The sequence below is a fragment of the Dipteris shenzhenensis genome, chromosome 11 (genome assembly GCF_047967505.1).
Source record: "Dipteris shenzhenensis isolate YYH24624 ecotype China chromosome 11, Dip_SZ_1.0, whole genome shotgun sequence".
In the NCBI taxonomy this organism is placed as follows: domain Eukaryota; kingdom Viridiplantae; phylum Streptophyta; class Polypodiopsida; order Gleicheniales; family Dipteridaceae; genus Dipteris; species Dipteris shenzhenensis.
The window spans coordinates 39,292,716-39,364,804 of record NC_141606.1 but is presented as its reverse complement, the minus strand read 5'-3'; the positions used below and the strand labels follow the sequence as shown (position 1 = coordinate 39,364,804).

The 72,089-nt window shown below is 42.7% G+C and overlaps 2 protein-coding genes across 3 annotated transcripts; both read left to right on the top strand.

Moving 5' to 3' along the window:
- Positions 1 to 12,598: 12,598 nt before the first annotated feature.
- UBC23 (ubiquitin-conjugating enzyme 23) lies at positions 12,599 to 20,948 on the top strand. The gene is made up of 7 exons (XM_087381009.1): positions 12,599 to 15,060; positions 18,130 to 18,282; positions 18,484 to 19,146; positions 19,240 to 19,309; positions 19,447 to 19,586; positions 19,713 to 20,024; positions 20,214 to 20,948. The coding sequence occupies exons 1-7, from the start codon at positions 13,255 to 13,257 to the stop codon at positions 20,478 to 20,480; spliced, it is 3,411 nt and encodes a 1,136-aa protein (XP_087237135.1). The 5' UTR covers positions 12,599 to 13,254; the 3' UTR covers positions 20,481 to 20,948.
- Positions 20,949 to 43,906: 22,958 nt separating this feature from the next.
- On the top strand, positions 43,907 to 48,552 carry LOC147897003 (pentatricopeptide repeat-containing protein At5g27110-like). Of its 2 annotated transcripts, XM_087381816.1 has the most exons (4): positions 43,907 to 44,027; positions 44,348 to 44,500; positions 44,577 to 44,764; positions 44,902 to 48,552. In XM_087381816.1, the coding sequence occupies exons 2-4, from the start codon at positions 44,417 to 44,419 to the stop codon at positions 47,696 to 47,698; spliced, it is 3,069 nt and encodes a 1,022-aa protein (XP_087237942.1). In that variant the 5' UTR covers positions 43,907 to 44,027; positions 44,348 to 44,416; the 3' UTR covers positions 47,699 to 48,552. The 2 variants fall into 2 exon arrangements, with proteins under 2 accessions (XP_087237942.1, XP_087237941.1); XM_087381815.1 differs by having other exon boundaries at positions 43,907 to 44,500.
- Positions 48,553 to 72,089: the final 23,537 nt, after the last annotated feature.

The following is a 72,089-nucleotide window of genomic DNA, read 5'->3' as shown; positions in this document are numbered from 1 at the left end:
GGACATGGAGTGAATGGCTGTCGCAAGCTTTTCCTTGTAGTACATGGCCGTAGACTTTTCCCTTAGGGATGTTTGTGTGTCTATTGTAGATTTTGTATGTTCAGTTATGACTTTATTTGCAGCTGTGTATTTGGATGTATCAATCAGTTCTTTGATGTAGCTATTGCATGTTCAGACATGTGACTGCACTTTTGGATCTGATATTTTCAAGTACTCTGTCATAGAGAATTTTTTTTGGACGTGGCGGATGTGGAGTACATGGCTGGCGCAGGCTTTTCCCTATAGTACATGGCCGCAGACTTTCCCCTTGAGGGATGTTTGTGTGTCTATTGTGGATTTGGTATGTCCACTTATGACTTTGTTTGCGGATGTGTATTTGGACATATCAATGAGTTCTGTGGCTTCACTTTCGAATGTAATATTTTGAAGTACTATGTCATAGAGATTTTTTTTTGTTAGAGTATGTTGCTTGCATTTAAATGTTTCTTTTGTTATATTGTTGGTTTCAGACATTTTAGCATCTTGAGACCCGGCGGAGCGGGTCGCTAGCCCGTCGTAGATGGGTCAGGTTACTCGTTTGGTTTAACGCATCGAGGGGCAAGTGAAAAATCCACTCAACATGAGGATACAAGATGGAGCCCATACAGGCATTGCTCTTCAACGATAGAAACATTGTTTGTACACGAATGCATTGCCCTGCTCCTAATCGGAATGCCCAAGAATAACAGAAGTCTGCAGACATTCATCCTTGAAAAGATGAGCAGTCGGCTAGGACCATGACAAACCTTATGGAGCACCGGCATGGGGCGATGTTCTTGAGTTGTGCCACTTCAGCTTCGCTACACCCTTCTGTTTGCATAATGACTCAATATAACATTGTAGAGTATGCTTCGCTTTACATACACTTTACATACACGCTAGTTGATGCTCTAGAATCATCCCTCGAGAATCTCTTGTGCTTGGAGGCGAGCAACACGATATTCTCTCTCCCTCATCATCCTCCCCATTCCTCGTTTCTCCCTATCTCATACTTGCCAAAACGTTCTACGAGCTCCCTACTTCAAAGGGATCAACCCCTCTACGTAATGAAGGCTGAGCGTGTGAGGGTGTGACAATGTGCCCCAGGACAGCCCAGAGCCTATTCAGACCCCTATCTCTGCCCATCCATAGTCTTTTGATAAAAAGGCATTGGACACATTACCATCGACGATACCTTACTGTTACATGAAGTTTACTTTGCTTGATTAGCCCACGTTGTTAACTATGTGTGCATAGAAAGAAACTTTATAAGCTTGAGTATTTGACTTAGGTTAGCGGACCAGGTATTCAAACAAGTCTTGGGATCCCATCGGATTTTCTTGTTCACCTTTATGGTGTAACGTATATCTGCATTGGTTTGAGTTCAACTTTATTAAGAAATTATGGAAAGATAGAGAGTGGGATAGATTGTCCAAATTGGAACACCCTTTTAGATATATGGATGACATATTATTGGTTAATGATGTCGATTATCCAAAAAAAATTTTAAAGCAATAGGAGAATAATGAAATAGACCCTCTTTGGATCTACCCCCTCCAGTTCTTGGAAATCAAGGATACCACAGTTGATACACAAGTTGGAAGTGATGGGAAGCCTATAGGTGTGAAGGCCAATTTCTTGAACATGTCTAGTAGTAATACAAACAGGATTAATGGAGTAGCTATGACATGCAAATATGATAAGACTGGTATGTAAGTTCATCTGGTCATGTACTAATAGGCCATTATCCTTTTTCGAAATGGTGATTCTTTCCCAAGTAATGCCCATCCTATACACAGAGAAAGAGGAAGTCAATGCCTTTATGTAAATCAAAAAATTGATTAGGAACTTTGAACAGAATGGATTTGGAGTCATAGGGATTGTGGTGTATACCAAGGAGTGATCGGACTAGTATAGATGTAGTGGCTACCATGTGTGGAGTTTGCTTGTAGGTGCAACTATTTGGCTGCACAATGATCATCATACGTTGTAAGTTGTGCAGAAGAGCATTAACATTTGCTCTAGCTCATTTGTAAACGTTGATGACTATGATGTCCTTGAGGTGGGCATTGTTGAAAGTTGTAAGCAACATTCAACACCAAGGTTGTGGGTGGATTTTTTTTGAAGTAATGAAATTTGTTCTTTGTAGTAGGTGGTGATGCCTAGCCCCTTTTCACCATGCTCGTGCTTGAAACCTACAATTGAGGACCTATGCACTCCTTTTGTGTGGAGCTCTTGCAAGCACAAGATAGATGTTGCAAGGACACTGGTAGAGGACAATATGTCATCTTTGTGTGCAACGCGTCTGCCACAATTAAATGGTCAGCCGCGCCACCGTCTCCACCATCAACTTTTATCACGACACTTATCATGCCCATGACATTGGACATTGTGCCTTGCTTCATCCTCAAAGTCCAAGATGCAAGAGGCATGAACTCAGCTATTGTTGTTTCAATCATGGAGTGAATGGTGCCTTCGAACTCCTCACCTTTCACCACAAGAGTGGTTGCAACCATGTACAAGGAGAACTACAATCTCCCTCCCTCACCTGAGCCCTTCTTGCTTGCAATAGCACCTTTGATTCTATAGAAAGAATGAGGGACGAGAACATCCTTGTACTTTTGAACGAAAAAGTGAGGCACAGTCAAAGTGATTGTCTCACAGTTGTGTCGATCAGTGAAATCAACACATAGGCGCATCTCGTATTTAGCATTCTTTGCTTTGAAGGTGCAGTATTTCACGAGGAGCTTGCCTTCAAAGGCAAACCTATGCATGATACCATCAGTGATTTGGATAATGCAAGGTAGAGGCAAAGCATTCCCACCTCCTACAAATTTGCCATGTGTAGTCTCCAAAGCTTTAGGCTCTACTGCTACATCTTGCCCCCCCTCGGAATTTGCCTTGTTTGCATTCAAAGGTTACTCTAGTTCATTGCAAGCTATCCTTTTGGTGGTGGATGATGCATTGCTACAATAGTTTATGCAATGTGTGCATTAAATGAAGATATTATTTGAAATATCTTGCTATAATAGTTCATGCAACGTTTGCATTAAATGAAGATATTATTTGAAATATGAAGGGTGCACAATTCAATAGAAAATTTAATTCTTTTTTTAGAACATTTCTTTTAATTGCAACTGGTTATAACTATTGTCTCATAGTTCAATGCACCTTTTTTAATGTCACAAATAAACAAGAAATGAAAGCATTTAAAAGAAAGCAACAATAAAAATAATACAAAATGAATTTCAAGCATCTACTTTACTAAAAAGGTGAAATTCATCAATGGGCCTGCCCTTTTGAAGATATGTAAGGGCATTTTTTGAGTTAAATTAAAGTGCATGTATGGAGTATCACGTGGTTCGACTAGTATGCGAATGTCTTTCCGGTGAGCATGTCATTTGTTTTTTTGTTGCACCAGATATGGTCAATCCCAGATCCGTAGATTGTTGTTGGTGGTCCTTCCTTAGTAGGCACATGCTGTGGTAGCCATGAAGTCCTACAGATGCGCCTTTTGCATGGATGTTTTTGTATTGTCAATGTTGAAGTCACTGAGCACATATGTTGTTGCAGTTGGCGGAACGAGCTATAACAGGTTGTGTAGCATTTGCAGTAGACTTTGCACTTTAGTTTTAGGGGCTTTGTATGTGTAAGGAACACGGTGAGTTGGATTTGCCATTTCTCGTCATCGCTGTGAGCCTCTTGGAGGAGATGTAGCCCATTCTTGTAGTAAGTTACAATGCCCACCCCATCGTTCATACAGATGCTAAGTAGCAGATGGAGAGATGTTGTAACTCCAGTTCTTGCTCTTGTCTCTTGTAAGCACAGTACAGCTGCCATGTTTAGAATCCCCGAGGATGATATGTCTTGTGCATGATGCAACAGAGATCTTGTGTTGTGTGTCATAAGAAGTGATTCTTCTTTGTTTGTGTTGTTAATTCCAACCATCTCAAATGGCCACTTGCGGTTGTCCCTTAGTCTTGAGATTTCCTGTTTGACCATGGGGTCAACTATGATGTGTTTTTGTTTTATCCTTGATAGAAGGAAGAGGTTGGACGGCTCATGAATGCGAGACAATGCAGTGTAAACCAGCCCGTGTGCGTGAATTCCTTTCGGGTCGAAAGCGATTGACTGCATTGTTAGTCCTTGCGATCAATGGACTGTTCTCGCTGCTGCAGGCTGCACGGGGAATTGTTTCCTTGTAATCGTGTTGAAGTGGTTCTTTCCTATTTGGAATTCATGAGCGACTCGTAGGATTAGGGTCCATTCTCTTAGAGTGTCATGCCTGTAGAGATGTCTATTGTCAGAACGTGTTCTTGATCCAGAGTGCGGATCATTGAAGAGCATCCAAATGATTTGTGGCGACATTTTTGTGTTGATGTCCATAAAAATTCCATCCGCTCCATTAACAATACCATCAGTGACATCCAGGTTGCCCAAATAGACCTCTATGATCGTTCCTCTTTTAAGCCGTAGATCACCATGAAGCCCTACTGTCTGTCGTGCATCTGAGGGGACCCTGACAGTTTTGCTACAAGTTTTGTTATGAAGGTCCTTCACGGCGTGCGTGTAGAATAGGTGAGGCACTAAATGCTTTTCCAGTGGTTGTTTTAGATGATTACTGTTTAGGAGGTCTATGTCCGTAGTCGTTTGGCTACCTGTTCTGATTCTATTGAGTATTGCGAGGAAGTCCCCGTCTGTCTGCCGCATGGGTTGTTGTAGCTCATAGTAAAGCAAATTGTTTTTCCAAAATGACCCCATCATGGATGATGGTGTTGATCTGTCATTGAATATCCATGAATCCTTTGTAGGGCTTGCTTGGAAAAGGTCTTCGCATAGTAGAACATCGACTCCACCAAAGGCTTGTCATGATTGTGTTTGATTTCTCTCATTCGGCAGTCCGCCATGGCGAATGTGTTGATGCCCACCAGCAATATCTCATCAATTACCAGGAGCTAAACCTCTCTGTATGTTTCTGTAAGTTGTTGTAGTTTTTCCCCTAACAGAGTTGTGTATGCCGATGATAACAATGGAAGGAGGAGTGCTCCATGTATCGTCATCCCACCTATTGCATGAGCAGTCCTGCCAGTGTAAGCGAGTAGAAGTGCCGTGGGCAAATCAATATCAGATGTTTGTTTATGTAAGTAGAAGCGCATCAATGCCTACACTAGTAGCAAATAGAAGCAAGTGGAATTGTCTTTCGAGATTGTTGATTTTCTTTATCATGATGTCGTTGATGATTGAGCACTGGTCATTGTTTAGCTTTCTCAGGAGCGCATAGTACTCCTTATTTGGCATTGTTGGTCGAGAGATGTGGCGCCTATCGCATTGCATTGCCTGCCCATCATTTAGATTCATTTCCAATCCCAGGTCAAATTTGTCTCCGCTTGTGGAGCATTCGAACGAGGTGCTGCAACTCGTCATGGAGTTTGAAGGGTTGCCCACGGTGGGGAAGTCCTCGTACATTGAGCTTTTGTCGAATTCGTAACGATTTCTCTCAATTACATTCGCGTTTACGAGGTGCATGTCATGCCATGTTTGAATGTGTATTGGCCATGGCTCTCTCAAAAGATAATGACTTGGGATGCCCATCTTCTTCGATTTGATTTGATGCATCAATTGAAACCATTGGCATCTCGGTATCCACTTCTCTATGTTCAAAACTTAGTTTACTCAAAGTAGTAACTTAGACCACATACCAACTTATCAAATTCATTTAGATAAAGGCCCAACAATGTCCCAATAAAAAAATGCTACATTTAAATAAGATACTTATATACACATACAATAAATCTTTAAAATAAGGTGCTTACACACACTCACGTGCGCGCATGCATGCACACGCACACACACACAAAGAAGAAGCTCTTATTAAATAAGACACTTGCATACACATATAAGGAATCTTTGAAAGTGAGGTCACCAGAGAGATTCATCAAGAAGAACAAAAGTATCATTTTCATTTATCTAGGGTGTGGTAGAGTCTATGGCAAAAAAGCCATTACCACCTTTCCTCACTATCCCAATGGGACCATTGTAGGTAGCTTTGAACGATTTTATATTAAAAATAAATACACTAACTTGTCTATTTGCAACTTCTGAGATATCTTTTATGGTCCCACAAAAATCTAGCTATGAGGAAAGAACATTGGCATCTGAAATGCTCAATTGACTATCTTATATGAAGTTAGCCATGACACCACAGCCAAATGTGGTCTTCTTTGAATCAATGCACTCTAAATGGAAGTGTCATCCATATGACTACAATGTATCATACTTTTTGCACTATAATGAAATAGCATTGAAGCAATGAGATATGCATTATAGTGATTCAGCCATGGTCCTTTATCAAATTACAAGCATGAATTAAATCAAGAAGTAAGAAGCTTACAAGTAGACTCACATCTCCTTGCAAACTCCCACTGTCGCTCACGTACTTTCTCCCTATTGCCTTCAGCTTGATGTAGAGCTTATTGTAGCCAATAACATGACATGTCTTTGGGGAGAAGACATTGTGGATTTGGTTGTGTCTTGTGTGAAAGTAAAAATATAGTGGCTCTCTCTATTTTGGCCTCTCATGTATTTGAATCCAAAATTTTGTGTCGTTATTATCACGGATACAAAAACTTATTACCCATTATCCCTTAAAAGTTTCACCCAAATTTCTTATAATCCCATTTCCTTGAACAACCTCAGCTACCACATGATCATCATTCTTACTATTGTAAATGAGTAGCATATCTATGCTACTAACTAGGTTTAGGTTTGCCCATATCCCCTAACCCTAGTTAGCAACTTCATCTTGACCCATGCTAACTTATGTGATTTCTATAATAATTTTAGATAATCTCAAATTGTGGATCATGCTTCATATGTCAAATAACTTCATCCCAGGATCCCTTGCTTTAACCATAAGGATATAATCAAATGGCAAATGGGGGGGCACTCAAAGGGGACTTTATTCACTTGCTAATGATACATTCATTTGGAGCTATTGATCTCAATCAAGGCATGGTTGAAGAGGATCACCATATTTCTCATCCTTTCCTACTATAACGTCATGGTCTCAATCAAGGCATTGTTGAAGAAGATCATATATTTCTTATCCATTGCTACTGGATAAAGATCTCAACATGATCTTGGCATATGGATTTTCCACCATGAAATTCATTCTCCATGCAATCCAAAGAGAAGCAACACCCTTATTTTTCAAATGGACTTACCCCCTTATTTTTCATTACTTTTTGGGATCAGATATCACAATACTTCAGCCCTACAGGGTGCACCTATGGGACTCGGGTGAGATGCCAGACTCACTTACGAAGGACCTCATTCATTTGATTCCGAAAGGGGGTTGCAGGAATTCAGTGTCTCAGTGGAGACCGATTACCTTGCTGGGTACCTTCTATAAAATCCTAGCTAAAGCTATCAGCCTTCATTTGCAGCCCTTTCTTCTAGATCTTATCCATGATATGCAAATGAGATTTGTGCATGGCAGGAGCATCTTTGTTAACATTTTCTCATTTTGGGAGGCTTCGGATTGGGCCATGCATAATGGCCACAAGCTGTCCATTCTACTCTTGGACTTTGAGAAAGCTTATGATAGGGTAGACTGGGGCTTTCTGGAGGGCACACTTACTCATTTTGGTTTCTCAGATGCATGGATCAGAGGGGTGTCAACCCTCTATAGATCAACCCACATCCAGGTTCTTATTGGTGGAGTTAAGGGGGATAGTGAGATTACCAGATTAGTTCACCAGGGATGCCCCTTAGCCCCCTTTCTGTTCTTATTTGTGGCTGAAGCTATGAGCTATTACATTAGAGCTCAAGCTAGTATTGTAGGGCTTAGGCTTCCTTTGAGGTAGGAGGATGAGCTCTTAGACAGTGAGTTGGCAGATGATACGACTGTTTTTTGGGATGCCACTTCACAGACACTGACTTCATTCAGGACGGCATTGGATTTGTTTTGCATTTGGGCAGGTGCACACATTAACTGGAACAAATCCAATGGCTTTTGGATCAGTGATGAGGACACTCTAGACTGGGGGAATAACATAGGGTTCACCTGGATTTAGAGGGGAGTTTCTGTCAGATATCTGGGATGCCAAGTTGGGGTGGGAATCTCTCTGGCACTGCAGTTTGCTCTCGTGTTGGAGAGTATCAAAAGGAAACTCATCTTTTTGAGTTCTGCCAGACTTGACCTTGCATCCAGGGTTGTGGTTGTGATTTAGGTATTATTGGCCATTGCCTGATTTGTTTCATCATGTTGGTGTAGATCTAGAGGTTGTATCGCTCAACTCATGAGACCTATAAGGAACTTCCTATGGAGAGGTTTAGATGGCACCTCAGATGTTGTAGCCAGGGTGGCTTGGGAGACCCTCATTCACCCCACAGGAGAAGGAGGTCTCAATATTATTGACCCGAACTTGCAGTGTATGGCCTTGCTCTGCAAGTTTGTAGTACATGGATTAATGCCTGGATAGGAGCCTTGGAAAGATTTTTTCTCACGTAACATTCTTTCTTGTACCCCATCTCATGGGGGAGATTGGATGGGCCCATCTCAAATCTCCCCCTTCCCCTCTTATGGCTGCCATTCTAAAAGCTTGGGGCTATTTCAGAAACACTCTTTGCAGAGTTCCACCCACCTCTCATGAAGAAATTCACAGGTAGCCAGTCATTTGGAATGACTCGATTTTGGATGACCATGGCAGGCCACTTGGAGTGTCACATTATATGCAGTGGCCTAGATGGGAGAGGGGACTTGCTTGTACACTAGGTGCCTGGCACATGCCTTTATGAGACTTCCAGAGGATCAAAGACTTTTAGCAGTTGGCCACCTCATAGGGAGTGCAGTTAGAATACAGTAGATACAAGCATCCATTCCAGTAGAGTGGATTGATACAGATGACATGCCGATCACAGAGTCCACTTGGCAGGGAGCGTTGTTAGGGATGTGCATTCTATTACAGATTATTGCCTTGTAGGATGCACATGAGGATACCCTAGTCTTTGATGCTCAATCGGGAGCTCAATCGGGAGGTAGACCTATAAGATCTTCTGATGATATTCTTTTGGAGGTTGCCTTTCAGCGTGTCATGAAGATTGTAGGTTTCATGGAGTGGTATCTTGATCCCAATCCTCTTCTCCTTGCGTTGGGGTCTTGGAGACTTTGGTTATATGGTGGCTCCCCTATTAGGTTCTTGTAGTGGAACCCAGGGGAGTGGGAATGGATTGATGAGGGGCACCAAGAGAAGAGCTTCCCCTTCTTTCACTATACAGTTAGATATACTTGGAGGTCTCAACTCAACAGTAGAGGTTGGAGGCCCTCCAGAGCGGCTCATTGGGATAGTTTTCAGATTTCCACAGTTGTGTGGAAAAACTTTTGGTGTAGACTCTACAAATCCCTCAAGAATAGAAAGATCACTCTTTTCTTTTTGGCTTTCTATTCATGGAGGGATTACAGTGCACCTGTGGAGATCTAGGTTCGGGGCTGACCCTACTTGTCCTTGTTGCCACATTGCAGTTAAGTTAGTTGCCTTTGGGAGTGCAGACAGGCGAGGATGATCTGGAAAGGTGTTGCTAGGATTTTCAGTATCTTTCATATAGCACCTTTCTATATGACCTGGGGTTGAGTGGCTTGGTGTGTTTTTTGAGGGACATGATCCAGCTCTCATTGTAAAGTGATACTCAGTGGAGTCTTGTTCATATTTGGAGAGCTAGGTGTACAGAGGTGATGGAGGGTATTCAAATTCACCCTTCCCAGGTTATGGCTAGTATTTAGACTGACACAGTACACACTTTGATGGCCATATGGGCGAGCACGCACGGATCCTCTAGAGTAGCTACTGCCAGAATAGTTACTTTTTTCATAGTTTGGAGAGGATCTCCTTTCTTCTTTGAGTCTCCCTCAGGGTTGAGGTGGCATTTTCAGCCTCCGCCTTGGTCTTTTATTAGCTCATTTTTTCCCTCATGCTTTGCATGATGTACTCCTGCACTTGAACTTGCTCTCGCGGCTTTGATTCATATGTAATGAAGTAATTTTCTTGAAACAAAAAAGAAAGAGAAGCAACACCAAGGACAATACCTTATATATGTAGATGCATATCTAGAACTCAAAGAAGTCCCAGTATGCAAGTAGTGTAAAGTTTCTTGAAAATTAATAAGAAGACTCCTTTATTTTTTTATCCTAATCTTGTTACCCACAAGGAGAGAAGAAAGAGCCATAACAAAAAGAAATTGCAATGTGAACAATTTCAACAACAAGATCTTCATCACAATAAGACAAACATATGCAAATCTTCTATTGTGAAGAAAAGTCCATCCAAGAGCTATGCTCTCATATCCCCCATTACAAGGCATGTAATCGATGGAGAAATAGGTTAGAAAGAAGCAAGAATTTGAAGGAGAGGATTTTCTCCACATTTGGGCTCTTCCAAATCTCATCCTACTACAAGAAATGTCCACCAAAGCATACCTTCACATGAAGAAAAGGAACTGGGCAGCACATGTGGGAGTGGCGCTAGGTGGAAACTGTGTAGCAAGAGTCTTGGGCACCCCAAATTGGGAGCCCACAATATTGAAGCCCACAAATTATAGGCAATATATTGTAGTCCACAATTTGTGGCACATGAGTTTGGTACCCATTGTTTTGGAACATAGTCTTGTGAAACCATGGTTTTGAGGTAATTGAATTCGATCAACTTGGTTACCATATAGCTAAACTATATAAATTTGGTCACCAAGAAACCAAACTAGATAAATTGGGTGAGTCACTCTACTTGCAAGATTTTGATCGTATGTGATGGTTTCTCCTATTGGTAACAATTATGGGAGATGCACGTGCTTCTTACTTTCTCCTTGACTGTGTATGAGAAGAATCTCACTTGGCTTATACATTCGTATGTAATGATATAAGTTTTGGCCCTTGTAAGAAGACATTTGTATGTATCTAGCCTTTTCCTCATCTTTTGCTACACATTACATCAACTTAGGTTCGTAGGCTAGAATATTGTGGACCCATATGGGACAGATTATATAAAGGGAAGGAATTTTATCCTTGGATACCTTTTTGAACAATATTACTTATATTTTTTGTAGTTATTTGATCCAAGTGAAAGGCTTGCCTAAATTTAATTGGAAAAGGAATTTAAAAATAAAAGACATGACAATCAATTGCAAAGAAGGTAAACTCACAAGTTTTACATGATTATATGAAACACAAAACTGTAAACTTGTGAGTTTTACAACATTACTATGAAACTCACATAATGTTAGCCAGCTTGTAAGAGCAATGTTGTTTATTTTGTGCAAGAATAGCTACTCCAAGCCTTTCAAAGTACACCCATACATTTATCAATGTACGGGGGGACATACTCCCAAGGAGCAAAATAACATTCTCCTTAGATTTCTAAGAAATTAGTCCTAAGGAGCAAAAGAGCACTCTTCATAGATATCTAAAAATGAATCCTAGGACAAAAAACAACAAAAAAGAATCAAATCTAGTCTAAGGTGCAAGGAAATAAAGATTTCAACTTGGACTTCTTGACAACCGTGCCAAAAAACTTTGCTCACACAATCTAGGCCTACTAGTTGTTCACACAGTTTGGGCCCCTGATCTCAAAGATTCCAATGTCAACTCAAGGAGAGCGAAACAATAACTCCCACACTCGACCTCTAGGAAAGAAAATGAATTAACACATAATCTCTCTCTCTCTCTCTAAATGAGAATCATCCACTCCACGATAAGTGAACTAATAGAACTTCCCCCTCATTGTAGAATCAACACAATGAGGTTAATTGCCATCAATTTCCTTATTAACTTGTGGGGTGTTTCTTTTTAATGATGTAGCCAAGATGTACCCCATATGCCACTATGTAGAAACCTATGATTCCTGAAGCAAAGGGCATTTCCACACCATACAAGCTTCTATTAACATTATGTGTTGCATGCTCTAACGAGAGGATTTAAGGACATGCACGTGGTAAGTAAGTCACATATTGTGAAAAAGCAAGCCACATTTTGGAAGAGGCTTCGTTGGGTGGCTTACCCTATGAGGAGTAACTTGATTTTCATCTCAAAGTGTAGGTAGGGCTGCACTCTTGTCAATGTCATTAGGTAGCTTGACTTGTTCCAAAATTTTTGGCTTGAGACTATGGTCTAAGATTAGACGTCCTTCCTAATAGTGACATCGCGCATCAAAGATAGAAAGTCCAACCCTCAAGCATTGCAATTATAAGTGAACCGTCAGGGCTATTCACATGCGGCTGGTATTGGCGTGGAGGCACATGAATGCCAAATCGGATTTCAGGAGCATGTGTGAAAGTGCGAGAATAGGTGTGGCGAGGAATACTGTTAGTGCCACTACGACGAGGGATGATCTTCCAAGGGGGGGGGGGGTGTGGGAGGGTGTATGGGAATGTCCACCAGGGCAACGTTGAGGGACGAGAGGGAGGGGCACAAAAGACAATGGGAAGGGGAGGGCCGGTGGGAGCTGGTAGTTGGGTGACGTGTCGGTGATGTTGATTTTCGCTTTAATACTGCTTTTGTGTAAGCAATGTGTTTTTTGAAGGTTTTGGACTCTGGAGGCTCTCTTGTGAGTTTGTGTGTCCAGAGCTCGGATGCTTTGGCTATGGCGGCCAATCTACGCTTCTGATCATCGTCTTCAGCTCCCTTTCCCTCCATCGACTTATCCTGCTCGCCTTCCCCATCCCTTCCACCTCCACATCATCCACAGGTTCTCTCTTTCTCCTCTTTTTAGGTCACCTTGCCTTCTTGGAATCCCTCCTTGCCTTTTGCTCCTTCCATCGACATTGCTTTCAAATCACAATTTGCACTTCCTTCACTTCCATTCTATCTCATTCCTTGCCTTTGATCCTTGCTGCTTGGTGGTCTTGCCTCTGTTGTTTTACCAGCCTGGCACCTTTGGTCGCCCCCCCTCCAGACAGACATCTCTGTCATAGCTCTGGTCCCCCCCTGCTCTTTCCTCGCATCACACCAAGCCTGGGTTTTCCTTGAAGGATCCTCGCATATTCTTTTGGGTGTTGGAACTCTGGTATTACTTCCGCAACGGTTCGCTCGAAGAGAATGTGTTGATCGCAATCAACGTCTAATTTTTTCACTCGATCACATAATTCCAAACTCGCCGACGCTCATTAAGTCTCAAGCTCAGACCTGCAGGCAAGTTTAAAGCAGATTTCGCAGGTCCTTCGTTTACAGTTTGTGCTTTATAGCCGTGGATGGAACAGGATGGAGAGCCGAGTAGAAATCCTGAGTCAGTTCCAAAAACAGGTGGAATCACCGAATCCGCAACAATAAAAAGTGAAGAAAAACCCAGATTTGTAGGGCTGTACAGGGAAGACGTAGTGCAAAGTGCAGTACAGCCTGGGGTCATGGGAATGGTTACAAAAGTTGCTGGTGACTCTGACTCAGACAGCAGCTCCGATAGTGACGGTGAAGGTGACGACGCTGAAGCGATATCACAAGGTTATGCTCGAATCTGCTGGACCAATCTGGAAGAATCAACTGAAAAGATTGGAGACATTCGGGTCGTTGATAGGGCCTTTTTGCACGGTGACATTGTGGCAGCCGTATCATCACCATTGGGTCAAACGGGCACCGTAGTGAACGTTGACCTTAGGGTGGATCTGGAGCTTCCCAGTGGGGAGATTTTAAAGGACGTAGACAGTAGAAAGATTAAGCGAATACGTCCTTTTGTAGTTGGGGACTATGTGATTCATGATCATTGGTTGGGGCGAGTGGATGAGGTGGTTGACAACATCACCGTGCTGTTCGATGATGGTTCAAAGTGTAAAGTTTTCAGGGCCGACCCAGAGCGCCTTGTACCCATTCCTGTAAGCTCTATGGACGATTCAGACTGCCCTTATTATCCAGGTCAGAGAGTCAGAGGAAGTTCCTCTGCGCTCTTCAAAACTGCAAGGTGGCTTAAGGGCTTTTGGAAGTCCAATAGGATGGAAGGTACCGTGACTGATGTAGAAGTGGGTTCTGTTGTTGTCTATTGGATTGCTGCAGCTCATACTGGATACAATTATCAGTCTACGGCAATCCCATCTGAGCAGCAGGACCCAAAACGCCTCATACGTATGCCAGATTTGTCTTACACAAGTTGGGAACTTGGAGACAGGGCGCTCTTGCCTCAGAGACTTGCTAAAAAGTTTCCTGCTACACTTCCAGTTCCTGTTGAGGGGGCACATTCAGAATGCGAGACTGAAACTGTTGGAAACGCTACACAAGCCCCTGCTTCTGACGCTCCAGAGGCTGGGAACGATTCCATCCTTGAGAGCAGAGACTCTGCTTCAGATAGTTGGGTTGCATACAGGCGGAAACTCAAACGAAGATTTTCCAAACCCAAGAAAAAAGCACATAAGAAAGAAGATTTTGTTGAGAGGGCATCGTTGATTGTTGGTACAAAAACAAAAGTTGATGTGGTATGGCAAGATGGGACACGGAAGCGTGGCCTTGATGCTTGTACGTTGTTTCCAATAGACCATCTTGGTGATCACGATTTCTGGCCAGAGCAGCACGTAATGGAAAAAAGTTCTGATTTTGAAGGTTCTGAATCTGAAAGTAGACGCGTTGGCATTGTGAAAAGTGTGGACTCCAAGCAACGGACGGCAAAAGTTAGATGGTTACAGCTGGTGGATCGCCCAGAGGAAGCCGGTCAGTTGGGAAGTGAGGAAGTAGTGAGTGTGTATGGGTTAGTAGAGCATCCAGATTATAGTTATTGCCTTGGGGATGTAATAATACGATTGTGCTCAACATCTGATTCTGGTACGGAGGCTTGCAGTGCCCCAGTGTTGGAGGAATCTGATGTTACGGCACACTCTGGTGTTGAAGGCAAGTCTGAAGAGGGCCATGAGGGTGTTGGTAAGGTACCCCATGCAGAGGCTTTTGCTACGGGAAAGAAAGAGAAAGATGAAGCTGCAGGCAGCGTGAGCTCACAAGATTTATCATGGGTCGGTATCATCATTGGTCTTAAAGATGGTGAAATTGAAGTAATGTGGGCAGATGGAGAATTATCAAAGGTGTGTTTCTTTCATTCTTTTGCTTGACGCTCTTCCAGGAAACACATTGTCAAAGTTTTCTATAACGTGGCTGAATTTGTTCTCCAATTTTGTGCATATTGTGATTTCAAATTCTTTATATTTCCATCATAAATGTGAGAAACATCTGATGTGTCTAAGATTCGTTATTTTGTTTTCAAGTTAATTTTTTTGTTCCGAAAATTTTCTAGATAGACTCTTATTCCTACAAAGCATTGGCTATTCCCATGGGCAATAATTGTAATGTTTTCTTTACAGCTGAATTTGGGTTTATGCAATGAGTGATCTTTTTTGGGACTTGTTTATGCAATGAGTGATCTCTTTTGAGACTTGTTTGATGATCATTCTTCATAAACATAGTTCAGGTGACGACAGTCATGGATGACTGATTTGTCCCAAATGTTCCAAACTTTAAAGATTCTATGTACAATTCTTTTGGTGGAGGAATTTATCCACGTGAGCTTAATTGTACAAGTTGTCCTTGCTATGTGTGATGGAGCGTATGGTTTTCAACTGTGTGATTGTCATGAGATTGAACACACACACACACACATATAAACTGTACAGCTAGTCGAAGCAGGATGGGATTGTCCTAGCTCTAGATATGACTTTTGTTTCTGTTGATGTGTATGAGAGAGTCACAAGTAGAGTGCGCAGCACAGAAGGATTGTCGACGGAGGTGAGGAACATCATTGGTGACCCTCTTCCTTTCTATCTCGATGAGCTTGCTTCTTTAGGTGTCCGTGGGTCGACCCAGGCACACATTTGTCTTGCTTTAAGCGCCCACTCGGTACCACAAGGTATGATAACATTGCTTAGTAAATAGAGGACACTTTAGATTTGGAAAGATAACAAACAATAGTATAGTCATAATCTCATGTTTGCTCACACAAGTAAACAGAGGACACTTAGATAACAAACAATAGTACTGCTAAAATATCAAGTGTAGATTGATGACATCAAGTGCAAAACCTGCCAAATAGATTGCAACTATGTGCTGTAGGGTATGGCCGAGTATGGTATATCTATGTGCACTGTCTGCTGCACCTACTGCTTCAGAATTGCCTCCAGTAGCAGAAAACAAGGAATATTTGTATTGCTTGAGTGTCTGTAGTGTCATCCATACAGTTGGGCCTCTCTTATATAGATACTCCAAAGTGTATGTGCATGAAGAGGTGTGTACCCCTTGTGAAGGGTGTGACCCTTGATGAGAGGGTACATTACAATGGTAGTGTCTCTCCAATAGGATGTGTCACTTGTGAAGGGTTGTGCCTCATAGGAAGTGCTCCGTTGAAAGGCCGTACCCTTCCACAAGTGTCCATTCATCAAACCATCCTGATTCGTAGGGTCGCAAACTTAGGCATATTGGTACTCACTCCCGTAAGCTGGAAAATGGGCAGTCTACCGAGATGGACTGGCATTAATTAGAGATTTCAAATCTAAACCCAAAGATTCTTAGTCTTAAACTGATGTAATGAAGGCCATTCTATGATAGGATAGTATTTAGATGCATGCTATAATAATCTCGAGTTGAGATGCCTTGTGTACTCCTCGACTCTTTGGTTTATCCAGATGTTGTAAGTCATTTTTACTAGTTGCTTTTTGTCCCATAGGCCCGTGAGGCCTTTCATGTACGTTAATATGACTCTCTCTCTCTCTCTCTCTCTCTCTCTCATTCTTTTTCTGTAGTATGGATGTTGATGCTCGCTTAGTAGCTCCACCCTTTCTGCTTGTTTGTATCTCGTTTCTGAGTCTCATAGACCCATCGCTCTTTCATAAACTCTCTTTCTTTCTTCCTCTTTGCTATCTAAGTTTTTGTTGTCTGGGTTGGGATTGCAAAGCTTAGTAAGCATTGGGTTTACCCAAGAGATTCTGGAATCTTTTGAAACCTAAATGGCAGCTTATGCAGCATGCTTGGGTAATTTTTTATAACGTAAGCATAGCTTTGCTCACTAATTTTTTTCTCTCATTTACTCTTAATTTTGTTTGAAGTTGTTTTCAAACTGTCTTCTTCCCTTTGTTCTTTCGCTTGTCTTATTAAATGATTGAGTTTGTAATATTGAATAAATTTTAGCCTTATGAAGGTATACCTATTGGATCAAAAGTCCCCTTGTTAAACAAATACCCACCAACTGCTAGAAGAGGAAGGGGGGAAGGCGAGGAGAAGCAGGTGACGGAGATGAACGGTAGAAGAGCCCAAAAGCAAAGGGAAGTTGAAAAGGAAGGGCTGCTCAGGGAAAGCTGACAGCCAAGAAAGACGACAGCCCAAAAGGAAAGGGAAGTTGAAAAGGAAGGGCTACTTGGGGAAAGCCGACAGCCAAGAAAAGAAAGAGCAGGTAGAAAGGAGGAAAGGCTGAAAGACCCTTTCCTTTGGGAAGGAATCGAAGCCCAGGGTGGGCTGTGAGCAGAGGGGTAATAGGGGCACTGGAATAGGGCTGCAAACAACCCCGGTGGTGTAGCTGGGTGAAGGCTAGTGGGGAAGCGGCCTTGAGGACAACCTCGAGGCCCCAAAGGAGCTTGGAAGCTAGCAGATGGCCGGCCTGAACAGAGGCTGAAGACCTCAGCCGGGAAAAGAATGGTGGGGAAATAGGCAGCGGGAAGCCCAAAAATTGGGCAAAGGCAGCAGAGGGAGGCAGAACAGAAGATGGCAAATGGAAAGAGAGGTGGGGGAAACAGAAACGGCAGAAGGGTGGTGGAAGTAAGTGGAGCTAGCAGGGAGGTGGGTCAGTTGTACTTCTCTTCTCTTGCCTGGAGGAATCTACAAGCTACATTGCACCTCTCATGTCCAATGTCCATGTGTCCTGGTGTTAAGCCCCTTTGTCCACCTTGGATGGGGCATCAACCCTTCTACCCTAACACAAGCGGGGCATCAGCCCTTCTACTCTAACACAATTAGCATAGAAAGTGTGACATTGGTATATCATTAACCACATAATTATTAGCTTGGCATCATCTTGTGGCTTCATGATAGTTGAATGACAACTTTGCTTTAAGCTTTCTTTCTTCAAACTTTCATCTTATAAGGGGTGTGAGGTTTTGCTTATGTTTCAGGTGGGACCTCAGGCGATTTTTGTAGTTGGGAGAGATGAAGATGACGGATCAAGTCAAAATAGTGGTATTGACGAGGTTGAAGAGGCAGATGATGCAGGCAGCTGGACGACCATGGATTCTTCGGAGATGAATGAAGCTGAAGCAGGGGAACAGGTTAAGAATGCTTGATCATTAAGAGGATAGGAATTTGTGTATGCAAGTTCAGTTCAGAGTAGATTAACGCTAATGTGCATCATGATGTGGCTAGGAAGAAATGGATAATTGTTTGGCTTAGCTCTAGTTAGTAGGAATTTCACTTTTTGTGAAAACAAATTTGAGGTTTTTTAAACTAAAATTTTTTCGGATCGGGGACAGGAGCTTGACGGATCGAATTGGGATGAAGATGCCACATGGGAAGGGCATAAGGAGATTTGTGACACTGTTGATCAAGGCCAATGCTTATCTGAGGGATCAAGTCAGATAAATGGGCATGGGCAATCAGGAGACAGTGTGTCTCATGGACTTGGAACTGCTCTTTCATTGCCTTTCACTGCTTTGATTCGAGCCTTGAGATTTGCTGCTGGTTTGCTGTGGTCTTTACGAGGCTCAAAGAAGAACTTGAGTACTGGTGAGGGCTTTGGTTGTTCAGCTTCTCAGCATCAAATTGTCCAAACACTTGGCCTTGAGAGAGACGTGGATGAAGCAGACAGTACTAATGAGAAGCCACCTGAGTTAAGTGAAAGTTTACACAGGCATGCTGCGGAGCAGTCACCTTCAGGGCGCACAGTGGCCTCGAGCATACCAACAGAAAATTATTGTGGTGAACTGATCAATTTTCAGGGTACAGACAGTGCAATTGGTTCCAGAGAGTGCACTGATGCAGCTCCTGATGAGTTGCAAGAACAGCATTCTCCAGAAAGGGAAGACACAAGTATTTCAGGGTTGGAGCCAAATCAACTACATATCTCAACTGTTTTCAAACGCTTTGATAGTGTGAAGGATTCTACTGACCATTTTTTCACAAATGAAAGAGGGCAGGTATTTTCAGTAATCATTATACCAGGTGGTCTCTTATTTTTTCAATCCTGTATGTGAAGCTGATTGTCTGATGTGATGCACTATTGTCTGCAGCCCAGCAATCAAAGGAGATGGTCCAAGAAAATACAACAGGAGTGGGTTATCCTGGAGAAAAATCTTCCTGGTGTGTGGTCATGAAGATGTTATCGATAAAGGGATTTCCTTTTCTTCAAAGGAGCTGTAGATGAAAGTATTGTGTGAGTCTTGTGCTAGTGCAACAAGTCATTTTGTATATTCATGAATACATATTTCTCAATGCAGATACTATATATGTCAGAGTTTATGAAGATCGAATGGACCTGATGAGATCGGTTATTGTCGGGGCAGCTGGAACTCCTTATCATGATGGGCTATTTTTCTTCGACTTCTATTTACCACCAGAATATCCAAGTGTACCTCCTGTAAGATTCCTTTACCAGTAGAATAGATGTCAGAGGAATTCCACTGATTTGTTTTGTTGCTCTTTTTATATATTTTTTGTAACTAACAAGCAAAGTGCTAATGGTTAACTCATCTCTACCCTGCAGCTTGCACACTACCATTCTGGGGGCTTGCGTTTGAATCCTAATCTATACGAGACAGGAAAGGTTTGTTTAAGCTTACTGAATACTTGGACTGGAAAAGGGAATGAGATTTGGCATCCATCTACTTCGAGCATCCTTCAGGTCCTCGTTTCAGTTCAGGGGTTAGTGCTCAATGCCAAACCCTACTTCAATGAGGCAGGTTACGACAGGCAGATAGGAACCGCAGAAGGGGAGAAAAATTCTCTTGCATATAGTGAGAATGCTTTTCTGCTTTCTTGCAAATCCATGCTTTATCTTATCAGGAGGCCACCAAAGGTAAGATGGATTGATATGTTGCTTTTGAATTCTATTTTTTTGTGTGGCAGAAAGTTAGCATGATGCTTTAACTTCTTATATTATACTAATCCCTTCCTTTTGTTGCTTTTAATTCTGTATGCTGGCTATTGGCATCCAGTCTTTCACAGATTAATTTATGCCAATGTTTTCTTTTTTGCTTGCTTTCAGCACTTCGAAGAATTTGTTCGAGATCATTTCAAGACGCGGGGGCCATACATTCTACGAGCTTGTAATGCATACATGCAAGGTTCTCCAGTGGGCTCTTTGCTGGAGGGTGCCACAGTTTCCCCTTTACATTGCACAGAAACAGGGCAGACAAGCTCTACTGGGTTCAGGCTAATGATTGCTAAGCTTGTACCCAGGCTTGTTGCTGCCTTTGTAGAAATTGGGGCAAACTGTGAACAATATGAGCAGTTAATTGCAGTAAATAGCTAGTTTTGTGAACATGATCAGAGAGCTTTGCTTGTTTTTGCGGATGTTGCATCTGATAAATGTCTGGCAATTGGAATTCCTTTGGACTCCTGGCAGCTATGAGGAGCTTGAAGCTTAAGATATTTACGTCCAGATGCAGTTTCAAAGCTTGTCACAACTTTGATAGCTTTCCTGGGTGGCAAATTGTACATAAGGATGGAGGTTTGATGTCAAGCTGTCCTTGCCTCTCAACCAGTATCCTTATTTAAACAACATTACAGCATTGAACCACAGCTTCTTACAAATCCACCTTGCGAAATCTCAGCCAATAGCTGGCAAACCATCAATTATGCAGCAAATTTTCAGAACAGGTATTATGAGGCATATTGCCCTGAATCCAAAAATCTGGAGGTCAATGTAACCAGGCATCTGAATAATGTGCTGCTAGTAATGTTATTCTTGATACGTTCCTTGTAAGGTATTGAGCCACTCTTAAAGCTTTTTTGAATTTAATGTTTGAAGTGCCAATGTAACATGTGGTTTACTTGTTGGGCACTAGTAGTCTATTTAGGGGAGGACAATGATTGTGTTGTGTTTCTATGGGGACCCTTGGGGGGGGAGAGAGAGAGAGAATCATATTAATGTGTGCAAAATTCCTAAAAGGCATATGGACAAAGGCTACATCGTAAAGCCGTAAAGGTCGTACAATCCATTACAGAGGTGCATAACTGCTAGCAGTGAACTTCTGTATGTGATAAAAATGCTTGTAGTACATAGAGAGCCAGTGAGTTGGGTTTGGCTTCGCAAGTCTTCGATTACTCCTTTTCACGGTATACTGCCCATTTTCTGGCTTAGCAGGTTTCTCGAACTTCAACAAGTTTTGCACTTCTGTATTCGAGTTGATAGGTGTAAACTCACCTGCCAGCCAGGGTGATTCAAATTGTCGATCTTGTCCTTGTCTGCATATGATACACTGGCATGTCTCCCTTGCTGCATATTAAATATGGATCACCTATATCGAGGGAGGGGGAACCCTACTGATCCTCTCTTCATTATCTCCTTTACAAAAATGTAGTTATGTCCACCTATCTTGGTTCACTCTTGTACTGCTTGCTTGCCTCAGACCCCAATCACCCGTATCTATAGCGCAATCTGGAGTTGTTCCTTCGACACGTATTTTGTGGCAACAGTAGCTCCTTCGCTTCTTGGATCTGCTCTTGTATCTGTTGAACTGTAAATTGGCCTTGCTATTGAGAGTGATCAGTCTGGTTTCAACCTTGCTGAGCTGATCCTTCAGGGCAGTTTTGACCTTGTTCAAGGCAGCATTTTTGCCTCGTAGCTTTACCTTATGGAAATTCAAGGTGAGTTTGAAAGGCTCCAACAAAAAGTGCTCTCAAGCATCCCTTAAGACTCCATTGTGATGTGATATGTTTCCCTCGTCCATGTGGGACACAAGCAGGCCCTCTGGATGATTATTCAATGTTTCTAATTAACACCATTGATCAACACTACAATTCAATGCAAAGACAACCCAAATGGGATTGTTGAGATAAATCAAAACTCATGATTAGAGGTATTATATCAATACAAAAATGAGTACTTTAGTCATAACCAATTTAGAGTACAACTATGAAGACATCATTTACTGTTGAGCAGGTGAAGTAAGAGGCTGTTGATGTTGAAGGGTCCTTTGAAGTTGGGTGCTCACCATGCAGAGGCTCCGACTCCTCGGACATAATGGGCTCATCTTGAAGCAGACGATCCTCACGTAAGGGTCCTTTGAAGTTGGGTGCTCACCATGTAGAGGATGCAACCCCTCAGACATAATGGGCTCATCTTGAAGCGAACGATCCTTACGTAGCAGTAGTTGATAATCATGCATTGGTGCATCCTCCACATGTACTCTCTGATCAGTTGGTGGATGCTATTGCTCCTTCACTTCGGACTTTCTCAACTAGAATGGTCTTCTCAACCATTTGCATCTTTACACCACTTGTGGCCCCAACCATGATAATAGGCTTCTTGAGTGTGCTCTCAACGGAAGCAAGAATGGAAGAGAGAGAGAGAGAAACAGAGAGCCACACAAGTTTTGGTGGGTGCAGAACCACCCTAATCTTCTTTTTCATTCATTTATATATGTATTTGAGTATTGTACATAATCGGGGTAAAGGCACAGTGACCTTTAATCCCCACAACCTCCCACTTAAAGGACAATGTGCTTTTAAGGGCGAACAACCAATGAGCATACTATCCAATGCCCATCAATACACAACAATACTCAAACCGTTGACTAGGTAGACTCTTCGTCAGCATATCTACAGGGTTATCATCTGTATGAACCTTGACAAGCTCTATGCGCTTGTCCTTAAGTACCTCCTTGATGAAATGGTACCTGACCTCAATGTGTTTGGTCTTTGCATGAAAGGTTGGATTCCGTGCTAGCTGAATAGCACTCATGGAATCACTATGCAATGTCGGTACACTTGTATGAATCCCCAAATCTCCCACTAACTGATCAAGTTATATAGCCTCCTTGCAATCCTCTGTGGTTGTAACATACTCAGCCTCTGTGGTAGACAAAGCAACGCACTTCTGTGTGCGAGACATCCACGACACTGCATCACCTGCAAAGGTGAACACATAACCAGAAGTGGATCTCCTACTATCCACATGCTCTGCATAGTCTGAATCTGTGTATCCAAGTACAGGCATGTCTCCTCTACCAAAGCAGATGCACATCTCCTTGGTATCCTTCATGTACCTCATGATGCACTTAGCTGCTTCCCAATGCCTCTTTCCTGGATTAGCCATATACCGGCTAACAACTCCCACTGCAAATGCAATGTTTGGTCTAGTAGCTATCATAGCATACATAAGACTCCCAACTGTTGATGCATGAGGAACCTTGGCCATCATGGCCCTTTCCTTATCTGATTTGGGACTATCTGTATGACTCAGTTTCACATATGGAGGCAATGGAGTACTCACTGCCTTCCCTCCCTCCATATTGAAACGCTGCAATACTTTTGTAACATACTCTTTTTGTGAAAGCCAAAGGAGTTTCCTACTCCGATCACGCGTGATGCGCATACCAAGAATATGACCTGCAAGTCTCAAATTCTTCATATCAAAGGCCTCATGCAACTTGGCCTTTAATGCATCTAGCTCATAAGTATTCTTGCTAGCCAATAGCATATCATCCACATATAGTGCCAAGATTATCAGGCTATTATCCTTAGCCCTTTTAGTGTAGAGGCAGTGACCAATTTCACTTCTTCTAAAACCCTGGGACCGAATGAGAGCATCAAACTTCTGATACCATTCTCTAGGTGCTTGCTTAAGACCATAGAGACTCTTCTTTAACTTGCAAACTAAATACTCTTTGCCCTTTTCTTCAAAGCCTTCCGACTGCACCATGTAAATTTCCTCATGCAAATCCCCATGCAAGAAAGCTGTCTTGACATCCATCTGCATAAGCTCCATATCCTCTGATGCCACTAGTCCAAGCATGCATCTAAGTGTGGTCATCTTCACAACCGGAGAGAATATCTCATCAAAGTCCAAACCCTTCTCTTGCTTGAATCCTTTAGCGACCAAACGGGCCTTGTACTTAGGCACATCATCACCTGTGATCTTCATTTTGTAGACCCATTTACATGGCAAGGCTTTCTTTCCATGTGGCAAAGAAACCAAGTCCCAAGTCTTATTCTTCATAAGTGAACTCATCTTTGATTGCATAGCATACTCCTACTTGCGTTGATCCTCGCGCATCATAGCCTTTCTGTAGTAAGAAGGCTCCGCGCAATCAGTAAGCATCACATAGTCTACACCTGGAACAAACCTATCAGGTGGTCTAGACACTCTAGATGATCTTCTCAAGGGCATTTCAGCTTGCTGTCCCACCTGCATATCAGCCATATTTGGCTCATCATTTCCACCAATAGATGATCCATCATCTACCCTTGATTGTATACCTGTGGGAGTACTTGGTGGTACCATTTCTTGCACATTTGGTGCATGGACAGCTTGCTGTCTATCAACATATGTAAGTGGATTGACATCTTGGAAAGTGATTCTCCTCATTTCCACATCCCTCATGGGTGCCTTATGCATCTTCTTCTCATTGAAGACTACGTCATGGCTGCGTATGATCTTCTTTGCTTCTGGATCCTTGAGACGACAGCCCATCTCTCCACTTTCACCATAACCCAGAAAGATGCATTTCCTAGACTTAGGATCTAGCTTCTTTCGAAGCTCTTTTGGCACATGTGCATATGCCTCACACCCAAATATACGCAAATGAGAGTAAGAGGGCTTCTTGCCACTCCATGTCTCTTCAGGAATACCACCATCCAAACTCTTACTAGGTGATCTATTGATCACATGCACTGCAATCTTCATTGCCTCAGCCCAAAAACCACAAGAAAGACTTGCATTGGAAAGCATGCATTGCAACCTTTCTTGAATGGTACGATTCATCTTTTCTACAACTGGATTTTGTTATGGAGTACTCCACCAGGTGCAGAGTTACTGACAGCTGTACGGAAGGTATCCCATGAGGATGGCAACATCATCAAATTTCAGTACTCCACCAGGTGCAGAGTTACTGACAGCTATACGGAAGGTATCCCATGAGGATGGCAATGAACATAAGAGAAATATTACCTTAGTCTCCGCATCAAAATTCATCTTCTGAGCCTGAAGCTGGCTGAAAATAATATTGAATTCATTCAAGTGAGAAGCAATGGAGACCCCTTCCTTCATATGCAGCTCAAACAACCTCTTCATGAGGTAAACTTTATTAGAGGCAGTTTCCTTTTCATAAGTGGCACACAGTTTCTTCCACAAATCTTCCGTAGTTACTACTGTGAAATAAACTGACTCTGCAAGATGAAGTCTAATAGTAGATTTTGCTAATGCATCCAACTCATTCCAATCATCCTCAGACATATTTGTAGGCTTAGCTTCAATCCCTGCCAAGGAATTAATCTGCTTCTTTTGAATAAGCACATCCCTTATTTGTTCTTTCCACAAAGAAAAGTTTATCCCATCAAACTTTTTAATGCTAAAAAACTCCTTTTCAGACATGGGAGAGGATGCCATGATGCAAATGAAGCAAAAATCCCAAATGCTAGTGCCTACAAGAGAGAATCACACCAAATACTAGGTGCACCCAAATGTGTATGCCACAATAGAGTGAAATATCACCAAAACTCATGTCTCAAAGCATCTGACTCATGTGCATATACTATGCATCCATATGAGCAAATCTGGCCCAAAAGAAAATGCCAACTGCAATGGCAATCCAAAATGCCAATAAGTGCCAAATGACTCAAGCATAAATACCGTCCACTAGCATATGCATTAATAATATCTAATCCAAGAGAGCATAGCACTATCAATGCATCATCTGCAATGTGTCAAAGCTGTCCCTCAGCATAAAATAGCATCCATGTGCAAAGTATCTATAAAAATAGCATCCCACAAGGTAATTCGGGCCTGTCAGTGCATCCAATAAGGACCACAATGCATCTAAATGGCCTGTAAATCATCCACTGCAACCCAATGCACACCATGAATGAGCGTACATTGCTCAAACTGCAACCAGAGTGATCTGCATAAGGTATGCTCAAGAAATGATAGTTCCACGGTAATGACTGCTACTGAAAATAGAACCTGAGATGCCTCAAAACATGGGTGCCATTGCATAATCAGACTCAGCAAGAAAATCTACAAATATCTCTCTTCTGTCGGAACTCCAAAATCCCAACCGATGAGTGAGAAATGGGAGTCAACACTTATCCACTGCCATGTGGCATAAATCTAAGGTTTCAAAACCTTAGAATGAAAAATGCATAACAGAGAGATGAAATCGAATACACAGAGATCTATAACTCTGAAAATCCTCCACCGAATCACGTAAGAACTGACAGGTAGGGATTTTTGGGCATCCGGAATACAATGGGACAGACGGTTTTGGAAACCGTGGTCTCAATCACTGGGTCCAACACACGGACTGAAAAACGTTTTTGGAAACAGAGGTGTTTGTAAACTCCACCGGAGTGCAAATGATGAGCAACATAGCAGTTTTAGGACCTCCTGAGTCCACCGGAACTGACAGATCTACAAATGGTTGCTCCAAACTTGAGTTTCCACACCCGGGCAGAAAAACGTAGAAACTGACACAGTGAGTCAGAAATCCAATGAAATGATCCCAGATTCAAGAATGAAGGTGTTTCCAAGCTCCTGAAGTGAAGTGGACACCAAAAGCAAGCAATAGTTGCCTCTATAAGTCAATACGGAGTCTCTGTCATCGAACGGAATAGGAAAAAGCTCAAAAAATGACTTTTTCTTTGAAAACACTTAACAGGCTCTCAAAACCACTTCGCAAAACCAAAGTGACTTTTCCAAAGGTTCCTCCAAGGTCTCTGCACACTCGGATGCAAGTAAACTCACCCACAAAGCTTCCCACAGAGCTTCTTCTTCCTCCCACAGAGCTGCTGAGCTTCCAGGCATTCACACACGCTTAGCTAGATCACCCGGGCTCTGATACCAGTTGAGAGTGCTCTCAACGGAAGCAAGAACGGAAGAGAGAGAGAGAGAAATAGAGAGCCACACAAGTTTTAGTGGGTGCAGAACCACCCTAATCTTCTTTTTCATTCATTTATATATGTGTTTGAGTATTGTACATAACCCAGGTAAAGACACGGTGACCTTTAACCCCACACTTCTTATCGATGGGCTCCTTCACTCCGAAAATAGTAGCTCTGGATCTCTCTTTGGGTAGTAGATCATTGTATATAATCAAGTTGTCTTTATCTCTAGCAAGTATTGCCCATACCGTGTCACATGGGGTGCATCGTCTATAAGTGTCTTACTATCCTAAGCTCTGTTGGGCCTATCTCTGATACTATGAGGGGGTCTGATCCGAAGTCGAGTAAACCCATCTGTCTACTCCCTATAGGGCATTGAAGTCACCTAAGAGCAATATGTTACTCTACTTTGAAAACTCCATGATATCATCATATATCGTTTTATATGGGCTATGACCCTATGTGGCGACCTCATGCACATAGGATGATGTATCCAAGGGAAGGAAACATACTGCAATGAAAATCGGCCAAGTGTTAAGCGATTTAATTCATATCCACATGTGTCATGCATGCTCCTCCTTTCACATCATGATATAAATGGTCTCAAGTGTGATCTGAAAAGAAATGCCACACTTCCCGAGCCTTGTATCCCATTGTCTCTCCTCATCTCCTTTTTGTGAGCCAACTCCTAGGTGTATTCTATCATTGTGGGGAGCCATCTCTCTAGACTCTCATCAGTATAGAAGACATCTCTATCATTGTGGGGAGCCCTCTCTCTGGACTCTCATGTGTCTTAGTATAGAAGACATCTCTATCAATGTAAGTCTCTAAGAAACCAGCTTGGTTAGAGACCAAACCTTACCAGATTTAGAGCTTGTTTATGTACTTTTTCTAATAATAGGAGATTGTCTTAGGCAAATTTGATTTCAAGAAAGCTAACCCCCATTTGATAGTATTATGGACCTATAGAGGTGATGTACTCTCCGTTTCATTTTGAATGTTGTCTTCACATGTCTACTTAATTACCTCTAGCATACAAAGAAGATTGTGAGCATAGCCCTTGACTTTGTCAAATACTAATACTTCTCTGAACGAAGAAAACATCTTAGCTTTTCCCTCGTGTGTGTGTCTGTGCGCATGCACGTGCGTGTGTGTGTGTGTGCATGTGCGACAGAGAAAGAAGGAAAGAAAGTTTATTATAGTCTTCAGAAGACTGATGGGTCTATGAGATTGTGAAAAACTTGGTACAAACGAGGTGTGGTGGTGAGCTACTAAACGAGCATCCACACCAATGCAAAATGCAAGAAATGCAGAATGGTAGTACTAAGTCCTAAGTACAACATGGTCATGTCAGTGGTCGACTATATATCAATCTCATCATCCTCATCATCATCATCATCATCATCAAGACATTAGGGTGGATGAGGCAATGGGGGCATAAAATCGATGATAGGGTGCTATCGACCACTCACAAGTGCAGCCCTAGCATGTCTCTTGTCATAGCTCTGTGTCTAACCAGGGCTACCGTGACCCCTATTGGTCAGGCTCTAACTCTAAACAGGGAGGGAATATCCCCAAGTGTGATCTGTGTGTCAACCCTCTGTCTGAGCTGTTGGGTCACTGGCACCGGGTCACGGTCGAGGCCTCGTCTTGTAGGGGTCCATGTGATCTGGCTGAAAAAATTCCGTCACAGAGCTCTAAGAGGGATCAGCCAAGGAAGCACTCTAATCCTGTCTCTATGCTCAAGTATCCTCTCGCAGTGTCAAGTATCTCATGAATGAAAGGTGCCAAACATCACTGGTTTGTGTAGGAGAGGAATCGGGCCAAAAACCCACAGCTATCCTTGAAGAGGCAGTAGAAACGCCCTCGGATCTCATAATAAATAGGACACTTGAGGATGAAGTGCTCCTCTATTTCAACCTCCTGCATGTCACATAATGTGCATATGCACCTCTCCCTGGTTAGTTGCTCTGCTTTGCTGCTCTCGATACAAAGTCTATGTGAAGAGACCCGAAATTGCCCAATAAAGATCCTCTGTGAGTGGGGTAAGTAGATCTATGTGTATCCTAGGCGGTCAATGAAACCCTCCTCACAGTGATATGTAAACAATGATCTCTACAGAAGCTAAGCTTCACTGGGAGTTCACTCGGTCCCAACTAGGTTCGAAATGTGTGTAGCTATAAGAGATCCTCACGAATAACTTGGTTGACCTCATGTGATAGGAGGGGAGAAAACAGAGCATCCATATTGTATTGAAAGGGAGGTAGTCTATCCATGTGAAGCCCCAGTCGCTCAAACCATTTCTCTATGCATGCATACCAGCATCGCTGATCCCCTCCTATTGCAAGTGCCATAGAAGAGGACATTGCTAGCCATGGTATCTTGCTACGCCCAGAGGTGTCCCCATACTCCTTGACTTGGTACAGATACGTGATAACCTGAAATGCAACATCTAGCTGTAATGGGGGTGACCCGAACTCAACCTGAACGATATGGTGAGGAACAAATAGCTTACCATGAATCATTCGTGATAACATGAGAACCTATAGCTGCTCCACATGGGCCCACTCTATATCTGACAAGTCTAGCCACCAGCATGGGCTGTCATACATCGCGGCTAGACGGACCAAGGAGTCAAAAAAGCAACCCCTTGGTCCGTGGATCCTAAAAGTACGAGCGGAAGCACTGCCTCTCTAGTCTGGCCAATGAACCATATCCTCTACCGAAGCGTGCCTGCATCGTGGGTCTCATAGTGAAGATGGGCCCGAAAAAGACAACCCCAATATAAGTGTATGCTGAAACTATCTCAACAGGTGACCCATCAAATGTGAACTACTCCTTGCACATGACGGCCCGAGATGTATTGAAGATCATAACCTTGGTTTTACCTAGGTAGACTTGCAAATCATGAGACTCACAAAAAGATTGTAGTGCGTCAAGGTGTCTCTGGATCCCCTCTACTAAGGAAGATAAAAGAGCCACGTCAACTGCGTAAAGCAATATTCGGATCGGTGTGCCTGCAAGAGAGCAACCAACCCACCCCTAGGTTTGCATCACTGTCTCAAGCTCATCAATATAGAGGCCAAAAAAAGTAGGTGATAATGGACACCCTTATTTGACACCAATAGAACTCATGATCTCATCTGTCCACCCTGATCTGTGCTCATGATCTCATTTTCCCAAATTGTGCCTGAAAGTCTGTCATAAAGTGCCATGATAGCCCAAATGATCTCCTGGTCATAACCCAAATCCTGTAGGCGCCGTATGAGGTGGGCTCTCAGAACCGTGTCAAATGCCTTGCGAAAATCCACAAAGCAACAATAAACTCTGCTTCCTTGCCCTTATCTCCTCGATGATACATCTGAGTGTGAGAATGTGGTCCATGGTTCCATGATCACACCGAAATCACACGGAATTCGGCCTGTCCAACTGCTTTAAGTCCTCGCCACTCTGCAAATCTGCTGACCTCCGAATCAAGTACCGATGCATAAATCTTGAACATGACATGTCCAATCATAATGGTCCTGCAGTTGTTCGGGTTCATGGGATCCCCTGCCTTGTGGATGGGTGAGATAGTGTTAATGGTCCAAGTGTGTGGAAACCCCAAACAAACAGCTTCATTAAAGAGCTTTGCTAAGATCGGGGCTAGGAGTTAATCCCATATGCAATGAACTTGGTGCATACTCCCTCGTAATCCTTCACTTGGCCAGTATGATGTTTGATTATGGCATCCTTTACCCCTCCCTAGTGAAGAGGGTGCAGGAAGTGGGGCATGTCATATGTGAGAGGTTAGGGATTGGCTGATTTGGGATGTCATAGAGTGTGCACGCATAATCGTACGAGGCTTGAGTGTTAGTGAGTGGTGAGGGGGATCGTCCATCTAGAAATCTCTGCCAAAAGTCCTTAGAGTTGTTTCTAAACAAAATGTTTAGTAGCTCCTCCTTGTTTCGGCGAACGAAGTCTAGTTTCTTTCTACGTACTAGTCGACGATACTTGCATAGCATCACTAGTTCTCTTGGAAGACTTTCTTTGGTTTCAAATCTGAGCTGATGGCGTAAAGCCTTACACTCATCATTGTACCAGCCTATTACAGGGTACGATCCCAAGGGGTGGTGGGCGGGTAGTGTGAGGGAAAGCGTGAAGGGCAACCTCATGTAGTGACTAGGGCAACACGATCCTCTAATAGGGGTATGAAGTCAATATAAGCGAGAAGTATGTACATACAACCAGAGTAAGTAGGTGAGTGATCGCGGTTAAAGCGTATATCATGATAGATGGAGTAAGAACTCAGTGGGGTGGAGGGTGCTGTGCGACGGGGAGTGGAAATGCTAAAGAAAAGAAAGGTATGATCAACCCTTGGAGGAAGAGGTGCTATTGTAAAATTAGTGATGCAAGATGTGAAGGCAGGGGATTAACCTGCTCCTGAATGGCACAAGTCTCTTCCTGTATGATGCGGCTCTGCTCCAGGTTAAAGCAGACCTGCTCCTGTGCAAAGCGAGTCAGCTCTATCTCGTGCTCATAGATAATGTGTATCTCCATGAGCAAGGTCTCCCAAACCTTTAGTGTGCCAGCCCGCCTGTGTCCTAGTAGCTGAAACTGGAATGGCTGTGACATGAAAGTATGGGGATGAGTTTGGAAGTTGGGCGGTGACTAGGTGAGCTAGGTGAGGTACAGAGATGACAGTGGAATGGATGAGGCAGTCCCAATGGGATGAGGGAGTGTGGGCTGACTGAGAGGGAGAGGGGAGAGAAAGTCGAGGCGTAATCTAGAGCACTGTATGACACCTCTGAAGTAGGTGTCATAAGCGATGAGAGAGCTGTAACAGGAAAGGAAGGGAAGGAAGCAACCGTTGTCAGGAGTATGAGTATGTCACTGATAGTGGCTATAGCTGGGGATGTAGAGATTGTAGCTGAAACTAGTGCTGAAGTGGAAGCTGAATTCGAAAGTGAGGATGTAGAGGGAGCTGAGACTAGAACTGAGACTGAAGCGTGGGGGGGGGGGGGGGGGGCTAAGGTCAAAGTAGAGATAGAGGGAGCTGAGAGTGGAACAGAGATTGAAGTGGGGGCTGAAGTCAAAGTAGAGATAGAGGTTGTAGCTGAGGCTGAGGTAGGCCCTGCCTTTGCTTTGCTGTCAACCCTGAGTCCACTTCGATTGTAGCGTGTGTTCACATCCTCAAGTTTCAGTTGTGTCAGTTGCTTTTTTTGTTGTTGTTGTGATCTTTCTTGGCTTTGTTTGTCTCTTTTTTGGCTTTTCCCGTTTCTTTGGAGTGATTTGTGTCCCCGTGGTGCAAGTCTTAGTGCACGATTGGGAGCGGGAGCACAGGCCCCCCCATGGCGGGAGGCACACCTTGGGCGAGGAGGGGAGTCAGATGGGGGAGCGAGCAAGTCGGGGTGGGGAGTAGTAGAGGTGCAATGGGAGGGCATGTAGAGGTGTAGAGTACTAGGTGTAGAGACGAACTGGTGGGAGGTACAGGAGTGGGGCTACAGGGTGGGGAGCTGTAGGGTGAAGAGGTGGAGAGGGGAGCTGTAGGGGTGGAGATGCAATGCAGAGGGGCAGTCGAGGAGCAGTGGCGGAGGGAGGGGGTCTACCAGTTGGGGAGTAGTAGGGCGGAAGGCGGGGCGATGGGTGGAGTAGCAAGGGCAACACAACGGGTAGAGCAAGGAGGGAGCACGGGGTTGCAGATGGAGCTGCCGTTACAGGCGGAGGGGCAATCAAAGGTGGAAGTGGAGCTATAGGCGGAGTGATAGAGGTAGTTGGTGCGGGAAGAGTTGTAGGGTGGAGGTGGAGTTGTAGAGAGAGAGAGAGAGAGAGAGAGAGAGAGAGAAGGGGAGATGGAAGAATAGAGGGAGAGGGAGAGAATGAAGGGGGAGGGAGTGGCAAACACAAAGGCACTACAAGGGAAACAAGAGAACACCCAAAGACACTCGTGGGGAGAGGGGGGGAGAGAGAGAGAGAGAGAGAGAGAGAGAGAGAGAGAGAGAGAGAGAGAGAGAGAGAGAGAGAGAGAGAGAGAGAGAGAATCTGTCCATTCATGGTTAACGTTGAGTTTAGGAAATAATATAAAATTTTAAATACAATTACATGTATAGCTCTAAGACAGTTTGGTTTGAAAATTTCTCAAGTCAGTGCCATGCCTAATGAAATTTAGTTGTGCAGTTCTTCTTGCATATATATGTTGATATTGGGCTTCACCTCCTTTTTAAAATCTCTCTTTTTGATACAAGAAAAGGCTTTATTTTATGTAAAGAAAAGGAAGTACAAACCTAGTGTAAAAGCTCGAAAGCTTCCTTTAGAATTGAGTGATTGCCCCACCTTGGTACCAATAACACAACAAGAAAGGGGGGGTTCACCAACAAGGAGATAATCTTGTATTTGGGGGTCTTTCAATTCTGGTTGTATCAAAAAATTCATAGAAAGACGCCTTGGACCTTTGGGAAGACAAACGTGGAGTCTGTTACCTTGTAACATTGTATTGAGAGAAGAAATTCTTTAGGGTGGCAAAGGAAATAGTAGGAAGTATCAAAGGGTGGACTCTAAGCTATTGGTTAGCTATAACACGATGTGATGTTGAGGTAATCAATTATGCCTTGTGAATACAGGCTATTGTGTAGGGCAAGTAAAAGTGAAATGGTCTAGTGGTATCAAAACTTACTATTCACATCAAGTGGAGTTGAGCAACCATATGAAGAAGCATACTATGCCATTGAAGGAGGTGAACAATTGAAATTGTTGGATAATTTCTAAGGATCTCAAAGTTACTAAGTTCTTCATTAATCAAAGCAATAGATGAACTTTAAAAACATATAAGCTTCTCTACACAAGCACCAACTATATTTGCATTGATTTGACATTAAAATACTTGTGCTAGCTGAAAAATATGAATTGCTTTTATAATCCCAAGCAAATACGCATGCACGCATGTGTGTTACTTATTCCATTACAATATCTACTTCTCCACATACCCCATATTCTTAACTTAGCAAAAACTAAAATTCCATAGCACCCATAGTGTACATATGACCATGCAACCATATGCTTCAATGTGTGTGTGTGATTTATTCCATTACAACATCTACTTCTCCACATACCCTATATGTTTAACTTAGCAAAAGCTCAAATCAAATAGCACCCATAGTGTACATATAACCATGCAACCATATGCTTCAATGTGTGTGTGTGTGCATGTTACTTATTGCATTACAACATCTACTTCTCCATCTATCCCAAAATCCTAACTTACCAAAAACTCAAATTCCACATCATCAATAGTTTACATATGACCATGCAACCATATGCTTCAATGTACATGTGCAAATCAAATTCAAACACCTAGATGCTAGCTAGTCTTTACAATAAATGTCATAGTGCTTCTAAATTCAAGTGTCAACGGTGTATAACTCAGCCTTTACATTAGGAAAAATTAGAGCTCATTTTGGGGCCTTTTAGCCATGAAGGAAAATAGCCCTCCATGAATCAAAGGAGGGCCAATGCATTCAATGAGGATACTTGAGTTTCTTTATTATATCTGACATACGGTTTAGAATTTGGTTATTATGACATCATCGGCATGTCCATCGGAGCGGGCCAAAACCCTCGAAAGGACTTTTGAAACGTCAAAAACAGGCACCCAGATGCCCTTTGAAAAAGGACCAAAAGGTCCGAAAAACCACTTGTGCAATTGAATATGATTTGACAGGTTGGCAAGGTGGGGGTTTTGGCCCACTCCAAATGCGCTGGTGATGTCAGAAATACCAAACTCTAGACCAAATGTTAGTGGGATTATGTCGTATTTTATTATTTTAGAGGAAAGAAAAATGAAGAAATTGTGAATTTCTCTTAGGTCCCCCCTTTTTTTTCCTAATGTTAAAAAATAACAGCATTTCTAGAATTTTATCAACAAAAGCATACCTTGAACTCCCCGGCAGTAGTGCCAAAGATGTGTAGTCTCAATGGTGACTCATGTGTCATGGGGATCTTGAAGGAATCCCGATGGAGCCTCCACTGCAAGCTACTCCTTATGAGAGCAAGGCAAGGCACGAGCCATCCATGTGTCACTCAAGAGGCTCTCGGATTGTTGCAATGTGTTTCCACGAGAAAGAGGGAAGAGGGAGAAGGGAGAAGAGAGGGGAGAAGGGAGGGAGAAGGAGAAGGGAAGAGGAGAGTGAAGGGGGATGGAGTGGCAAACACAAAGGCACTATAAGGGAAACAAGAGAACACCTGAAGGCACTCTTGGAAGAGAAGACGGAGCTTGTATTCCAAACTTGTGCATACAACAATGAAGACCAAATTCAACCATTTGGTCTTTTATACAAGTCACCTTTTGAAGGGAGGGCCAACCCTTTTCCTTTTTGCACTCTCCCTTTCTTTACATTCACAAGGCTCTTGGGCCCATAGGGTGCCAAGGCGTCTTCTCTATCCTTTCCTTCCCTCTTCAATTGTTACGTCTCTCCATGTGTCAGAAATAGCACTTGTGTTATAGGACAATCTTGGCATTAGGACGGGCTCCTAATCGAGTCCCAAATAGCGCTTGTGTTAACCTTGCCCATCCCGAGTCCTAAGCCATCTGAGGCTCAAAACTTGGAGAAAATGCATCCTCATTGTTTTAATCATGTTCTTTTGTAGTACAAAAGTACAGTGCATTGTGGTCACATGGACGGCATTTTTGTGTGGAACACATTGATTCAAGGAGAGTCACATATGATTGTGGAGTCATGGCTAATTTTGTACAAGATAGCTGAGCAAGTGCTTCTGATACCAATCTTTTCTCCTCGCAGTTAGATTATTGTGAGACCATACGTGACATCAATGAAGTTGATTTTAGAAGATTTAATTTTCATTCTTGATGTCAAATGGTTTAGAACTATCTACAATGGTCCCAATGCTACAGTTAGGAGAGACAAATGTGTTTTCTTTGCCATTGCCTCCACCAGACCTTGGACCGATGAAAGTGATACCTTTGTTCTTCTAGAGCATTGTGAACAAGTACACACTAATGAATTAATTAAAGCTAATATCTTTGTTTTCAAACAATTGTTGGTAGATGTTCATTTATATATATTTTTAATACTTGAGCATAAATGAATATAATTACTAGAACCTTATTTGGATCTTCAATGTAGGTGGTCTTTGATCTGGATCATTTGGATCCAAGATGGTGGTACGTGGTCCAAGTTTCTCCTCGAAGCAAGCATATTTGCCTTCTCTCATCATTTACCCATTGTACATTGTTTCAAACTTAACTAGGAGCTTTGTTAGTGGAGTTGTAGGACAAAAAAGAGTGAAGGAGTGTATGTTTGGATGGAAAAGAGATGAAAACTATCATTTTTTGTTGGAAATCATTTTTGAGCATGGGAAGCTTGTTTCTTATGTTTGTTAGTGTTCTGAAGTGATGGGAAGGTAGTTTATAAGATTGCTAAGCTGTGTGTGATAGCAAATCCTAACAAAAGCACTGGAAAATGGAGATGGAAGCTTAATTTCAAAAGGGTTCTTGAGGGTGAACGTCCCAACTTGTAGAAATCTCTCATTGATGTTTTTTGCTATTTTTTGTTTAGTATAGGTGGTTTAGGTAGTGCATAGCACCCACAAACATTTAGAGGTGGCACAAAAACCCAAAAATCACAAGGGATCACCAAACAGAAGTCGGCAAAATTCATGTTCCCAGACATTTCCTATCCCCACGGGTCATCACCATAGAGTTAACTTGCAGACCCAATGCCATAGTGCTATCCCCACGATCAAATAGTCATTAATCCACTGGCTTAGTGCTTATCTCCATGACCTAACTTCTGACTGCCATCTAACTCACCGCCTTAATTAATATGTGTCAGAACTAGTGACCCTGCCAGTTTGATAAGCCCTGTGGCCTTGAGCTTATACCCACAATTTGTTACCTTACTGTCAACCCCACCCAGACAGATAACCCACTGATTGCTGCCCAAGGTTTATTCCCTATGATTGTTGCCTTATGGTCAACCCCATGCCTGTCGCTATAGTCACATCCTGCCGACCTTAACATCCCACTGCCCATAGCCTTAGCACTAACCCCATGACCGTGGGCTTACCACCTGCATTCCATCCGGCCAACATGTGTCACTTCCCATCCCTACGACCATTGCCTTAGCTTTATCCCTATGACTGTTGCCTTAGTCCCTATCCCCACGACCATCAGGATATCTTTGAAGTAGTCCAAAAAATATAGAATTAAAATTTCAGTCAGAGTGTACCACTTTAGAGATCTTATACATGCACTTGAGATATGGAAGAATTTTGTTCAAGGAACCCGTGCTCGAGGACAATGTTTCGAGCTATGCTCAGCCCACCTTTCGACCCAGTTTGGGATTGGTCCAAACAAGAAGCTCAGTTCCTAGCTCTTAAGTGTTAGGGCCTCGACGGGAGGATCCATTTAGCTCTGACGAGACAAAGAGCTTGAATGAGGAAATGCAAGACCCCACGGGTCTGAGGGCTTTCGAAGCCCTCTTCACTAGTTTAGCTCCATTCAACTCTTCTGCTCCTTCCGTAGCATCTAGGTTAAGAGGTACGATCTCTAACATGTTTGGATGGTTGGGCCGTACGGATTCAACAGACATAGAGAACCCCTTCTCCAGTATGTCCATGGGAAGGGAGGGCCAGCAACAACTAGCTCCTGAGCTGTAGACACTGCCTTTGTGGACTTAGGCCCCACAAATTTTACAAAAGGCATCCTCATTGGGAATGCATGGATGATGAAGACCAATGGATGAGGGACTTTGCAAAACGAGACCCTAGTCAAGGAGATGCACAAGGCTCTCATGGGGGAAATTCATGGGGGATTCACTCTTAGTACAAGGGGGACGTCACTTGTGTGCATCAACTTCAAGAAAACCCCCTATATATGATCCATGTAACATAATAAAATACCCCTATTTAAGCTTATAAGGATACCATCAAAAGTGCACTATGTCCCCCCGTCCTTAAATCTATGTTCTATCTCAATTATTTGGACTACATCATAAGAAAGTTCAGATGACATAGATTAGACCATCTTCAATATTCACCAATGGGTAGTATTAATTTGTTTCCCTACCATGGCCTAAATTTAGCTATAGCTCAAGCTTAGTTCATGCGCAATTGGTACAATACCGATTGTCACTAATCAAATGTGTATGTGTGTTTGTACTTTTAATGTTTAGGGGGTAAAAACTTGTATTTCCCTATACCCCTCCCTCTTCCTCCCCAAATATGTCAAGGCCCCCTAACTTCAATTTAAGATTGAAAAAAGTTAAAAAGTGCCCCCATCCCTAATGTATAAGCTTATGCCTCATCTAAAAAAACCCCCCTATTGTACACTCACGTGATATCATAATTTTCCCCTTGTGAATCCCTCGAGGGGAAATTATTATAAACTTTTGACCTTATAAGTGCCCCCGACCTTTGCCGGCTATGTATCACCACAAGTTCCACCCTACTACCCAATGCAAGGAACCTCCATGTAGATGCCCCTTGACCTGCCCCCTCCTGAAGCCCGAACCGTTCTCTCCCGTAGTTGTTGCTCCAATGGATGGAGGGCCAAGTGCTTCAACCCCTATGCCAGTACCAACAATTTAGTGGATCTCACCAATAGGAGGGCCAGTCGGATTGAGGCCACCTCCACAACTTATTAGGCCCACAACAGGACCACGTTACCCTCGACTATTACCCTTACAAGGAAGGAAGTGGCACCCTAAGTCACTACCTCCTACATGAGGATCTGCAAGTCCTAGTGTTCCGGATAGCCCCCCTAATAGCGAGGGTGAGAGACATGAACTCCATTACACGAAGGCCTTCAATCCGGTGTTATACTTGCCAGGGCCCGAGATAGGGCAAGTGAGTGCCCCTATAAGGGCTCCGCAAACCCTCCGGTGTCCTGCTTCAAATGCCAGGGGCCACATTTCTTAAAGGATTTCTCTTACAGGGATCTAGCGAGGGTGAGAGACATGAACTCCATTACACGAAGGCCTTCAGTCCGTTGTTATACTTGCCAGGGCCCGGGATAGGGCAAGTGAGTGCCCCTATAAGGGCTTCGCAAACCCTCCGGTGTCCTGCTTCAAGTGCCAGGGGCCACATTTCTTAAAGGATTGCCCTTACAGGGATCTTACCCCAGCGGTTCCACCCACGACAATCTCTACACCCTTTGTGCTGGTTGTGGAATAGAACATTTATTCAAGGATTGTCCCTTGAGAAGACCAGCAACTTCGGCCACTCTGCCTAAGAGCACCAGCCTTAACTTGCTAAGTATTGAATAGGTTCAGGTAGCATCAATACCCTTGAAGGTCATCATAAGGATGCAGGCCAAAGCCATAGGCATGGCAATGAAGAAATAGGCAAGGAAGGATAAAGCGCCCTTGACACAAAATCCTGAGGTTCCTCAACCACCACAAACTTGGTACAAGAAGGCCATACGGGTAGGTGAAGGGGTCGATGAGGTGCTCATTCAAGATGGCTTTGACACCCTCACCACCTCCTCTGCCTTTGGATGGACCCCCTCCTAGAGTGATCCAGATGTACCTCTATATTCGGATGTAAACAAGCCATTGTAGGCTTGAGGCCTTGCACCCCCACCTTAGTATAAGAGAACCTATCCGAACCCTGCCTTGGAAAAATAGTATGTAATAGAGCTCATGACTTGGTATGGGAATGCTAGTAAGTTTGAGCATAGACTCAAGGCTAGTAGAGGTTCGGATACCATCCACCCAGTCCACTTGACCACTCACAGAGGAGCAAAGGCACTTAAGGTGCTAGAAAGGGTAGAAGAAGAGGAACGTTCCAGCTTCGGTAAATCAAAAGCTCCAGACTTGAAGCAGCGGATGTTCCAAGAGGACACAATATTGAAAAACCTACAAGAAGAAGGAGACATTTACGGTTTTGAGGATTTGCTACTATCAGTGGGTAGAGAGACATCTCAAGATCCATGTGATAGCATTGGGTTCACGGCCTTCCTCTCTACCGAGGTAAAAATTCCGATCACCTCCTTGTTAAGATGGAATTCTACCCTCTAACGATACCTATCAAACTGGAGGAATGGACGATTCCTACTACCAGGACCTACCAGCCCCAAGGCCATTCAATCGCAACTTACCCAAGGTTCCCATCAATAAGTTGGGCCAATACTTCGAAGGTGATGATGCTAATGTGGCTATCCCCATAACCTACTAGAACCAAAAGCTGGATGCCATACTAGATGGGGGAGCGGGAGTGAGTGTCTGTCACAAGGAAAGCTGGGTGAAGTGGGGAAAACATGCGCTCGAGCAAACCCACCTAGTAGTGAAGTTAGCCGATGGCAGAACAACGGAAGCCTTGGGAGTCCTCACCGGTATTAACATCAAGGTATTTGGCTTCACATACCCCGTTAAGTTCGTAGTCATGGACTTTACCCAGCAGTCAGGATATGAAGCCATCCTAGGTAGGCCCTTCTTGTGAATGTCCGAACTCATACACGATTGGTGCACCGACAACATCTATTTGCGGCATGAGGAGCTAATCATGCAAGTGGACTTGCACACCTACAAGACCCACCCATTGTCAGGACAACCATTTGCTGCCGCAAAATTAGACACAACCAACCGGACAACATCCCTAAAATTGTTCCAACCCTATGGGAAAGAAGACGATGAGAGGAAGGCAGATGAATTTTGGGTATGCCCCTCTTCCTGAGTCGGAATCCTCTCAGAATTGGATGCACATTCTGGCAAATATTGATGTTCTAGTGAGAATAGGGTTCCAAGTGACAATGCCCGAACTCGAGGGGTTGACCCCAGTGGTTCCCCTCATTATGTTCAACATGTTCAAACCCATGAGGTGAGTAAGGGGATAGTAAGGGTCAAATCACACCTCCACCGACTAGCATATGTTGGTGCCACTATTGCCCACCATGAGTTCTCCTCCAATTGGGGAGCAAGGGTAAGAAAGGTTACCTCTCTAGTCAGCTTCATAAGTTCCATGAAAGAGCACCCTTCAAGTTTGAAACTCCCAACATCCAAAAGCACGAAGGCTCCTGCTAGGGCCAAGAGGACCACCACCCAAGGAGGAGTGGAAGAGGAGGGTGAAGAGAAGGAGGATCTACAACAAGTACCAGTCCACTACAAGGCCTATACCATCAAAGGATTGCAAGATCTTATACCAATAGGCCAAGAGATCTTAGGAAGATGAGTGCTTCGAAGGACATGGCAGCCCAGCCAGAGTTAAGGAGGTAAACCTGGTGCTAGAAGGTCAGGACCCCCAATCGGTATTTATTGCAGACGATCTCACCTCCAATGAGGAGAATGCTTGAATAGCCCTACTTCGAGAGTATAAAGAGTGTATGGCCTAGAAATACATAGATATGAAGGGTGTACCCATTGCTAAAGTCATGTAGCACATGATACCCATGCTTGATGATGCTAGGCCGGTGCATCAACGTCCCTACCCTATGAATCCCAAATATGCACTCATAGTGAGAGAGCAGATCCAAAAACTTATAGATGCGAGATTCATCTATGAGATCAAGCATATAGATTGGGCGTCACCCATCATGATAGTCTTGAAGAAGAATGGAAAGATTCAAGTATGCGTGGATCAGAAAAAATTTAATGCTGCCACCAGGCAAGACCAATACCCCTTGCCATTCACAGAACATGTCCTGGAAAGGGTAGCCGGAAAGGAAGCCTAAGTAAAATGATGCAATGTTCTATGGACCTGGCCAAACCTGGGGACCATTCAATAACTCCATATGATGTGGACTCCACACCATGCAATAGCTTCTAGAATAATCTCGATAGGTTGTACATCATATAAGTGTTAGTTGCGGCGACCCTCATGAAAGGTGCCACCAACATAGTAGGAGTCTCATGGCAGGTAATGTCTTAAGTGGACTCAAGAACCCGAAAGAGAAACATCTCTTTGAATACTCGAATGCATGAATAGCTTTGAATACTCGAATGCATGAATAAGTAGATCCGAAAGTGCGATTGCAATCGCCATTCGTGCATACGGTTTTGCGAGTACTTGCACCCCTAGGAATCTATGCTAACCATGCGCTAACCTCGCGCACACTGTTAATCCCTTTACATGGCATATAAACCATGGAAAAGCATGAACTTTTGGTGTATAAACCATGGAAAAGTGGTATCATTGAAGCGACAAATGAGCAATGGATTTGATGTATATAAAGAGTGCATTGAATTTGATGATAATAACCAATTGACATGTGGAGCCTTATAAAAACAAAATCACATTAAAACACACACATTTGGATTAATAAGCATATGCACAAATCTCTTCTACCTATTACCCCCGGAAAAAAAAAAAAAACAAGGACTAGATTGTGATACTGGCAGCTTAGAGGAGAACAGCTTAGGAAAAGCTGGCACATACCACACTTGGACTCTTCTACTATCATTGCCTCTTGGATTACCACCCTTGGACTCTTGGACTTTTACGAACTCATGAAAAAGCATAAGCTTTTGGACCGCCACCCTTGGACTCTTCGACTAACACGGACTCTTGGACTACCACCCTTAGACTCTTAGACTACCATGGGCTCTTGGACTACCACCCTTGAACTACCACAAGCTCTCTTTCTACCACCTTTGAACTCCTAGACTACCATGAGCACTTGGCCTACCACCCCTGGACACTTAAACTACCTTGAGCTTTTGGACTATGCTATGTGCCACCTTTGGACTCGTGGACTATCACTACCTCTTGGATTACCAACCTTGGACTCTTGGACTTCTATGGACTCATGAACTACCACAAGCTCTTGTACTACCACATAGATATACATATGCACATGTGTATGCAACACACATACACATGTGTATACATGAATACAAAAACACACACATGTGTATAGTGGCTGTGATAAGATAAATAAATGGGAAAAATACATCTAGATAGTCATGGAGTAAATTAGGCCTATGACAAACCAACATTGGGATGGGCACCATTGACCGGTTTCTCACATAACAAGTTGTAAAGATAATGACTGGCTAAAAGCCAAGAAGATACATTCTCGAGACCCTCCATCTACACCCTTCTAAAGAGCAACACCATTGCTCTAGTCATGGAGATTAGATAGCATGTTGAGCAATGCGATGATAGTAGTAGTCACTAAGGTCTCATAGTTTAGGTTAACGCATCATAATCATCATCATCATCTCTCTCTCTCACACACACACACACACACACACACGCACATGTATACTTCCCCAACTATGAATTATTGTTTTATGTACCACCCTGTGCAATCTTTCCTTTACACTCTCTTTTTGACTACCCACTAATCGTCCCATGCCTCCTCTAATCCCTTCTCAACCCGTGTACTCATTCGCTCCTTACTCCACTTATGACTTAAACTTCACTTGTGACTTAAACTTCACTTGCGATTTAAACTTTTTTTAATTATCTAAGAATCCATATGGTTGTCTATATTCCTAGGTAAAGAGATAACAAGCAAGGGAATGTAGAATCGATATGGTTCTCTCTCTCTCTCTCTCCCCTTTCCGAATAACTTATCGAACCGAATATTCATGTATAAATTTTGGTTCATCCTATGTTGGTTCTTACCCAAATTCATTTGTTTCCTCGTCATTCATAAAAGCGGGTGGGATGGGATTCACCAATTCTATTTCTTCAAGAATTTGGGCAAATTTCCCCCCTTCGGAAATCTTAGAAGTGAATCCTTTGATGTATTAGCCATTTCTATCTTGTGTGTGAAATAAAACTTGTACACATGTACACACACGCGCACACATATTGGTGAAATTGGACACAAAAAATTGTACACGCACACACACAACCAACCCGGGCCCGGCACGTGCATGAGTGCACGAAACGCAGAGACTTTGCCGCTGTTCTATTTTCCACTGGCGTACCGGTCTTTCACTGATGACACAAAGTATTAAATTGGGCGAGAAACAAAAGCGGCAACAACCTTGATGAAGAATCATGGGCGATCCAATTTCCGGCTTGCCCAAGGCACAGTGTAAGGCCATGGGATTATTCTTTCACTTTCTGCATTCACTGTGCCATTTGAGAATTGAAACCGATGCTTGGAGATGGCTAGAGCATTTCCTGGATGGGTTAATATGCAACAGACTGGAAATCTGGATCCATACGAGGGATTCATGGATCGAGAAAATGAGGAGAGTAGGGCTTGCAGGAGCTGTGGACGCATTGGAGTTCAGGCAGTGGTCGTAGGGCAATGTGAAAAAAGTGGTGGCAACATCTACAGCTATGTGCCTGTCTAACTCTCTGTGTGTTTGCGCGTGTTACCCCTTCTTGGCAACCATTTCAACTCTGCAGAATGTGGGTCATTATGTGGCGGCTCAGCTATGGAGTATCGCCTCTTGAGCCGCAGACTCGATTTGTGGAATGAAAGCAACAGTAGAAGCGTTCCACCGAGGACTTCTCTTGCGAGGAATTTGTGTACTTGCTTCACAGTCGAACTTTCATAAGGTGAGTTTTGCTCACGTATCTGAACATGAACAACTTTGCTTCTAGTATATTCTAAGACAGGGCGTGCTTGCCGCAGAGAATACTACGAAGGCTTGATTTTGTGCACACTCAGACGAAGGGGGCTTTCTGGATTTATGAACCGTCAAGTTTTCCTTCCATACACACAAAGGCTGCGGCTCTAAGCCAACGTGAACGGTGCTCCAACAAGGAACAAGAGGAACTAGCTCCTAGCGTGAACCATGTTTCGAAACAAAATTCTGTCAGGTATTGCAAGAGCCTTTGATAGCCTGGAATGGGATGTCGAATCTTCAAGGTCTTTAATCTTCGCTACCTTTTCAAGAGAAGCCAAGTTGAAATGGTTCTGACAGGATTGTTGAACTCGATTATTTTTCTTTATGAAGGGTTGTTGGGTCCCTTCAAGATTTGCACAAGTTGTGCGAAGATGGAAGTCTCAATCAAGCACTTCAAGTCGTGGATCTTATGGTCCAGCGAGGGACTCCTATACCAAGAGACATCATATACGATCTCTTGCAGGCCTGCATGGCAAAGAAAGACTCGGCAGCTGGCAAGCGCGTATATTCTTTTATGGTCATCTGTGGCCTTGATTCTATTGCCACTTTGGGGAACCATCTCATACGCCTGTTTACCTCATGCGGGAGCTTACCAGAAGCAAGTCAGGTATTTGAGAAGGTTTCCAAACCAAATGTTTTTACATACAATGCAATCATGGCAGCGCATGCCAACCTCGGAGATGGTAACAGGGCACTTGCCTTGTATGGAAGAATGCAACAGGACAGGATAAAGCCTGATAAAGTGACATTTTTGTGCATCTTGAAAAGCTGTGGCAAGGAAGGTGCCATAAGGCAGGGAAGGTTGATGCATGATGTGATCTGTCAAAGTGGGTTAGAGTCAGATGTGGTTATAGCAAACACCATCATTGACACATATGCTAAATGTGGAAGCCTCGCTGAGGCACAAAAAGTCTTTGATGAATTACTGAATCGAGATGTGGTATCATGGGCGGTCTTGATTGCAGGATACATCCAGCATGGAGAAGTTCTTCCCGCTTTGGATCTTTTTGAGAAGATACAACAAGAGGGTCTGAAGCCAAACATCGTGATATATTTGTGTCTTTTGAAAGCATGCAGCATAGCTGCAGCATTAAGCCTAGGAAGGCAGATACATGAAGATATTACAAGTGTAGGAATTGAATCGGAGGTGTCTGTTGGGAGTACCCTTGTTGACATGTATGCCAAATGTAGGAGCCTAGAGGAGGCTCAAAATGTGTTTGATAAGCTGCCAAGTCGGAATGTTGTGACATGGAACGTGATGATAGCAGGCTATGCCCAGTACGGGCATGGCCTTCCTGCTCTGGCACTCTTTGAGAGGATGCAAGAGGAGGGCATAAAGCCAAACAATATTACATATTTAGGTGCTCTCAAAGCCTGTGGCAGCATTCAAGCCTTAGAGGATGGCAGTCTGATACATGAACAGATAATTAGAAGTGGGTTCGAGAATGATTTGGCTCTAGGGAATTCTTTTGTTGATATGTATGCTAAAAGTGGAAGCCTAGAGGCAGCGCAAAAAATGTTCGACAATTTACAGAATCGGGATGTTGTATCGTGGGGTGCTGTTATAGCTGGATGTACCCAGCATGGGCAGGGTCTTCGTGCCCTGGAGCTTTTTGAGAATATGCAACAGGACGGCATAAAGCCAAACGAAATTATATTTGTGTGTGTTTTGAAAGCATGTGGTAGCATTGGAGCCATAGAACAGGGCAGAAGAATTCATGATCTCATCACCAGAAGTGCAGTTGAACTGAATGTAGTCCTTGGGAGCACCATTGTTGACATGTATGCCAAATGCGGGAGCCTTGAAGATGCGCACAATATTTTTCACAAATTACTGAACAGAGATATGGTATCATGGGGAGCCATAATTTCAGGGTATGCCCAACATGGGCATGGTCATGTTGCTCTTGAGCTATTTCAGAAAATGCAAGAGGAGGGAATACAGCCAAATGAAGTTATTATTTTGTGCATCTTGCAAGCGTGTAACAGTATGGGAGCTTTGGAGCAGGGCAGGACGATCCATCACCAGGTCATAAGAAGTGGATTTCAAGTTGATCTAGCTATTGGGAACACCCTGGTTGACATGTATGCCAAAGGTGGGTGCCTAGAGGAAGCACGAAGAGTGTTTGACGACATGCTTAATCGAGATTTGGTGACCTGGGGTGCAATGATGACAGGATATACCCACCATGGGTATTCTCTTGCTGTTTTTGAGCTTTTTGAGAAAATGCAGCAAGACATCGTAATCCCAAATCGAGTTATATTTTTGTGCGTTTTGAAAGCATGCGGCAGCACCGGAGCCATAGGACAAGGCAGGCAGATTCATAAAGACATAATTGAAACTGGACTGGAATCAGATGGGGCTGTTGGGAATGCCCTTGTGGATATGTATACAAAATGTGGGAGCCATGTTGAGGCCCTCAATGTGTTTGACAAATTGGAGAATAGGGATGTGGTGTCATGGAGTGCAATAGTTGCAGGGCATGCATCATCTGGCAATTGTAGGTTGGCTCTGCAATGTTTTGAGGTCATGTTACAACAAGGCTTGAAGCCAGATGGTGCAATCTTCAGTAGTATTTTAGCTGCATGCAGTCATGCAGGATTACTGGAGAGGGGCCACCACTATTTTAATTCCATGAGAGAGAACCATGGCATCATGCCCACTATTCAGCACTATAACTCCATGGTTGATCTTCTCGGCCGTGTGGGAAAATTAGAGGAGGCTGAGGATCTACTTCAGAGTCTCCCTATTTCTGCAGATATGATTGGATGGACATCTTTGCTGGCTGGGTGCAGAACATATGGCAATACAGAACTAGGGGAACGATGCTTTGATGAAGTTGTGCACTTGGATCCTAATGATGCTTCTGGTTACATGCTGATGTCAGATATCTATGCTGATGCTCACATGTGGAAAGATGCCAAAAGGATTCATAAGCTGAGAAAACATACACCTGCGTTAAAGAGGCCTGGTATGGCCTGGATTGATTTGAATGACAAAGTGCATGAGTTCATTGTGGGAAGCAAAAGTAGTATTGAAAGTGCTGAGATTGATATTAAGGTGAAGGTGTTAGGTAAGGCAATGAAGGACAAAGGTTTTGTTCCACAGGTTGAAGTCGATTTGTAATGAGGAGTTTGCATCATTCTAGTGGGAACTTGCTGTAGCTTGTCCTATGGATATTTTGGGAGGCAGAAGTAAACTTGAAAGTGCTCAAATTGATATCAAGATTAAGACAATGAAGGGAATTTTATTTTTTTTCACAGGTCAGATCGATTTGCAGCCTAGTGGGGATTTTTCTGTAGCTTGTCATGTGGTCTCAAATGTGTGAAACATGACTAGGGTGCCTGGCAGTTATAATTTGTGGGCTGACACTTGAGAGACATTTGCATTCCAACACTTGCTAGAGAAGTTGTGGGCGAATCAATTTCAGAGACTACATGTGGATCAAAACAGTTTTAACTGATGTGACACATGTTAAGCACTCTCATTCTGAAGCAATGCTTTTAGCGTCAAGGCACACATAATTGCCCATCTCCATGAAGAGCATTTGACTTATAATTCGGGAAAAATTTGGAGTAGTCCAATCATAATTGGTATCAAACTTCTTGCTTGTTAATTCCAATGCATGAGGAAAAGGAAGACACACAGGAAGCTGAGAGACCTCACAATGCTTGTTAATTCCAATGCATGAGGAAAAGGAAGACACACAGGAAGCCGAGAGACCTCACAATGCAATGTGAGAACCGGCAATACAGAAGTCTATCAAAATACAACAGGGAATATCATACATACATTCATACACAGACTTTTCAATTATTCTATTGAAATATGTATTCAACTAATTGATTGCACCATGGAATCATAAAAATGAACCTGTTCTAACAGTCCCCCTTGTTAGAAACTCACTGTGCCCACCTGTGAGCCCCCGATTTGAGGGGACAAGGGGCGGTGAGAGGTAGAAGGGCTGGGGAAAGAGAGAGACTCAGGCCGGCATCATAGCCAACCAGCACACGGGCTGGTTGCTGCCTGCAACAGCAGGGAAACAGGGGCCTTAGGCCTCACTTGGAGGCGCCTGCAGCTGCGCAGGGCACCCTTAAATAGGGGCCTGTGGCAGGCCAGGTCGGCCCAACCAGAGCCACCGACCAGGGCCAACCCTGGTCGGTTTTCTAGGGCCCACCTGGTCGGCCACCAGACAGGGTACCGACCCTGCTGGTCGGTTAACTCAAGGGCCTGGGCAGTGCCTATAAAAGGCCCACTCCTTCGGTCATTCCAGCATCCAGTGCAAGACTGAAAGCCTCCTTCCAAGGCTGTGCTGTGCACTCAGTTCTGGAGCAGTTTGTGTGAGAGAGAGTCCTTCAGTATTCTCCAGCACTTCGCTGTATTTTGTATTGCGCCCTGTGAGCTGTTTTTTCTGCCCACCATCTGGTGGATGAATATACTCTCTCTCTCTCTCCGTCCAAGTTATTTCTGGGTGAGTGTTTATTGCATATGTGATCATCTATCTGAGTAGAGTGTGTGTAAGAGTTGGAGAGATCTCGGGTGGAGGTTTGAGTGATTCATTCCCTCCTATTCTTTAACATGGTATCAGAGCCATAGGCTCTCAACTCTTCTTCATCAAAGCACTCTTTGAAGGAAGGAGCCCTCTGATTTCAGCTCAGGCTAGCACAGGAGGTCAGTACATCTTTTTTGCTTCAGTTTTTCAGTTTGCTATTCATCGAGATGGATCAGCGTTCAGAAGCCTCTACACCCATTGCTCGTCCTTTCTCCTTCTCCAGTCATCTTCCTTCTTCATTTATTCCCAATTTTGGTGAAGCTGGAAAGCTCGATGGGACGAGCTATCCAATCTGGAAAGTCAAGATCTGAAGCCATCTGTTGGCACGGAAGCTGTGGAAGATAGTGATTGGGACCGAGGAAAAGCCGGAGGACATTGTGGACAAAAGAGGTGAAGTTTTAGTTGAAGCAGATGCGGATGAACTCAGTGCATGGGAGGAGAGGGATGTTCAAGCCTTAGCAATGCTAATTGGCACGACAGCAGATGCTGTGATTCCTCATATCCAGTTGGCATAGACGTCTTCAAAGGCGTGGGCCATACTGAAGAAGCTGTATGAAACCGATAATACAGCCCGTATCATTACTCTTCAGCATCAGCTTTATAATCTTGATATGAATGAGGGTGATAGTGTGCATGATCATCTGACAAAGGTGAAAGTCGTGCGGGACCAGCTCGCAGCGGTTGGTCAGAAGGTGGAATCGAGTCAATTGGCATTGCTCACACTCCACAAGTTGCCACGGAGTTTCAAAAGTTTTGTGACTACGGTCACTGCGGGTCAACGGACTAAGCCAATCACCTTTGAGGAGCTTGGCCCACTCTTGCTTCAGGAGGAGGCTTGAGAGAAACTCTTTATGCAAACCGACGAGAAGGCATTAGTGGCCAAAGACAAGCCTGAAAAAGGCAAGCCAAAGGAGTTCAAGAAGTCAGAGGACGCTGACCGAAAGAAGAAAATGAAGTGCTATTACTGTGAAAAGCTTGCCCCTCCGCCAAAGAATGCCGAAAGAAGAAGGCAGATCAGAAGCGGAAGAGAGAAACCAGGAACAAAGAAGAGCCTAAGAATGATTCTACCAATGTGACGACTGGACACTTGTTTTTAATCAGTGAACATTGTTGAGCATATGCAGTCAGTGAAGGTAAAGAGGGTTGGTATGTTGACAGCGGTGCTTCCAAGCACATGTCCAACAGAAGGACTTGGTTCAAAACCATGGAAAGTACACACCCAGATTCCAAAGTTTCTGTTGGGGATAGCCGGACGTGTCCTGTGAAGGGCATCGGTAGCATTCCTTTCATTACAACCGCGGGTGAGGAGAAGGATATCTCTGGAGTACTTTATGTACCCAACCTTTGCAAGAACTTACTCTTTGTAAGTCAGAGGGACAAAAATAACATGGCAGTTCTCTTTCAAGATGACAAGGTCACCGTGACATCCAAAGCAAATGGACAGATGGTGGCTCAAGGAGTTGAAGAGAACGGATTGTACCGCCTCAGTGCAATGTTGGTTCATGAAGACAACGGAAAGTCCAAACTTTGGCATGAGCGCTTCGGTCATGTCAGCTATGGAATCTTGGCTGAAATGTCAAAGTCGAAGATGGTGGATGGACTTCCACCAATTACAGGCAAGGATGATGTCTGTAGGGCTTGTCGAGAAGGCAAGCAGCACAGGGATAAGTTCCCACAAGAGGCCTCGTTTCGGGCCAGTAAACCACTTGAGTTGGTTCATGCTGACATTTGTGACCCAATGTCTACAGCATCGTGGGCAGGATCCAAGTACTCACTTCTCTTTGTGGATGATTTCAGTAGAATGATCTGGGTATATTGTTTGGCTAAAAAGTCTCAGGCTTTCGAGAAGTTCAAGGACTGGAAGGCCAGAGTTGAAAAGGAGACAGGGGAGGATGTCAAGATATTCCGCACAGACAGACAGGGGGGGAGAATTCAGTTCAAATGAGTTCAACACATTTTGTCGCAAGCATGGGATCAAGCGACAACTCACCACAACACATACTTCTCAGCAAAACGGGGTAGCCGAGAGGAAGCATAGAACCACCACAGAGACAGAGCTTGCTATGCTCCGAGGGAGGACCTTTCTAAAGCCTATTGGAGTGAAGCTATCAATACAGCCGTACACATTCTCAACAGGACCAAGACGAAGGCCGTCAAGGACAAGACTCCATATGGGGCATTTTATGGTAAGAAGCCCTCTATCACTCATCTTCGCATTTTTGGTTCTAACGCATGGGTGCATGTGCACAAGGAAGACAGGACCAAGCTTGATTCCCGGAGCAGAAAATGTATCTTTGTTGGGTATAGCAAAGAATCCAAGGCCTATCGACTCTTCGACCCAGTAAAGAAGCAGATCCTTATCAGTCGGGATGTTGTCTTCGAGGAAAAGGAACCTGAACCCTAGGATGAGCCTCAGATTGACGAGGAGGAGATTGTTCAACCCCCGAACCCACCCTGCCCTAGGTTGACCATCCAAAAGGTGGCAAAATCAGAAGCTGATGTTCCACAAGATACTGAGGAAGAGCAGAATGTTCCAGAAGCAGTTCGAGTTCCTCCTCCCACTGAGAAGCAGAAAAGGTTGCCCCAATGGTACCTAAGGACATTGGAAGAGTCTCGGGTCACCGAATTACCTGAGAGTAGCAGTTCCGGATTGCATTGGTCCCAACGTCTTCAAAAGACCCCATCCGTGAATTTTGCGTTGGTGGCTCAGCTTGATGAGCCAAGGACCTTCGAGGAGGCGAAGGACAATCCAAAATGGCAGGCTATCATGCAGGCAGAGATGGATGCTATCCTGAAGAACAATACCTGGGACTTAGTGGCCAGGCCCCCGCGACGGAAAGTCATCGGCACTAAGTGGGTATATAAACTTAAATACAAATCAGATGGCAGCTTGGATAAGTATAAAGCAAGGTTAGTGGTCAAAGGTTTTGCTCAAAATGAAGGTATGGATTTTGATGAAACTTTTGCTCCCACAGCCCGCATGGTTACTATCCGGACAGTGATTGCCCTTGCTGCCCAATTCCAGTGGCCTATTTTTCAAATGGACATGAAGTCCGCATTCCTTAATGGAACCCTGGAGGAGGAGGTATACGTGGAGCAGCCACTGGGCTTTCAAGATCCAAGGTCCCCATTAAAGGTCTGCAGGTTGAAGAAGGCATTATACGGGCTGAAACAGGCCCCTAGAGCTTGGTACCAAAGGATTGATGTATTCTTTCAGAAGATAAGGCTAAGTCGGAGTCCTTCTGAGGCAAACCTTTACTTGTTCATTGAGAAGGGATTGCGACTGGTACTCAGCCTTTATGTTGATGATCTTATCTTGATAGGTGACCATGTCATGAAGATTTCACAGGTCAAGGAGCTACTCATGTTTGAGTTTGAGATGACTGACCTTGGGTTATTACACTACTTCCTTGGGATAGAAGTAAAGCAGGCCAAAGGCAAGATCTTCATTTCACAGGAGAAATATTGCAGAGAACTTCTGAAGAGATTTTAGATGGAGGATTGCAGGACAGCAGTAACTCCCATGGAGGTTGGGCTCAAGCTAAGTGTTCACGACACATCTCAGCCGGTCGATACTCTTCTGTACCGACGATTGGTAGGAAGCTTGCTTTACCTTACCAATAGTCGACTTGATATTTGTTATGCAGTTGGGCTATTATGCCAGTTCTCTACTTCTCCCAAGAAGAGTCATTGGGATGCAGGTTTACGGGTGCTGAGGTATCTAAAGGGTACTTGCACCTATGGGATCACCTACACCAAAGGCATCGAACTAGGCAGGTTCTGTGACAGTGATTGGGCGGGTGATGCTGACACCAGAAGATCGACAACAGGGTATTGTTTCTTACTTGCATTTGGTGCCATCTCTTGGCTGAGTAAGAAGCAACCCACAGTGGCCCTTTCATCTACAGAGGCAGAGTACAGAGCTGCGTGTACAGCAGCTTGTGAGACACTGTGGTTGAGGTGGATTCTGGAGGACATGGACGCGTGTCTGGAGGACGCAACAGCGCTGATGTGCGACAATCAGAGTTACATAGCCATTGCCAAGAATCCAGTGTACCATGCGCGGACCAAGCACATCGAAGTTCATTACCACTTTGTTCGAGAGCTCATCATCGACGACGTGATCGAGCTTATGTACTGCCCGACCGCCGATAACTTGTCCGACCTCTTCACGAAGGCACTCCCTCGAGAACAGATGGAGCACCTCATCAAACGCATGGGGATTGGCCCACAGTTGTGACATTGAGGGGGGGTGTCAGAAACTCACTGTGCCCACCTGTGAGCCCCCGATTTGAGGGGACAAGGGGTAGTGAGAGGTAGGAGGGCTGGGGAAAGAGAGAGACTCAGGCCGGCATCATAGGCAACCAGCACATGGGCTGGTTGCTGCCTGCAACAGCAGGGAAACAGGGGCCTTAGGCCTCACTTGGAGGCGCCACAGCTGCGCAGACTGGCTGCACAGGGCACCCTTAAATAGGGGCCTGTGGCAGGCCAAGTCGGCCCAACCAGGGCCACCGACCAGGGCAACCCTGGTCGGTCTTCTAGGGCCCACCTGGTCGGCCACCAGACAGGGTACCGACCCTGCTGGTCGGTCAACTCAAGGGCCTGGGCAGTGCCTATAAAAGGCCCACTCCTTCAGTCATTCCAGCATCCAGTGCAAGACTGAAAGCCTCCTTCCAAGGCTGTGCTGTGCACTCAGTTCTGGAGCAGTTTGTGAGAGAGAGAGAGTCCTTCAGTATTCTCCAGCACTTTGCTGTATTTTGTATTGCTCCCTGTGAGCTGTTTTTTCTGCCCACCATCCGGTGGATGAATATACTCTCTCTCTCTCTCTGTCCAAGTTATTTCTGAGTGAGTGTTTATTGCATCTGTGATCATCTATCTGAGTTGAGTGTGTGTAAGAGTTGGAGAGATCTTGGGTGGAGGTTTGAGTGATTCATTCCCTCCTATTCTTTAACACCCCTTTATTGTGGTGGATTGTTACAATGATTTTCGAAGAGTTTTGCTGGTTGAAATGTGCCTTGATCAGTAGGTATGTTGTTTGATCTTTAGAGAAACCATGGACAGCTCCAATATCTCCCTTCTCTCTGCTTCAGTCAAATGGAATAATATGAAAGATCACCATGTTCTTGGGTTTGCCAATGTCTTGCATGCACATTCACATAGATATATACTCTGCCTCACTTGTAGACAAAGCAAATGCAGCTTTTTTCTTGCTTGATCAGATTTGTGTAGTGCTGATTAATCCATGAGTTTATTACCCTGGTTGACTTCACCTCCTTATCCACTTCCATCACAGAACCCAAGAAAGTTTGGGTTTTTGACCCTTAACTTGTATGCATCTATTGCAGCCATAATGACAGGTCGTCACCTCCATTTCCACTTACATCACAGAATCCAAGAAAGTGTGGGATTTTGATCCTTCACTTGTATGCATCTATTGCAGCCATAATGACAGGTCGTCAAAACAAGTCTACCTTGCCTCCTGCGAGGCTTGGGGGCCACTTGGTTGTCATGGGCATGCTAAGGCCCATAGACATCTGCCTATAATTCAACTGAGTCAAAGCATCATGCTCATCACACAGAATTTGAGCAATAGCATGTAGCTTGGACAGTAACAGCAGCATTCAATCTTTAAAAAACAGCATAGGACAAAACAGGTCTGAAAACAGAGTTTACTTTTTTTTCAAACAGTCAACATGTTCACCTTTTTGGCAAGGTTGACTTTTGGCTGACTTGGTATCGATTGCCGACCACACCAACCACAGATGGGTTTCAGATGGTAAAATGCTCTCCAAGCTCTCATTCTACATTGCAATATTAGAAGCTCCTTTCTCTCCAGCCATCAACAGCAGTAGCTCTGGTCCTCAGGTCTTGGCCTCAACCCTGAACAGCAACAACCCTCAGCCCTGGCCCCTCAACCTCAGCGACCAGCCTTAGCCATTGGCAGCCATCCATAGCCTATTCATTCAACAAAGATCTGGCCATTCCATTGAGGACCCAAATGATGTATGCAACTCCCTTAGTGTGGGAACCCCTCAGTTGTGTCGTTTGGGTACTTGTGATTGCCAAGGCCATAGTTAATAATAGCAGTTAGCATAACCTCAGTCTTCCACTGTGTATGAATTATAATTAGAATCTCTCTCCCCCGCCCCCCCCCCCCAAAAGGATCTTCATGCACTAAGGCTCATAGAGTAGAGAGAGATTGAGTATTGATTGTGTCTTGGATCCAACCCAACACCACAAAGCTCGCGAGGATCCATTCTACAACCAATCAAGTTCTCCTTCCCAAAGAAGCTCAATTTGGACAAGTGGGGAAAAAGGACCCTTAGTGCATGAGTGACTGGCTAAATGAATATGAGACTAATTTTCCGTTTACACGAAGAGGACAATGATAAGTGTATCCTCCCTTTCATGCACTTATCATGTGGAGCCATCACATGGTGACACAAGTTGCTATGGATGTCCTCATGTAGAATGGGTGCATGTGATGTTTTGTTGTGGCAATTGTTGCCATTTGTTTGGATTACGGGTTTTTGCTATGGTGGAATATTCTTGGTGATCCTTAACCATTCCGGTCGTTGCTTTTGTTGGATCATATCCTAACCGTTGTAGGTAAGGTAGTTGGTGGGTTTTGCCATCCTCAGATGTCTACAAGGTAAGGTGGTAGGTTTTCTTCGTTGGAGTCTAGATGGGAGCATACAAAGTTTGATGAGTATGGGAATATGGTTGTGAGGGATAACCATTATGTTATGCATATGGATAAGGGTCATTACTAGTAGAAGATTAAGGTGTATTGCCAACATTGTAACTCTTATCTGTCTTTGCTGAAGGCAAGCTATTGAATGCGACAATGGTGCCAATAGATCATCCTTTCTCGAGATTGGATTTTAGTAGGGATGAAATATATGACTAGTTGTTGTTTTGTTCTTCTTTGTGATCAAGAATGGAGTGTTGTCTCTATGTTGGTGTTTTTGTTGGGGTTTGTCATTGATCATCTCAGTTGAGAGTGTGAGAGGGTGGTGAATATTCCAAGTGTTGGTAACGTTTGTAGTTGAGTGGAGTTCTCATTGTTGAGGACCCGATGCACATGTTTCTTTGGGTTATTTGATTGGATGCCTATGCAGTTCTTTGTCACTAAGTTCCATGACAGGTTTGGTTTTCTGGAGTGAAGTTTCGACAATTCTTGTGTGGAGCTCATTGCTTATGATTAGGGGAAGAATGGAAGTGGTGTAAGCATGTTTTAGTGATGGTTGATTATGGTTTTGGATCGTTTCCATGAGATTTCATCCTCATAAGGGTCACCTGAATAAATTACAATTATTGTTGCATGCACTTGTGAGAAGCCATGCACATTTCTACACTCAAAACTTACGAGATAGAGCCATGCACTTTCACCTATTGCACTCTCAATCACATTTGAGAGGCCACACACTTTTGGAAGTGATGATGCGTCTGTGTTCTATTTACTAGTTTGTTGTTTGGATTTTTTTCCTTTGAGGTGATGCGGCATTGATCAGGATGTTGGGTTGTCCTACATTCATGTGCAGAGGGCTCCCAAGTCACTTGAAATGAGTCAGTTCTTATCACAGCCATCGGATGGTCACGTTGCCATTGATCGTTTGGGACTTCACGTTTTGTATTCAAAGTTTCAAATATCAATTGCTGGTTTGGATGGAATCAGATTGGGAACGATGCTGTGTTGATCAGCTTTGGTTTTTGGATCACTTTGATCAAAGGTACTATGGGAAAGTGATGGTTTCTATGGTCTATAAGGTGGTGATTACCTCAGATGGTTGGATACTGACGTCAACCTACTTTGTAGTTGGCCAAGTGGATTCGGCTTACATTAGATATGATGCAGTTTCTGCATGGTAGGATGTCTCAGCTCCTATTAGTTGTTCTTTGGACCTCTTGTGGGTGTCTACAGATCATTGGTTGATCTGTTAGACTCCCTACATTGGAGTCCTCTCCATTGATTGGAAGGGTCAATGTTTCACCACCTTTGGGGTCTCATCATAGTTCGTGGGCCCAATAATAGTTGGGAGACAATCACAAGAGAGCATACCTAGAGGTTGTCTGAGTTTGCCTTTACAAGGAGGACCTGTCCAATTGTTCGCTCTCTCTAACACCTATGGCGAAAGGCTATTAGACTAATAGTTGAGTGCATTGTTTCTTTACATTCATATCATTGCATAAGATGAGTGTCTGTCCTACCACTCAAGCTAACTTAATGAATACAAGGGCAATACCAACGCTACATTCACAACCACTCAAGCTAAAGGATATTAGACTAATAGTTGAGTGCATTGTTTCTTTACATTCATATCATTGCATAAGATGAGTGTCTGTCCTACCACTCAAGCTAACTCAATGAATACAAGGGCAATACCAACGCTAAGTGCCTACTTGAAATACAATCATCAAATTCTTGTGTCTATATATGACCCTCAATACTCTACCCTTTGCTCTATATCACATGTATTCATCAACTTCACAACCACTCAAGCTAACTTAATGAATACAAGGGCAATACCAACGCTACATTCACAACCACTTAAGCTAACTTAATGAATACAAGGGCAATACCCATTAACTCCACAACCACTCAAGCTAACTTAATGAATACAAAGGTAATACCAACGCTAAGAGCCTACTCGAAATACAATCACTCAATCCTCATAACTGTCTTCCGCCAATCTCTCACCACTCCGTTTTGTTAGCATTGGCTCGTTAGAGTCACTAGCTCAGGAACGGATTTGGGCATGTTTTTGGCAAAGTAGTATAAAATGCCACATATTAATTCGATTTTCTGGAAATTGAGAACTTGAGTTTCTTTGCGGCTTCACTCGAGTTAACTGACGCTTTGGGTTGCATTAGCTTTTTGCGGGTTCTTTGCATGGAGTCTTACGTTTTCAATGGTTGCATGGACGGGCTATTTTGGTCGTGGGTTGTTGTCCAAAGTGGGTGCTCTATCACCACACATTGATTGCGTTTGGAGAGCTTCAGCATCCATGGTCCATGCGTAGAGGAGTTGCCAGAGACTTGGATTTCATGGGAGCACACATGGACTGTCGAGGAGATGATCAATTGACTATGTCGGGTTTCGGATCACGGTAACTGTGCAAGGTAAGTCCTTGCTATGTTTCGTTCTCTCACCATTCCACCTACTTGTAGAGGCTCATGCATTCAGAGCAAGCTTTTAGAGTAGTGGCAAGGTAATTCGCGGGGATTTCCTGTTGGTCCTCCGCATCGATCCCCAAACAAAGATCGACTATGAGTTCGAGACCTAATGATCACCTGTGAATCACTCAAGCACAAGAAAGCTTGTCCTCCAGCACGATGCTAAATTTCATCATCCAGTCCTCTTATATGTCCTCGATAGAGATTGGCTCTCTGTGTAGACTATGCAGTCGGAGAGCCTTCTTCGAGAGGCCATTCCCTCCTTTCCCGGTTTTCTCATACATCTACTTCGACAAACTTGCCATCATGCTTTTTTTGGGCTTTACACAAAACTACACGAGGTGTGCGCATATGCTAGGTTGCACATTGTGGAGTCATAGTTTTAGTGAATAGATCTGACTACCAGCTTTCCAAAAAGATTGTTTGTTTTGCTCACGTTTATGTGGCGGCAATTCCCTATGGATGAATTCTTCTTTGAACTTTGCTTAACCGAGTGCTCTTTTGCAACAATACTTGGCATGCTTTTCTCACATCAAGGAGTTGATGCGATATGTGGGGAAAATTTGCTACGCCAGTTTTGATGGTGATCCTTGCCGTTCTTGATGGGGTTCTTGCTCGATTTTTCAAGTGAGTTCGAAAATCAAAAATGAGAGAGAGTAAGGTGGCCTTTTAGATATAGCGAGGAGAAGTATAGCTCAAATCGAGTATTGGAATGATGGATACCATCTTTTGCCATCTAGAAACATCATGAGAAGCTAAACTTGAAACTTCAAACACATAGATGCACTTTTAAGGGAATGTACACTTACTTGAGTGGGAAAGCGTCCACGCATTTAGGCTCCTTTGCATGTCTTTGCCCCCTATCCAAGTTTGTAAGGATTGAATTGGAGAACTCGATGGTTGCATATTGAGCAAATATAATTTGATTAGATTAAAAAATTAATTGTATAATTAGTTAATCACATCAATCTAATTAATTAGTTTACTTGGATTAATTAAGTAAATTAAATCCTCTGAATAATTAGATGAACTACTCTAATTAGATTTAAATTAATTAGATTAATCTAATTAATCACTTTAAATAACATAATTAACTAGATTAATTAGATTAATTAAGATTATTAATTAGATTAGTTAATTAATTTAATTGGTTTACTTTATTAAATTAATTTTTTTAATTAAAAGATAATTAGATTAATTAGATTGGTTAATTACTTTAATTACGTTGGTTAATTTATTTAATTGGTTAATTTTATTAAATTAATTTAGTTAATTAAAATATAATTACTTAAATTTAATTTACTTACGTTGGCTAGCTTGATTTAGTTACTTTAATTTGATTAGGTTAATTATTGTATATTAATATAAGATATTATCTCTACTCTTCATCACACAAGAGCAAAATATATTACACTTCTCATCTCTCATCTTGAAATCAACATTTTGGATAGTGGTTGTGATTGAAGGCTGTCCTCCTATGCTTAACTTGTAGTTACTCTAGTGGTGTTTGAAGATTAGAAGATCAATACATATGAGCTAGCAAGATAGGTTCCCTATGAAACCTAAAGGGAAATGGCAAAGGACTACACTACTTGCTATCCAAGAAGCTGCTAAAGAGTGGCTCATAGAGTTTTTCATGGACACCATGATGGTAGTAGCACATGCACACAAGGTTACCATCATGAAGAAACACATCCAAACACTTGTCAGGGTGAGATATAGATATGACAAGATCCTTAATGCAGAGGATTGGGATGATTTGAAAATGAGAGATATCTTGTTGATACCTCTAGCTAGGAAATCTAAAGATGATGGATTCAAGGTTGTAGAGGTGTTTCACCAACTTCATACTAGAGGCAAGGTTGCCTATGAAGAGTCCCTCAGGGAAAGAGTCAAAGAAATAGTGTCTATCTTACAATCCCAAACATTAGTGAGGATGGTACAAATTCAGCAGAAGCTCCTACAACTTGGACTAAGGATCAGAGTAGCCATCCAGACTGTGAATGATGACATGACCTGGGACTTGATAGAAGACTGCATCATGGCTTTAGCACCAAAAGAAAAACATGTGACTTGCACAATCATGCTTGCAGCTCTATAGTAAGTATATCTTTCTATGTCAATTGTGTTTATGTCTTTGTAGCATTCACTTTTTCATAAGCTAAGTGAAGTTATTTTGTGTAGTTTTTTGAAGAGTCAAATCCAACAGAGCCTTCAGCACTCTGTGTATATAGTTGATCCAACTATATCTTTCAAGCTAAAATATAACAAGACATCAACCAAAAGCATCTCCAAGTGGTTTCATTTTTGTAATTTGGATGTGGTTGATATGATTCTCCTCCCATATTGTTCAAAGTATGTTCCCTGACCTTTTCCACTACTACTCTCTATTGTCAAAATCCTGATTATTTAAATTAAATTTACACCCTCTTGGTCTAGTCCCCTCATGTTATTTGTTTCTCTTGCAGCAATCATTGAAGTTTGGTACATATAGATGTACAGCAAAAGCTATGCTATACATTCAACTCCTTAAAGAGTACCCACCAGCATTTGGAATTGTAAGTCAGTCATTGCCTATACTTTTTTTCTAAAACGCAATTTTCAGGTTTTCTCTTGAAAAGTCAGCCATATCGCATTTACTTGCAGAAGTGTGAATTTTATAATTTGTTGCCCTTCATTCCCATTGCAGTTGTCTCAAAAGACTAATGGATGCACTGGACCTCCGTGATCCAAAGTTAAAGATGTTAGATTCAGCTCACCCAATGTCATTGCAGGTACAATAATCATTGTCACTTATCTTTATCTCCCTCTTATTTTTGCACTCTTCATAGTCTAATATACATCTTAGCTTTCTATTTTGATAAAACAGACACCACAATAGGAGGATCCTTTCTCCTATGGATGGAGGACTCTCATCAGTGCCAAATATATGATGGACACATACTTTTCAGAGAAAGAGCTTGAATTTATGAGTGCTTTCATTGCATACTATTTGAGAAGTTCTAAATTTAATGCATTGATACAAAAATATTAAAAACATTCTTTGTTTTTATTGCATATGAAAGAGGATAGTTTTGGCTCCGAATATGTACATAGCTTTAGAGCAAAGACAATTCTGAAGCTGCTAGAGCACTCTTCCCCTTGTCTAGCACCAGACCAACCAATCCATATAGAAGAGGGCTCAAAAGGCGGTAAGGATCTCTGAGTTGAACAAGAGACTCAGAATGTCCCAGGCACTAGCAATCTAGAGGACATTCTAGAAGGTGTCGATGTTGATGAGCTACTTGATCTTTTCTAAAAGCCCGAGCCTATGCACGAGGAGACAGGGACATCAAAGCAGCATGAGGCCGAGCCCGAGCCCATGGATGAGGAGGCAGGAAAGCCAAAGCAGCAGAAGGAGCCGATGTAGGAGGAGGCAATACCGATGGAGGATGTGCAGCAGTAGGATCCACAGCAGGATGTAGAGCAGCTGGATCCATAGCAAGATCCACAGCAAGATGTATAGTAGTAGGATCCATAGCAACAGCAACCTAAGCAGCATGTGGAAGATTCTCAAGAGTCTCCACTGCAAAAAATTCGAGAGAGAGATTCTGAGCAATAATAGAAAAATAGATGATACTTGTAATCATTTTATATTAATACATCAAATGTCAAATATATTTTTTTGGTTGCAAATAATACCTGAGTCAATAGCTTTGCATTATCTGAATTGTTCTATTTACAATGTCCTTGCATTGAATTTTGTTTTCGCTCCTTTGAAGTATATGCAAAAATAAATTTTTAGCAATATGTAACTGTATTATGCAATATGTAACTGTATTATGCAAATGTAAAGGAATCAAATTAGGAGAAACACAGGGTGGAAACCAACTTACTTTCTTGTTGTTCAAAATGAATGAAAATTCTTTATGGATATTGTTTTCAGTCTCCATAATAATTTCATTGCGTAACTGATAGAGAGAGTGCAACATTGTCCCAGTGAGATGGATGTTAGAAGGATGTCATTCTCAATAACATTGATTTCAATTATTGGACCTAATGACCTCTCGTCTTGGTCCATTGCCACAAGTTTTGTGCCTATCATCCTACTACGTTTATAGTGAAAATAAAGTTTTGCGAGGCAATCATGTGAAGTCCACATGCCAGTTCATGCATACTGCCCTGACTAGCCTCTGGAATGGTGCCATGAGTACTGCATATCCTATGTCTTTTTGAGCCTTCATGATCTCCATCAGGATAGATATGCTTTGTCTCACTCTTTTCTTCCTGTTCCTTGCTAGCATATGCACAAGCTTCCCCTTCTTTGAAGATTTAGACCTGGATCGAGCTGTGGCAGTCCCTGGAATGTCAAGTCCTTTTCCTTTCCTTCTGGCTGTTGCTTTGGTTCTTGCCATAGTATATTATGCTCTTCTCCTAGAAAAAAACCCAAACATCACAAGGAAATCAGCAACCTAAGAGTTTGCTTGAAAATGCGATATGGTGTAAAAAGATAGAGAAAAGGTTGAAATCACATTTTTCAATAAATGTTTTTGGACATACCCTAGGAACACCCAACATGCTAAAAGTTTTCTAGAAAATACGATATGGAGGAGAAAAACAAAGAACAAGCTCAAATTGCATTTTTGAGAAAATATACTGAAGCCTACTCTAATAAATCAGTTTGGACTCTACCATCCTCCTAAACCCTACAATGTAGATGAGATGTGCTCAGAAAAACAATTCGTAGAGTGCCTTTGAGAAAAAGCTATGGAATGGTCATTTCACCTTACTACTAACAGAGGAAAAACCAATGACTTGTGACAGATTGCTTACATGGGCTTGTGTATACAGCTGGAGTTAGAGCTGGGGAGGTGTGAGATGGACTTGGGGAGGTTGTGGCTAGAGCTGTAGTGGGTGGTGGAGCTGGTGAGGGAGGTTCGATTTGGAGCTGCAGTGGGACTCTGTGATGGAGGTGGTGAGGTAGTGAGGTTGGAGCTGGAGCTGGTGAGGTAGTGAGGTTGGAACTGGAGGTGGTGAGGTTGGAGGCAACTGAAACTAGAGATAGGGATAAAATGAAGGGTAGCTCTACTTAGAGGGGGTTTTCTCTCAAAATCTGTGCAAACAATGATGAGGAAATAAATGCACAGGAACCTAGAAGATTGTTTTCCACGTGTGGCTGACAAGACAGATGTGACATTCATTGGAAACTGTGCCCTTTCCTCTTATCTACACTTTCTCCATCCCTCTAGTAGTTCTGATGTACACTTTCCTCCATCCCTCTAGTAGATCTGATCTGCATCACTGCCATCATCATCCCCCCCCCTTACGCCCATCATCCCCCCACCCCCCCTGCCCCCCCCCTTACTGCACCAGAGGCAGTCATGGATAGAAAAAATCTAGGTACTCATTCTACCACTTAGGAATTTGCTATATTTGTTTGCAGTAGTGTTTTCTTGATTTGTGATTGTGTAGACCTCATCTTTTCTTAGGTGCCAGTACTTGGTCCATAGAGGATAACATTTTTTTCTAGAAAATGCGATTTGAGGCTCTTTTCCATAAAAACACCCTATAAAACGTTTATTAGCAAAACATGCTAGGTGTGCACAAGCTTGTAGGGACAACAAAATGAATGATACTCTAAAAAGCCTGGTCTAAAAATAGGTGCATGCAATCACTAGATACTCTAAATATAGTACCTTAAAGACTAGTTACGGCATGTCTTTTCTCCCATCATTAGCCCCACCTACCTATACTTGTGCAAAAGCCATAGTCTTGATCTATCTAATTCTAATGCATCAACAGCTATTAGGCATTTACCTGAACTTGTCTAGAGGAAGGACTTTTTGCTAGAAAATGTGATATGGAAGAGAAAAACAAAGAAAGAGCTCAAATCGTGTTTTTGAGCAAATTTTGCTTAAGCCCAATCTAATTAATCAGTTGTACTCCACCATCCTCCTAGACCCTAGATTACAAATGAGATGTGCTTACCTGGGCTTGTGTGTAGAGCTGGAGCTAGAGCTAGAGCTGGAGAGGTGTGAGATGGAGCTGGGGTGGTTGTGGCTAGAGCTGCAGTGGGTGGTGGAGCTGGTGAGGTTGGAGTTGGGACTTTGTGATGGAGGTGGTGAGGTAGTGCGGTTGGAGCTGGAGCTGGTGAGGTAGTGAGGTTGAAGCTAGAGGTGGTGAGGTTGGAGTTGGAGCTGGTGAGGTTGAAGGTAATTGAAACTAGAGATAGGGATGAAATGAAGGATAACTCTACTTAGAGGTGGTTTTGTCTCAAAATGTGTGTAAGTAATCATGGGGAAATAAATGCATAGGTACTTAGAAGACCGTTTTCCACACGTGTGGCTGATAAGACAGATGTGTCATGCATTGAAAACTATGCCCTTTCCCCTTATCTACACTTTTCTCCATCCCTCTAGCAATTTTGATCTATAGTCTCCTCCATCCGTACACCACATCCTTACCTTGCATCATTGCCATCATCCCCCCCCCCCTTACTCCCATCATCCCTTCAACACCCCCCCTCCCCCCCTTACTCCCATCAATCCCCCAACACCCCCCCCCCCCTACTGCACCCATGCAAGAGCCACAAACAAGTCACCAGGGCCAGCCATGGACAGAACAAATCCAAGTACTCATATATACCACTTAGGAATCTATTGTATTTGTGAGCAGTAGTGTTTTTTGATCTGTGGTTGTGTAGACCTCACCTTTCCTTAGGTGCCAGTGACATAGCACATAGAGAATAGCTTTCTTCGCTAGAAAATGCGATTTGAGGCTCTTTTTCATTAAAACACACTATATCGCGTTTATTAGCAAAATATGCTAGGTGTGCAAGAATTAGATAAAAAACGTGATTTGGAGCAATTTTCCTGAAGAAACATGAATATCACCTTTTCTAGCAAAAGGTACTATCCTTATTAGTATGTATCAGCTTGAGAAGAGCTTGATGGGTTCCATCTTGATGGGTGCCAACTTGATGGTTGTCAGCTTGATGTATCGTGAGCCGTAGTGGGTCAGTGTGGATAATAGTTTAATGGGTGTCAGCTTGATGGGTTGAGATAGAGCTGTATTGGGTCAGGGTAATAGAGTTGTTGAGGTTGTGTATCACAAGCCTGTAGGGAGGAAGATGAAACTAGAGATGGAGATGACAACGAGAATGATTAAGTCTGGTAGCTTGGTCTAAAAATAGGTGCATGCAATCATAGATACTCTAAATATAGTAACTTGAAGACCAATTTTGGCATGTGTGGCTGACAAGTATGACTTGAATAGATATCTCTGCCATCTCCTCTTATCTTCACTTTTCTCCATCCATTCAACAGTTTTGAATCTTCATCTTCTTCCTCATCTTCATCTGGACAATACTTTAGACCTTGCTTTTTTCCCATCATCATCCCCACCTACCTATACTTGTGCAAAAGCCATGGAGAGAAAGGATACAAGTACTTAAATACACCACAGTCTTGATCTACCTTTCCAATTGTCTTCTTCATCTATCTAATTCAACTGCATTAGCTAGTAGTCATCTGCTTCATCTTTTGAATGATCAAGACAACTATCTTGTAGATTCACCTGAATTTTCTATGGACATGATGTTTTTGCATCAATATGACTTTTTGATAGAAAATGCGATTTCATTCTATTTAATTATAAAGATAGTCATATCGTGTTTTTCATCAAACTTCCAAAGAGGAGGAGCTAATGCAGGTGATGCACCAAGACTTGTCAGGAAGACCATTGACCTCTCAGCTTATGCTGTAAAGGAGGAGGAATATTTTGGTAAGAATTTCTATATGAATGCTTCTATTTCTTTTTAGCTATATGTGCAAAACTTATTTTTTGATTTTGTATGATGTAGTGAAGAGAAGAAAGCCCAATGACAAGGGTTCAAACAAAGTTGGTAAGGGAAAGGAGGAGGAAAAGAAGTCACCCCAACTGCAGCTCTTTGATTTCCTGCAGAAGTTAGAATACCAATTGTACTATCACAAATACCATGATATGTTCAATAAGGAGCTGGATTTGCAATCTCTTCTAACACAACACAAGGATTTTCTTAGAGAGATGTATGAATCCTTTCACAAGCTTACAGTTGAAGGATCAAAAGTTATCAACAGCAAGACTTTTGTACATGTCAAAGACATTACTGCAAACGACAGGATGAGGTATCAAATGCACAAGGTGTGACAGTTTTGAAGACTGCCACAAGGGAATATGCACTATATACAAGGGCAATTGTAGGATACTTGAAGAGGCACTTGCATTTGCCATGTATGTACACTATGGTGATGGATCAGTTGAGGACCCAAAGGATGGCGATGAGGAAGAAGAAACAGAGGAAAAGTTAGATCTACCAGAAGTGGAAGAGAAGATCTACCCGATAGAGGAAGAGCTTGCAGTTGCAGCATTGGACCTAGTAGCCTTAAAAAATGAGACCCTAAGAGATGCTATCATAGTGAATAACATTGAGGCTGAGAGCTCTACCCTCACCGTGCCCATTCTTCCCTCATTCAATGTTGAGGGAAAAGAGTATGTCTTGTTGTATGACATACAGTGCCTATTTAATTTGAGAGAAGATTATGCAATTGCCCTCAGTTTCACAATCTTGTAGGGTTGACAAGGAAGTAAGGATTGAGGATGATCCTTTGTTAGAGCTGGAGGACAAATTCGATGCTTCGGAATTATTGTCCATCAGTTTTGAGCAAGCCAAAATGTATAAAGAGGTGGATGAGACAATCTTCCAGGAAACCCAAGTACGAATCAACCTCACAGAGTAAGCTTGGATATCAGTGATAGCTCCGAGGGGGAGGAGGAGATGGGTATCTCCTTATTTAATGATGATATACTAGAGAAAGATGAGAATATTGAGGTAAGGAACTTACCCTTCTTGCATTTGGAGTTTAGATATGCAATTTGATGGTTTGTTTTAAATTGAAGTGTGTTTTGCATATGGCAGTTGTTCGTTGAAGATGACACATTCCTCCTGAGGGCGGCTAGAAGTAGAATTCCTAGGCTTGGTAAATTATCAAACCTTTCTCATTGTATTAAAGACCTATCTGCTGTGAAGATACTAATTTTTAGCAAATTACTTAGCAACGATGGGGTTGCTCTTACTTATTTTTTCAAGTGTTTCTCAAAAGTTTTGGGTGGTCATCCTATATCGTGGCAAACAGATAAGATCATACTGATAGAGAAGCGGTCTGCTTTACTTATTTTTGGATGTTATGCTGGAAAGCAAGGCTCAAGAGCTGGCTACTTTTTGACATATACTGCTTGGGCACTAGCTTGTGGTGTAAAGGATCCCCTCTCCTTGGAAGCTTATGGAAGGCATAAGCTCATTAGGAATCGAGAGCCTTCTTTGGTGGCCCTTCCCGACAAATTAGTTGAAGAGCAAACTGCGAGCACAACAACTCTTGCACAAGATGAGAAGAGTTCAGTTGTTCCTTAGCTCAAGAAAAAAATGTCTCCAATCAAAGTCAAAAGAAAGATTCCAAGCAAAGTTGGCAAACCATTGGAAGGATAGCCTGTATGGCATTGTATATTTTACAAGATAGAAGTAAGGTTGAATTGTGAGAACACTGTCATTTTAGAATGCCTTAGTTATGTTTATGTGTATGTGTGACAAAAACAATGTACATTTTGAAATAGAAATATATGTAGTACTTTTCAAATATTTCAATGGTTGCACACAATGACTTCTTATGAATGAAAGATCCAAGTCTTGGTCATTGAAATTTTTTTTTTGTTACATTTGATGACACCAATTGATGATCAAGGTTTAGCACTTAGCTTCTATCTACCCATTTGTGGTTTACAAATATCTTTGAGTGTCTCCACTGAGCATGTATTTGTGCTGCATTTGAGTTCTCCAAAATCTTCCTCCTCTTTTTCTTTTGAGCCAACCTGAAAGCTAGCTTAACCTGTGATGTGTTAACTTTCTTCTTGGCTTGAAGTCTTTATAGTATTCCTCAATAGAACCATTGGAACACTTCTTTTAAACTATTGGCTTTCAGTTTCACTCCAAAATGTTGTGTATGTCTAAAGAATGCATTTTGTGCCATGTAGTGTGATTTCTCCATTCCTTGTGTGGACCAAATTGCAGGGCATCCATATTTTTTTACAAAGAAAGGAAGGTGATTGTAGATCACATGTTGTTTTGATACATAGGCAAGTGGGCATTAGAATATATAAAACTAAGATTGTTTGCTTTAAAAAAAACATGCACAACAATAGGATATTGTTCTTACCATGTAATGAGTGATGTTACATGTTGTGCAAGCCTCTTTCATTTCCTTTCCAAAACTCTTTACCGCTTCTTCAAATGCTTGTTGATCATTTTTGCTAAAGGTGGCTTGGTCACAAAAAACAAAAAGTTTATCTAAGCATTTCCACACTTCTGCCTTGACATCTCTTGCCAATCCATCTCCTTGATGATCTTTGACAGCATTGTGGACTTTTCTCCACAAGTTACACTTTATCCTTGATACATATGTTGTTTTACTATCATTTATCTTTTTTCTCTTTGGATGAGACAGAAATCTTCTAGCCTTTACTCGACCAATAGATGGCTTGATAGGAACATCTTTTCCATTTGTAGATTTTTAAAGATCCTTTGTAATATGTACATCTTCTCCATGGAGACCAATTTTTGATAGCACTGCTTCTAATCATTGTAGTGCCTCTTTTCTTCTGCTCTCAGGGCAAAGTTTCTATGCAAATCCAATATTTCTCAATGATCCTACATAATGCATGCAATGTACAAATGTGAACATTGTATAATGGGATCTCAAGAACTGCTTTGAATTTTTTATCTACTTAATCTTTGTTGGGTGCTCTTTTCCACCATTTAGAATTTACGACATGCGCTGGTTCATTGCAGTACAAGCAAAGAGATTTTGAGTTACCCCCTTTGCTTATATTGAACATACACTGTAGTGTCTTCAGGTCACCTGCCATATGCCATTCAATTTGAAAATAACCCTTCCCTGGAACATGAAGATGGCGTTCTTGGACTTGACTCTTGATAATTGATGGTATATTTGTTTGATGAAATACCCAATAAATTACTGCATGGTCCTCAGTCTTCACGTGTAATTTAAAACCATAGGTTTGCAAGATATATGATATAAAATTTATTACATTTTGAGCAAAGACTAATGTAGAAGGCGATAGTTTACATACCTCAAATGCACCCAACCACCATACGTGCTTTTCTTATTGGACACTGAAGTACTTTGAGCTGGACTTTGTGATCAATTGATCAAGTGCTTAATTCATCAAAGGGATAGAAACTCTCTCTATCTCTTTTTCCTTGATGATTTCACACTCATCGAGCTTCACAACAAACTTTAATACTCCTTTACATTCTTCAAATGTGATACTGTAGAACTCAACCATAAGTCTCTGCAATTGTTCAAGATCTACAAAAATATTATTCCAAGCATTATATGTAGTGCTTCCCTTTTCACTTTCATATACACTTTTGATATGAAAGTACTATCTAATAAACTTATCAATTTCTTGGTTGAGATGACCTCGTTCCTTCCACACTTGTGCTGGTGTTGGTAACAACACACATTTTATCCGTTGATCTTTTAATGTTGATGACGCATCTCTAAATATTGAAGCATATCTCTCTCTGGTCACTTCGCTCACATTAAGAGCCTCTTGAATTTTCGTGACATCAGCTTTACTTCCAATACAAAGTCTTCAAGCACTTCACGTTTTACCTTCTTAAACTTCTTTTCCTCCATCATGTTCTTTGCAATAATAGTGGAGACTAAACCCTTCATTTGTTTGACAGGAATTAAATTAGGATCAATGTTTTCTTTCTCAGGTCTTAAAATTTCCCTGCAACAAGTAAACTTTGCAATATTATAGATTTTCTTGCAAGATAGACACACATATACAAATACAATGGCTAAACAAGATGTACTCTTACCTTGCTTTTTGTACTTTGCGCTTACATCCTCCAGTGCCAGCTTTCAACTGCACAATGTTTTGAATTCTCTTGCTTCGTTGTCTCTCTCCAAGAACGGTTCTCTTCATTCTTGCTCTCCTTAGCTCATTCTTTGTCTTTGAATGCTCTTCAATTTCCCTTTGCAGGCTACTCTTTCAAGTATGAATTTATCGACATTTCTTGGTCCTTCTCCGTTCTTTCTCGGACATACAATGTCTTGTACATTTCCGTAGTTGAATGTTGAGTCGAAATGTATCCATACATTCCATTATTCCCATCACCCACAAACCTTTATAACATTGCCGGATTAGAAAATGGAGGGCTCGAATTTCTCAATGGACATTTTGGGTAAATCTCTTCGTCGCACCATAAGTCGATATGTTGGGAGCCTGCTCTTCTCATGTTTTCCTTTTGCTCAGCATTCACAAGCGGAACCTTTCCTCTTTTCTGTAGCGGTGCATATTTTTCTTCTAAATTAATATGTAAATGGCGGTCGCTTCTTTTGAGGCTCTTCTTCAATAGCATGGTTGCATGCAGCCATTTCGTGAGAGTTGGTTCTTCATCTTCTCTACTTTTTATAAAACTCATCTAATCTTTCGTGGTAACCATTCAAATATTTGAAAAAAAATGGATTAGTGATGGCGTGATGGGTTCTTTATGAGAGGCCGCTGTCGAAAGAGATGCGGATCTATATGGGGAGAGAATCTATATGGAGAGTTTAATGCAACGTCTTCTCAATTATTTGAAAGGACTTTTTTATTCCTCCTTGGACTGCTGACACACCTGTGGTCCTAAATTGATAGATATCCATATTTTATTGCTTTTTCCACATTTTAGAAGAGAGATAAAAGAGAAAATAGCAAATTTCTTACAGGGCCCCAAAATGAGCTCCCTTTTTTCCTAATGGCAATTCCAAGCAGTTTTAGGCTACTTTTTGATATTTTTTGCTCATATTTGGACTCCCGTAACCTCCACCAGTGATTTGAGCTTCTCGAGCTTACCCACAAGTCATTTCGACTGTACCGACACTCCAGTACATTGACTTGAGGCTTTTGATAGCAGAGAATACTCTTTTCACACCTCGTCATCTCCTACATTACATTTTCGCTTATTTTTTTGAGCACTTTCGCTCATTTTTTTGAGCCTCTTTTGTGCATTTGGTGACTCTCTGATCGGCACATTGAGAGTCATGACGTGATCTCCCTTGGTAGCTGCTCCTATGGTCTTCATCGACATATCTTTCGAGGCATCCTCGACATGAGCATCTTCGACACATTATCGATGAGCAGAATGTGCACACTTTTATGTGGTAGCTACTTCGGGCACATGGTTTCTCTGCCCTTGCTATGTATAAAATGAATGAAATATATCTTTACTACTTTCTTGTTTGAGTAAAGGGTACTTTGCCCTAGGTTGTCCCCCAAAATGAATGCTAATAAATCATGTGTGTTGAGTCAAAGGTACTCTGCCTTGGATAGTCCTCCTAAAAAGATGTATTTTCCCATTTTGTTTTGGTGTGTGTCTCCATGTCTCTCATTAGTCCCTAGAGCTAGGAGGGGATGTACTGTGGGAGCCATGTATTGGCTTTGATAGGTTTAGAGGGGGACGTATTGTGGGAGCCATGTATTGGCTTTGATAGGTCTCGTTATCAGGCCTAGTCGAGATCTAGGATGTTGGTGTATTCCTAGACCTATGAATTGGTCATGTAGCCATACTATAACGTGAGCCTCTGAGCACGTTGAGTCTCAAGCCATGAGAGTGCAGCTTGGATCAACCTCTAAACACGCTCAGACTTTAGCCACTGAGTTACATAGGGTGCACAGTTTGATGACCATCATTGTCATGTTCTG

What these genes read in the sequence shown, in the direction of transcription:
- UBC23 (XM_087381009.1), top strand. Translation starts at nt 13,255, where the DNA reads ATGGAACAGGATGGAGAGCCGAGTAGAAATCCTGAGTCAGTTCCAAAA. An exon ending in AAGCTGAAGCAGGGGAACAG is followed by an intron (nt 18,283 to 18,483) that starts GTTAAGAATGCT and finishes GATCGGGGACAG; the next exon opens with GAGCTTGACGGATCGAATTG. An exon ending in AATATCCAAGTGTACCTCCT is followed by an intron (nt 19,587 to 19,712) that starts GTAAGATTCCTT and finishes TCTACCCTGCAG; the next exon opens with CTTGCACACTACCATTCTGG.
- LOC147897003 (XM_087381816.1), top strand. Translation starts at nt 44,417, where the DNA reads ATGAAAGCAACAGTAGAAGCGTTCCACCGAGGACTTCTCTTGCGAGGA. An exon ending in CACAGTCGAACTTTCATAAG is followed by an intron (nt 44,501 to 44,576) that starts GTGAGTTTTGCT and finishes TGCTTGCCGCAG; the next exon opens with AGAATACTACGAAGGCTTGA. An exon ending in TCGAAACAAAATTCTGTCAG is followed by an intron (nt 44,765 to 44,901) that starts GTATTGCAAGAG and finishes TTCTTTATGAAG; the next exon opens with GGTTGTTGGGTCCCTTCAAG.